General features: G+C 42.5%; 3 protein-coding genes and 1 long non-coding RNA gene across 5 annotated transcripts; 2 read left to right on the top strand and 2 right to left on the bottom strand.

Annotated features, from left to right (window-relative positions):
• Window positions 1-5,696: 5,696 nt before the first annotated feature.
• ifrd2 (interferon-related developmental regulator 2) lies at window positions 5,697-19,878 on the top strand. 2 transcript variants are annotated; one of them, XM_031901126.1, is made up of 13 exons: window positions 5,697-5,901; window positions 6,692-6,751; window positions 11,351-11,467; window positions 11,981-12,062; window positions 12,776-12,900; window positions 13,284-13,441; window positions 13,599-13,649; window positions 13,732-13,898; window positions 14,344-14,449; window positions 14,677-14,814; window positions 15,574-15,702; window positions 16,162-16,257; window positions 18,023-19,878. In XM_031901126.1, the coding sequence occupies exons 1-13, from the start codon at window positions 5,847-5,849 to the stop codon at window positions 18,101-18,103; spliced, it is 1,365 nt and encodes a 454-aa protein (XP_031756986.1). In that variant the 5' UTR covers window positions 5,697-5,846; the 3' UTR covers window positions 18,104-19,878. The 2 variants fall into 2 exon arrangements, with proteins under 2 accessions (XP_031756986.1, XP_002935669.1); XM_002935623.5 differs by lacking the exon at window positions 6,692-6,751 and having other exon boundaries at window positions 5,701-5,901.
• Window positions 19,879-26,774: 6,896 nt separating this feature from the next.
• On the bottom strand, window positions 26,775-30,296 carry naa80 (N(alpha)-acetyltransferase 80, NatH catalytic subunit). Its single transcript, XM_002935636.5, has 2 exons — window positions 30,192-30,296; window positions 26,775-28,096 (listed from the first exon to the last, which is right to left on the bottom strand). Exons 1-2 carry the CDS (start codon window positions 30,212-30,214, stop codon window positions 27,058-27,060), a joined length of 1,062 nt encoding a protein of 353 aa, XP_002935682.2. The 5' UTR covers window positions 30,215-30,296; the 3' UTR covers window positions 26,775-27,057.
• Window positions 30,297-34,681: 4,385 nt separating this feature from the next.
• hyal1 (hyaluronidase 1) lies at window positions 34,682-38,239 on the bottom strand. Its single transcript, XM_002935635.5, has 3 exons — window positions 37,111-38,239; window positions 35,691-35,780; window positions 34,682-35,446 (listed from the first exon to the last, which is right to left on the bottom strand). The coding sequence occupies exons 1-3, from the start codon at window positions 38,017-38,019 to the stop codon at window positions 35,129-35,131; spliced, it is 1,317 nt and encodes a 438-aa protein (XP_002935681.1). The 5' UTR covers window positions 38,020-38,239; the 3' UTR covers window positions 34,682-35,128.
• Window positions 38,240-38,261: 22 nt separating this feature from the next.
• On the top strand, window positions 38,262-52,559 carry LOC116410459. Its single transcript, XR_004222429.1, has 3 exons — window positions 38,262-38,807; window positions 47,470-47,675; window positions 52,411-52,559. It is a non-coding gene; the product is annotated as an uncharacterized LOC116410459 (long non-coding RNA).
• Window positions 52,560-65,294: the final 12,735 nt, after the last annotated feature.

Raw genomic sequence — 65,294 nt, forward strand, 5'->3', positions numbered from 1 at the left:
CTTAGCCTCAGCCAGTTGGTATATAGGGTACATGGCCTGATATTATTTCAGTTACACCAAGAAAGAGGTAATGTGATCCCTGATGGAAAGTATATTTGCCTTGTAGGATAAGTAACCAATTAATATCAAGAGTTACTGAGCCAAAAGCCATAATTATATAAGAGGTCATAGATGAAATAAATTTTTTACAAATAATATTGAGGACCCAGCCCAGCATTGACACAGCCATTAAACATAAACTTTCCATAGCTCTTAGATAGAAAAAAACAATAAAATGCATTTATAGCTATCACATAAACATGTACAGTATTGTATAGCTAATAAAGAAGAAATTCAAAAGCTAAAATGGCCAGATTGGTCAGGCAGTTTAGCCAGTTTAGATCATTATGTACTATACAGCTGCCCATACCGAGTTCTTGAGACTGATCCTATCATTTGGCCCTAGGGCCAAACACTCGGATCACAACGATGGGGATACAGGTCATTGGATAAGCCAATGCGGTGACTCCTCCAAGTGATTTTTATACCTGTCAGAACAATATATGACCGATTTTCGCACAGAAAAAGGTCAGGTATGCCCACTGGAGTGCCCCATACATGGGCAGATAAGTTGCTGATTTGAACTGAAGTCGAAGAATTGGCAGCTAATATCTGCTCGTTTATTGCCACATGATTTTTTATTTAGTTAAAATAATAATAAAAAAAAAAAGTTATTTCCCTAGACTAAGAAAGGATACAAACGTTTTTCTACATTGTTATTTTTTTGTTATGAGGCTGCTGCCCCCATGTGTTGCACTAGCAGAATGTATTTTCCACTTGATACAAGAACAGGGCAAATGTTAGGGGTGACAATGTTAGTAGTCAGCAGATAAAAATGTCAGACATTTCAGATCACCTGCAATCCAATAGGTCCCCAGGATCTATCAAACAGCCCACTGACCCCTGCATACCTGTCAACATGGTATTGTTGAAATTGGCCTAACTGCCCAGTCCAAATCTAGGCATGTTGGATTAACAATGTATTAACTCTATTAGTGTAAGAAAGTTGAAGAAAAGTTAAAAAAAAAAATTAAAATAGAAATATGGTGGTGCTCTTCCAGTTGACTGATGTTGGGTACCCTCTACTGATGGCCCTGTGCAAATGCCCCATTTGCCCATAGGGGACCTGCTAGTAACAATAGGCAACAGTTGATATTAAAGCTAAATATGAAAAAAAAAAAACCTGTTGAATACAATTGCTTGTTTTACCCTCAGAACCCTATAAACATCACATATTGAGTCCTGTCAGTTTTCACACATTTAGGGTAAGGCCTCGTACTCATGGGCGTTTCGCCCTGTGTTTCTCTGTGGAAATGCAGGGCAAAATGCCTGTAAGTACATAAGCACAATGGTGGGGACCACAATAAGCAAAATTTGGCATTTTACTGTCAATAGATTTGGCACATTAGTGCCACCTAGAACAATATATTTATTCTGCAGAAAGCTTTACCATACCTGAGTAAACAGCCCTAGAATATCCCTTCATTTGTTTAAGATAGCAGCTGCCATTTTAGCTTGCTGTCCGTAGCTTCCGTGCTGCTGGTGGCTCAGATCACACATACTTATGGGAGGGGGAGTGAATTCTTCTGAATTTTTATGGGGGGAGACAAAAAACGGGAGGGGGAGAGAGCTGTGAGAGAGGAAGTCTGATAACTAAGACCATGTATACACAAAAGAAGACATGAAATCCTGTGTTTCTTTTAATAGAGGTGCAGCTTTTCTGTAAGTGCTTATGGCTGTATTTACATAGACCTTTCTGATAAAGCTTACTTAGATTTTACCTTTCCTTCTCCTTTAAAGGTGAACCACCCCTTTAACTGGTTTCAGCGGGACCTATCAGAAACACATGCCAACTTGTATGCAAGATTGGACAGTCAATATAAATGTGCCCTGTTGCCAAAATGCTGATGTGGCACTCAGGAGATGCATCAGCATGGCCCAGCAGCGAGGTGGAACACACTGTCACTGACAGCACACCTGGCAAAAAATTTTCAGGAACCAGTAACCTTGTTCTGAGGTGAATGGAGCATTTACCAAATGCTTGGCTACAAGACTACCTGCCGATACATCAACAAAAAATGTTTAACTAGCTCCTTGATGGTTTAATACTGATGTATTTTTTACAAACTATACACTGTCTCAAAAGTGGATTTATTTTGACCCCTGGCTCCTGGAAATGCTGTAATCCTAATTGGAACTCGGTTCCCACAAAACAAAATATAACCAGAATTGTTTCTGTAATGCTCTATATGTGTCATTTGATACACTGGTACATGTTTTATTAATCATTATCCAGCATAGCTTGTGTTTTTGAGTTCAATATTAACTGAGGCCCCTAGCCATTGTTTGCTTTGCTGCCGTATAAATACACAGATGCACCTTATGAGGTCCTACTCCAGGTCCAGCGGGAAGATGTTCCCATGAAGATTTAGATTCCAGTAAATGATCTATTGCAGTGCTGTCCAACTGGCGGCCCGCGGGCCGCCCCCCACCTGTCTGGCTGCTTTGATGGCTTACCTTTGTGTAAACTTTAAATGGTATCAGTACTGAGATTAACTGCCCCCCCTGCATGGTTCTCAACTCAGATTCAGGCTGTAATCCCCCTGTATTGTTTAAATATGTAATCCTCTGTGCTGTTCACACCTTTTAATACCTGCATTGTTCACCCCCTGCAGTGTTCACACCTCAGGCTCAGGCTGTAATCACCCCATTGTTTACCTGTTCACACCTCAGACATAGGTACTGTAGGTACCTATGTAGGTACTGCCTGGACTATGCTACCTGTGTGTATGGCACACACAGGGAGCATAGGGTAGGAAGAGTATGGCACACACAGGCAGCATAGGGCAGGGAGAGTATGGTACACACAGGCAGCACAGGGCAGGCAGAGTATGGCACACACAGGAAGGGTAGGGCAGGCAGAGTATGGCACACACACAGACAGCATAGGGCAGGTAAAGTATGGCACACCTAGGCAGGGTAGGGCAGGCAGAGTATGGCACACACAGGCAGCATAGGGCAGGCAGAGTGCTGCCTGTGTGTGCCATACTCTGTTTGCCCTATGCTGCTTGTGGGAGGTGAACCTGGCAGGGGTTTGTTGTGGGAGTTTGTTAGCAGTTGGAAATAGCCATTAAATGGTCCCTAAGGTGTGTAATTATGTACTGGGGGTTGCTGTTCTATCCACAGGGGAGGAGGAGGCATATGGAATTTAAGGGTATATCTTAATATGACATAATTCTTTCACAAATGAATGATGGTTGATATCCCCACAGTAAGGACCAAGCATTTGGGATTTTGCTGTGCTACCACCATTGTGATAAAATAGATGTGGTTTGAAGTGGGTGTGGTTTCAAAAAGGGGAGTGGTCAAAACTGGCTTCCATTAGCGGCCCTCCACCATGTATGCTAGAGAAATTCCGGCCCTCGGCACCGCAGAAGTTGGACAGCACTGATCTATTGTTTCCAGAAGGCAGTATTAAGCCCTGCATCACCAGGCACAACTTGATTACCCTAATGGTTTAGGCTGCCTCTGGGCTCAGTGGACTTCTTCTGACAGGACCTTGTTATTTAAATTTGGACCAAAAACATGTCTTCTATGAAATTATGGAAGACGTTGGAGAACACTGGTCTAAAATAGACTTAGCCAAAAGTTAAACTAACAACCCCTCTATCTACCACACAGAGAACCTGTTGCCATCATTTCCTACAATAGTGCCGTATCCCCTTGTATTTTTAGGAGCACGTGTACATAGATCCCCCGACTGACATCTTTAACTCATAGAGAGAGGCTTCATTCCCATTTAGCATAGGTTTTCATATTTATACTACTAATAACAATAATATTACTGCAGATCAGAATAGGTGCCTGGGTGGATGAACACTGCACACATGGGATATGCGTTTCATTCTATATACGTCTGTGCACATGCAAGTGCATTTCGGTAAAAAATCTGAAGTTTTTTCATGATACCTGATGGGAGTTGCACTCAGATAGTAAAAGGGAGTGTAAAAAAGACTCTACAAAACACTCCTAAGCCCAATTACACATGTAAAAGAAATTCTCCAAAACGAATGCTCCCAACTAGCTCTATGTATGAGTTCTTGAACAATCAGAATATCCAAGGCTATTGTGATACTAATATCTACAGTTAGTACTAGTGGTTGTATTTATAGTTTATGTATGTGAGTGTATAGATTGGTAGGTGTGGGTTGTGTGTGCTGGGTTTACTTGGATGGGTTGAACTTGATGGACACTGGTCTTTTTTCAACCCTATGTAACTATGTAACTATGTAAGACAACATCCAACATAGGGATATTACTGTGCAATTTGACCTGGACTACAGCTGCCAGCCAAGGCTGTTTTTTGTTCCTCGGTGGAACTGACGTAATTGCGCAACGTGTTGTGGGTGTCCTCACATCCTTGAGCGTGATGTCACAACCACCCGTGGTGCCAGACAGCTACCCCCCACCTCTGCCACCAGATTTCATAGGGAATGGTCTGAGACAGTGGAAAGGTTTTTTTTTTAATTTTTCTTTTTCACAAAAAATGTTTTATTTACCATATAGGTAAATCATATAGATTGTAAGCTCTACGGGGCAGGGACCTCCTTCCTCGTGTCCTCAACTCTTAACATTGCAGCTGTATTTATCTTGTATTTATTGTTATACTTTGTATTTATCTATTATTATCTTATTAACACCGTTTGTATTAATGTATTCTACTGTACAGCGCTGCGTACATAAGCAGCGCTTTATAAATAAAGATATACACACATATAGGCACCCAAAGGACACCCCGTAAAGCTACTACCCAAGGCACAGGCCCTCAAGTGCCTCTATGGTAAATACAGCCCTGCTCCCAGCATGCTTTATGCCTTTATACGCTGCATTTTCATTAGTTACATTGAGTTTGAAGTCGGAGTGGGGTACAAGGAGCCCACCAAAACACCTGACTGCATGCTCCAAACTATTTTTCTTCTCACTTTCCTTACTTTTTTACTTAATCACTTCTCTTTACATGTTATTGTCAATCCTTTCCTCCATTTCTTCTTTGTTTTCATAGAGATCCTGGTGGGCCAGTCTTACACTGTCAATTTTAAAAAAGGAAAGAGCAAATAACAATTTTAATAAATATTAATATTTAATTTTTAATGTATGGTTTTATTATGGGGGGGGGAAATGGGGTCAGATCATTTTTAATTTCTTTTTAAAGATAAATGGAAATGAAAGCTTCTTATAGTTGAGACGTTATATTCTACCTCTCCAACCTGCCTCAATTCGTTCCTAAGGTTACTGTTACCCTGTTACCAGCCCGGCTCATAAAAATGACGCCTAATGTGGGTCAGCATGAGAGAAATCCGGAAAAGGTGGTTTCCAAAATAAATTACCTCAGAAACAGAAAACTATTGTAATGCCAAGTTAGCAACGTCAAATGGTCATATTATTCTAGTTCTTCTGACATTTCCATTAGAAAGTATTATAATAACTATTTATAGTTTTTTCTTCTTGTCCTGTATATTAATAACTAATGACGAACACACACTTAAAGTAGAAGCTACGTAACAACTTGTTATTTATTGCGAGTATTTTTGGCTCTGGTCTCAGGGCCGCGTTTCTAATATAACCACTGCCCCAGAATGCTTTGCAATAGCTTGTTGCCAGGCGTTCGGCCCACTGCATGCTGGAACTTGTAGTTTATTACGAGCTGGAAGCCAGCCGGCGGCGGAGTCCAACAGACTCCATGTCCCAGGATTCAACAGTTCCGTACGCCTGACCTCTCAGATACACGCTGACAGCAGCTCACAACCATGCCTAGGGCCCGAAGAGGTAACCACTCTGCCAAAAAGGGCGGCGGGAGTCGCGGTAAGAATTATCAGGAGGGGAATAAATGTCATGCTGAATATTGCTCTGTGGGGATTCATTAATAGAATGCTAGCGTATAGGTACAACACTGGGTCTGGGGAAGAGGCTTATTTGTAACTATGCTGGGAGAAGCACTACAGCATGGAGGGAGGAAGTTGGGCTTTTGCTGGGGGATAAACCCGTTTGATGTAGTCAAGCTACTAATGGTAACAGGCTGGGGTTGTGTGTGTGAGCTACAGTCTGTCATCCTAGTAAGGAAGGGGATCTGTTAAAGCTGTAACATAGCACACGTATTATAGTATTAACTGCTGAAGGATTCTGGGATTTGTAGTTCAGGTGGTAAACCACATGCACTAAGGATCCTAGAAGCATATGGTTGCCATTCAGCACTTCTTGTATCTCAATTCCAGGTGTTTAAATATGTATATAAATATATGTTATATAAATATAATACCCCTGCTATATATTTGTGTATGTTGTGAGTTCACATGGACAACTTTGTAGCTGCTACTTCCCCCCCAGAAATGTTTAGACCTCATGCTCCACTTTGGTGCAGATGTGAAGTTATGAGAGTCGCTCTCGGCACCCTGCGTGCTTGGGGCCTGAATAGTCTCTGTATAATATGCTATTTTGTGATTTCAACAAAGTTACCAGTGTGACCTAGCCCATGTGCCTAGATGACTTTTGTTATGGTCTGTTCCTCCCCCTCTACCCCCCTTTCAGCCTTTAGTATTGTGAAATCCTATATTTATCCTCCCCTCCCCCGTTGCTGTGCTGCTACCCCCTGTAGGCTCTCTGAGGCAGGAGCTGCTGCAGCTGAAGGTTTCGGACAGGCTCAACCAGCTGAAAGGTACATAATTGTGCCACCCTCATAGCACGTCTCCACTTCCATTAGTCCCGTGCTGCCTAATTCCATCTCCACCCTGTCAGCTTGGCTTCTCATTATCATTGCAAAGTAACTCGCTTCATTTCCATTCCCTCTCACACTGCTCAGTTTGCCCACTACAGTTTGTTGGCATTAAACTGGGCTCATTCTGAGGAAGTAATGGGCTTGCTGCAGTCTTGTCCTTGCATGCCACTTACACCCACCGCCATCTTGTCACTGGCATTGCATCTGTGACCTAAGGCTGATGCCACATGTGGTGTTTTTATGCTGCGTATTTTCTAATTCTCTCGGCTGCTGAAAAACGCATGATAACATCATCCATAGAAATAACTTGAAAAAACTCGAAGCAAACCACACAATGCGTAAATACGGTAGAAAACGCCTTACCACGGATTTTTCAAGCGTTTGCCGAAATACGCCAGTATTTGCACAGCAAGCTATTCCTATGTATACACAAAGGCAGCTGCCAGACCTAGCGGAAATACACGGCATTTTTTACTAGTTCGCACTATTAGCACCATGGAAATGGGATTTGCTGCTTCACCAGTACTAGGCTGAAAAACGCCATAGTCAGGGGCTGTGTGGCTTGTGCAGCATTTGCAGGCTGAGAAAATACGCAGCATAAAAACGCCACGTGTGGCATCAGCCTAAGGTTTCACCTGTAAGCAAACAATGAACAATATAGGCAGGGAGCTCACTTATACTGTACATAAGATATTGGAACTAAATACGGTTACTGATGAGCAGAATTTGGTGCAGTGGTGCCAGCATTAGGGGCTGCTCTATCAGTCGTAGGCAAAGGGGACAGCTCCATCTGGCAAAATGGCAAATCAGTAGGAATTGGGTCTGAGTGAGCCATTCTCAAGGCAGCTGTGGGATACATTACATGGCTTCAGGCCCCAACTGGCAATCTGTGGGTTCTGGCAAATGCGGTCACTGTTGGGCTGGGGGGGGGTGGTGGTGTTTGGGCCTCTGTGTACTTGAATGCCAGGGCCTATTTTGAATTTCAGTCCAGGCCTGCATGCCTGCATGCTCCTTTGGTGAGGTTTCTAAACGACAAGATCTTTTCCTCGATATTCCCACCCTGCATGGGCGATATCGTTTTAATGTGATTGTTTGGCCCTAGGGTGAAATAGTCACATTACAATGAAGGGGATACCATAAGTTGGAGTGAGGATGGCATCAATGAGCCAATGTGGTCCTCAATCCAACAGAAAAATCAAGTTTGCCCGATCAACATCTGGCCGATTACTGGCTATGTATCAGTTGCGGAGGCCTGTCAGATGGGCCCATACATGGACAGATAATCTGCCGAATCTTCCCATGTATGGCCACCTTTAGTCACATCCAGGGGCATAACTACAGAGGAAGCAGACCCTGTGGTTGCAGTGGGCCCAGCAAGGCTCTAATTAATAAGTTATTCCAATATATCAAATGGTCAACTTAGCAATGTTTTGGGGGCCTTTATTGCATTTTCCTGTGGGGCCCAGTAACCTCTAGTTACACTACTGGTCACATACACTTTCCGTGTGAGTGTTGGTCCATTTATAGTAGGACAGTGTCACCAACATCTGAGGCCTTAGGCCTGGGGTGCAGGAAAGTGTGTGTGCCTGAAATAGGGGTTCACTAATAATACTTATGCGGGTCATGGAATTCCCAGGTAACTTCATATTTAACATGGGTATGTTATTAATACACAAGTTTGAGTGAGTCATGTCATAGAATTATTGCATCACTAGACACTGATTAGAACTGATGACATCACTAAGCACCATTTCTAAGGATATAATTTACAGGATATATATATATGTATACTTTCCCATCATCTATGGAAAGCTAAAATTTGCATCATATTAGCTTTGCATCTAAATTCTCTATATTAGACAGATGGTGAATTTGAAAGGCCATAATTAATTATAATTGCACAGTCTGTATCACAGGATTTTTTATCCCATTTGTAATTTGCAGAATTATCTACAATTAGAGGTAATCATTTTATTAAAAGTATATTAGCAGTCCTAAACATTTGGATAGTGCTGTCAAAAAACAATTATGGTTTGCAAGCATTTTCAGGTCGATGTCCACCCCATGTGACCAGGGACAGGCGGATGCCATACATGTCATTATGGAATCAGATGTCATTGCTGTTTTCTCTTAGGCAGATTTGTTCATATGACATTGTCTCTGAAGCAAGGAAACGGGGATTATTTGCATTTAGTGCCTTAAAGGAACAGTAACACCAAAAAATTAAAGAGTTTTAAAGTAAATGAAATATAATGCACTGTTGCCCTGCACTGGTAAAAGTTGTGTGTTTGCTACAGTAACACTACTATGATTTATATATAATAAGCTGCTGTGTAGCCATGGGGGCAGCCATTCAAGCTGGAAAAAAAGGAGAAAAGGCACAGGTTACATAGCAGATAACTGATAAGTTCTGTAGAAAACAATAGTGTTTTATCTGTTATCTGCTAAGTGCCTGTGCCTTTTCTCCTTTGAATGGCTGCCTCCATGGCTAACACAGCTGCATTCTTTATATAAACCATAGTAGTGTTTCTGAGGCAAAACACCAGTTGTACCAGTGCAGGGCAGCAGTACATTATATTGGAATTTCTTTCATACACTTGAATTTTTTGGTGTTACTGTTCCTTTAAGCACTTCTATTGTAGCCTTTACTGTAAACTGGAAGTGCCATGCAGAACACCTTGTTATCTTTGTTTTTGCTGATTCTTTTTGATTGGCTGCAGCATGGGGCACTTTATTTTTTTTGTTTTGTTTGTTCCCCTTTTGTTTTGCATGAAAACGGGGGATTTAGGTTTTAGACTATAACAGGTTAAAAATGTCCATCTTCATTTTTTTCAGTGGACCTTCACCTCAGTAGCTGGGGTAGCAGGGCCCTGCCTCTGTCCAACCCCCTATACTGGTAAGTAGTATAAGGGGTTGCATAAGATAGGGAGGCAGTTATTTCCGAATAGTTTTTAAGAGAAGGAAAGTTAAAATAGCTGGGGTGTCAAATGTTAGGGAACCCCCCCCCGTGATTGTAATAGCTTACCTGACACCCCCGGGGTTCATGCAGGCGAGCGATCCTCTTCCTTCCTCTCCTTTTGCTGCGATCCCGGGAGCCCACACATGCGCAGTAGAGTCAAAAAGCACATTTTTGGGCAAAATGCAGCGTTTCACTCTTTTGTGCATGAGCGGCCAGTGCAAAGAAAGAAGATGGAAGAGGATTGGTTGCCTGCAGGTACCCCAGGTAGCCTCAAGCTCACTAGGGTTGAAATGATATTACATATTAATGACCCATTTGTCCACAATAAAGAGTTGCCCCTTATGGCTACTGATGGCTATAAAATTCCTTGGAAGGCCACCTCCATCCCACAGGGTTCCAGCCATATATTCGAAAATGGAGAGGGATGGCTTGCATGTCTGTAAGACAGATTAGGACAGCAAGCAGTAGAACAGGTAGAGCTGGGTAATTGCCTCTGGCTGGATAGGACATTGGGGACATTGCAGTGTCATAGCAAAATATGAAATACCTTGCTACGTATGGAGACAAAAACTTGTACCTTGATGTGATTCAAATTATGGAAAGATCCATTGTCCAGAAAACCCCCAGGTCCCAAGCATTTTGGAAAACAGGTCCCATACCTGTACAGTAGTGATGTGTGGGCTGGCCCGATACCCGCAGGTGGGGCAGTTTCGGTTGACCTCGGCAAACCATTTGTGGGTCACGGGTGGGTTTGGGTTAAGCTTTTCCGTCTGCTCTCCCTGCCCCAGGTACCTGTATACTACTTAATTGTCCAAATGAATCACTCGTTGGGGTAGTATAATAAACATCAAAACAAAGCTTGCACCCAGTCTGGTAACCCATAGCTTTTTCACTGATGAAGAGGGCTTGGAGCCTTTGAAACAACTGGCTTTTTCATGTGAACTCCGCAATAAAAGACTTGGCCGTATTTATTACACCATTTGAAATTGTCTGTGTGCGTCCTTCCTATTTTTTTCTTTGATTACTTGCACAGAGCCTGGTGCCCTCGGAGGACTGCACCAGCAAATAACCTATAAGTACTTCATAAAGTAGCCATGAGTGAATGGACTTTTACTTATTTGATAACGCATAGCGACCTTCCAGCAGGTGGAATTTGTTTGACAGTTAATTTGTGATTGGTTGCTATGGGTTGCTAGACTTGGCACAAACCTAAATCATTACATAAATATGAATTCTAAAATATATGTGTGTGTGTCCTGGAGTTGAAAGCTTTTGGGGAACAAACCAGTTTAATTTTATTTGCATTTTCACCCATTTCTAACATTTTCTATTAATGCATGTATTACATTATGAGTGAAGGCCTACCGCTGTTGTACATTTTTAACCATTCCCTTATTGTAGGAGAGGGCGGCTCACTCTTAAATGAATAATAATGCTTTCATATTGCTATTTGGCTTTGCACCCAGTGTGTCATTCTGAGTCTAACTACACCTCCAGCCATACTGTTCTATTCATTGAGTGTAGTAACTGCAAAGGATTCTGAGGATGTCTTCATTCCCTGGCCTGATTCTGTATTTCAGGCTCTCGCAATGGGACCCGCGGAGATTCTGAGGCCAGTGAAGATGAAGCAGCCAGTGACGTCCTTAGTCACTGTAGCAGTGCCAGCGAAACCGTCAGCGTGGCAGAGGAAGGGACAGGTAACGTACAGATCAATATATGTACATTATACAGCGCTGTATGACATGTATTATAAATAAAAGGGCCTGGAACAGCCATTACTAAATATTCTATTCTGCCCCCTGTGTATCATTTCACACCTTTATTGATATGCGCATGTGAGTTCTCAAACAGCCCCTGTATATAGAGATTCTGGCAGACAAAGGTCACTCATACCTCAGAGTTTCATGCAGGTCTGGACTAGAATTCAAAATAGGCTCTGGCATTCCAAGTACACAGAGGCCCAAACAGCCCCCACCAGCCCAATAAATAGTGGCCGACAGCAGCCCCTCTGGCATTTGCCAGAATCCACAAATTGCCAGTCCGAGCCTGATTCCATGACCTTTATAAAAGCACTCTGCTTACTTATGGAACTCCTTAATATCCTTATGTTTCACAGTTGAGTAAATTTTCTTATGTTTTTTTTTTACATATTTGTATTGGACATTTTGATATCAGTGCTGTATTGTGAGTGTGTCTTTGGCTCCCTGCAGGCAATGAGGTGGATTATCAGGCCCAACTGGAACAGCGTCTGGACAAGCTGAAAGAGGATATAGAAAATGTGATGGATAAAAGGTAAGAGCAGTGTGATCAGGAATGAGGTTCTTCATGAGTATTACAAAGGTACTGCTGTTATACAGAGCACCACTGCTTGTGACTCCAAAGTGTATTGTAGTTCAGCAACAGAGGGAGGCCCTGGCAAAAAGATCTGGCTCTGAAAAAGTTGTTAATGCTTTTTGGCTGTCTGCCCTCCTACTATATGGAAATGATCTTATGCAAACTCATTAAATAAGGTGCATTTGGATATGTACCCAGGGCCACCATCAGGAGGGCACAGATGTACTGGGCCTGGAGGGTTTTTGGTCTTTAGAGGGGCCTAGCTGTGCTGCACTTACTTGTTTAGCTGGGCCTCCCTGCTGTCAGTGGGCTGGAGACTTTGAAAGGGCTCAGGTGCCTGCATAGTTTTTCCCATACACAGCTTTCCCTACACTCCATTTGTCACAGAAGTCAAGTCCCGGTAAATCCACATGGGTATTGGATGGGCTATCAAATCCCTGTGTGGCTCACTTTCAGCTACAAATGAACAGCGCAGAAAGCCATGTAGGGGACAGAACATGCAGCAGATGACCTCCTTGCCCTTCCTTCCCAAGTCTGCACTCAGTGCAACACCCAGTTAACTAAGTTTTTAGCACATTAGTTGGTTGGATTAATGGGAATATAGTTGTTTGGTATAGGTGCAACTTTGTCCTGCAGACTCCAGGTCTCACTACTGTTTTCTTCCCTTGCAGTGTGAAGACACGATTAGCTGCACTAGGGAATTTGCGGCTTGCTCTGTCTTCACAGGTCCTTGCAGACTTCTTGGTAGAGAGACGAATCACCCTCGCGGAGGCACTGGAACGCTGCCTGAAGAAAGGTAAACCCTTAACAAACACTGTTCTTCAATTCTGGAAACATAAAGTGTACAGTATACGGGCAATTCTCCATGTGTATTCTCTGTGTATTTTGGTTCTGTGTTGAGTTAGCCAAACTTTCATAAAGACGTAGGAAAATCCATAAGTGCCTGGGCTCTGATTATGGACACAAAGTAAGCCTGGTTTTCCTAAAGGAGCAGGGGTAGTCAGTTGCTGGCTGAGCTTTAGTTATATGCACAGGGTAAGCTGGTTTTCCTAAAGTTGGGTTCTGGCTATGGTCATGCGTGGTAATATTTTAAACATATCAGACATTCACATCTCATCACATCACACTCCCATTCCAAGCCAAAAAAACGTAAAAAATGTACTTTGTGTTATTTTGCAGGGAAGGAAGAGGAGCAGACAGTGGCTGCCATTGTACTGTCCCTTCTGTGTATACAACTAGGTTGTGGTGCAGAAGGAGAGGAGCTGTTCCGCTGCGTAAAGCCAGTACTTACAAATCTAGTTACTGACTCCAGTGCTGGATTATCTGCCCGTCAGAGTGTGAGTACCATTAAATGTCCTTCCTGAGCCAAAATGGGTTGGCAACCTAGGGAACAGATTCTAGGCCCTTACATTGGCCCATTATCTCCCCGATGTTAGTGGCACATCAGTGTTGTTTTTTCATTCGGCTTCTGAAATTATTTTTATTTTCTTGCAGTGCGCCACCTGCCTGGGACTGTGCTGTTACATTGCTGCTGAGGATGTGGAGGTAAGTAGCTAATTATATTATGTATTATAATAATATTTTGTGCTGCTGATGTACAGCCACTCATTTTGTCCTTTATGCTCAGGACCTGATTTCTACCGTTTGCTGCCTGGAGGGAATTTTTACTTCCTGTTATTCCAACTGCAGTGCACCCAGTCCTGCCCTGCAAGGCCTCCTCTGCTGTGCCATGCAATCCTGGGCTCTATTGCTCACCATATGCCCAGCCAGCCATGTGCACAAAGTACTGGAGAGGTGAGTATCACAGGAACCGGTCTTTCATGTGCTGTTATTGCTGTTGCCCATGTTTTAGACAGAAACGAATAATACTATTGATAACAATATTTAGTCTTGTGTTCAGAATATTGTAACTAATGTATTGGTAAGATTTGAGATCCCCTAAACATAGTCAACCTCTCACCTTCTTTTATATGTAACACTAGCTGTGACCTCCGTCTGTGCGCTGCATGGTTTGGGTTACTCATTTACTTGACAATCTGAACTGATATTTGTGCTGAAATAGCCATTATATATATGATACTATATGAGCCTGCTTCTTTTCAGGATAGAAGCTGGAATTTTACTCTCTGGGTTTTGTAACTATGTAATATAAAAATATTTTACTGTGGTAGGGCTAGATTGTACTGTTACTTCTGTAGCAATATATTATATATATTTGTCCCTCCTTATTGTTTTGCAGTCACTTACCTCGGTTACCCGGAATTCTGTCCTGTGAAAGTGTAAGCCTGCGTATTGCCTCCGGAGAAAATCTCGCCCTCCTGCATGAGCTGGGTCATGATCTTGATGTAAGAAACCTAAAGATGAACTTACATTAGATTCATTCTTCTTTTTATCACAGTTTGTTTTACTTCTTCCCTCAGTACTCCATACTGTACTTTTGCCATGCCCCCTGCTCCTTTATTCTACTGATGTTTCTCATTTCTCACTTGCCAGTCCCTTCCTTATTCATTGTCTTTCTACCCCTCCTCATCCACCTGTCTCTGGTCTCCTCATGTACCTTGCTCTGCTTCAGGAGGATTTCTTCTATGAAGACACGGATAGCCTTTGTGTGACGTTAAAAGCTTTAGCCACAGACAGCAACAAGTACCGAGCCAAGACTGACCGGCGTAAGCAGCGCTCTATCTTCAGGGACGTATTACACTACATTGAGGTAACTGCTGGTGGTGAATGTATGGATAAGACAGATTTATGGAAAAGACACAAAATTGCTTATTTTTTAATTGTTTTAAGAAACTTGCCATTCCGTTCTACATACATAAGACTGTATAAAAGGGATTGTTCACCTTTGAATTAACCTTTAATACGTTATAGAATGACCTATTCCTGGCAACTTTGCAAATGGTCTTTGTATTTCTTTGCTATAGTTTATTAATTATTTGCTTTTCTTTTCTACATCTTTGCAGCTTTCAAATGGGGGTCGCTAACTTCTGCAGCCCTCGTATATTCATATACTCATATTCCGGTTTCTCATTGAAACCACTGGCTTGTTGCTAAGGTAAACAAGATCTTAGCAACCATATAACTCTTGAAATTTTAAACAGGAGAACTGCTAAATAAGAAGCTAAGTAACTAAAAACAAACACAAGAAATATAAAATGAAAACGTTGCAGATTTTCTCTGATTATCATTTGTCTACATCATACTAAAAGTGAATTTAGGTGACCAACCCCTTTTAAGTTTGTTTAAGCTTTTATAGTTCTGTATGCTACACTGTTAACCTTTATAAAGAATATTATTTTCTAAAAAAGATTAATGATGTGTAATTATGCCAGACAAAATACAAAGGTTGTTCCTTAGGGTGTTGTTGGAGCTGGTTACATTGGTACCAGAAGGTCAGTGTCACTCTCCTGCTTTCTGTTCAGTTTATATACCCTCATCTCTTTCATTCCCTGTGTTCACCTTACTTTAGAACGGTGAGTTCCAGGAGGAAACCATCAAGTTTGGTCTGGAGGTGATGTTCATGGACAGTTGGGCACGCAGGAGAACATATAATGCGTTTAAGGAGATTTTGGGCTCTGGAATAAGACATCATTTACAGGTAATCTTTTTAGTAGAAGAATTGTTGGCTCCCTAGCTCTGTGCCCTGTCTCCTACTTGGGGTAACACAAGGAAATATATACTGTATAATACTTTAATGGCAAAAGACAAATGCTCAAAATCACCTGAACAAACTGATGCACTTTCTTTATCATCTAGAAACACTTTCCCCCAAATGTAATAAAAGGCACTTAGTTTGCCCAGTAGCAGTAACCCATAGCAACCAATAAGATGTTTGCTTTTAAACAGATGATCAGTAAATTCTACATGCTGATTGGGTGCTATAGGTTACTGCTCCTGAGCAAACTTACTGCCTTTTATTACATTGCTATACAGAGTAAATGGGTCTGATTTTGAGCACTTTGTCCCCACCCATAGAGATATCAAATGCTTAGGTGACAAAACTCTTCAAATCATCCTGTGTGCGTTGTCCTTATGGCTTTTCACCATTTAATTTTAGTATAATGAGGTTCTGCGTGAAATCTTCTCCCTTGGTCCTCCCCTGGTTCTGGATGCTGCAACAATCAAGGCCAGTAAAATCTCCCGTGTAGAGAAGGTAAGTCTGAACATGTTGCATCGAATAGAATGTATTTTAGTAAAAATATAGCCTCAGTTTAGTTTGCGTATAAGGGAGCTCCACTGCTAGGCAGGCCCGTATTTATTGACTGCAGTCTCACTTCAGTAGAAATATTCACATGTCGGTCAAGTGTTAATTGGCAGCAGTAATGCCCATTTCTATTGGCAGGTTTACCGGCACGTACAGGGGTAAAGTAAATTGTTTTCTCATTAAGCCAGCCTAGTATTGATCTGCTCTAATAATCCAGGCGTGTATATATTGTTTCTGGGGGTTAAAGTTCACCCTTAAGTTTACCTTTAGTATGTACAATTTAACTTGGTGTTCACAGTTTATTTTGAATGTTTTTAATTATTAATATGTATGTATGTATGTATGTATGTATGTGTGTGTGTGTATGTATGTATATATATATATATATATATATATATATATATATATATATATATATATTAGTGTTAAGCACGTTGCCGAGTAAGTTGATAGGATGGGAAAGATCTTAAGTTTCTAAATGTCTTTCCTAACCAGAAGAACCAGTAGAAAGTGACCAGTAGTTAGCGCTGTTGTAACAAAATGTATTCATATTAACAGTACTTTAACCCTTAATATCATCAATATGATCAGTTAATGGAAACTTCTTGTTGTAGCCCCAGGTGCACGCTGTACCCTCTGCCTGGGTAGGTAGATACAAAATGATGAAAACAGCAGCACACCGGTTATTTTGAAAAAAAAAAAAAAAAAGCCTTTGGCACTTGAGTAAAGTTATCACTTTTTCTAAGTAACCGATGTGTTGCTGTTTTCATCATTTTGTATTAACCCTTAATATGTTGGAATTTATAAAAAATAATGAATGTAAATTGCAAAAGTGCTTAGAATAGTGCTCTTATCAATTTTACGTCAACTTATTTTAAAGGTTTACTTATCCTTTAATGTTTGATTGAACTGTAGATTATAATGAATAATGTACCCCTTAAGCTGGCCACGCACGTGGTGATGTTCGATCGTTGCACGAAAGATCGTTACAACGCTCCACAGACATTCAGGACTGAATTGTCCGATATGGAGGTAGAAACAATAGGATGTCTACCTCCTTCTGTCAATTCAGCCCTGAAGGCAGATTTTGTTCAGGCGCCTTCTATGGCGGCCGATCAAAATCTTTTAACCCACCCGTTCTGAGAGTCGGCCGATATCCGCAGCCTTCTGCGATATGGGTCGCCTCGCAAGTTGCCATACACGCACCAAATATCGTACGAAACGTTTCATACGATGTTATCGGTGCATGTATGGCCAGCTTTACTGTCATTTATGGAGATACTGGCTCGTGCTTTTCGATGGTCATGTAACTTCTTGTTGACTTCTAAAATCTTTTATAAATTATAGTAGGGGGGTATATTATCTGCATATATGTATATATTTCCAGTGACTGAGCCTGTGCTTTAGTGGTCATTCATTTTTTTTGTGTACAAATAGTAACGATATATTGTTTCTAGCTAATGGTTAACTCCAGCATTATTTTGAAATGCATTAATAATACAGGCAGGCAAAGTCAGTGTAATAAATAAATACAGTTAAAAAGCTAAAAGTGACATGAAGGATCTATGATGTAATCATTGATGGTAAAACACAGTCAGGAAATGATAGATCACCTCTTACCTTACAGTGGTTGTGGTGGGTTTAAAGTAATTGCTATGCCCTGTTATCGGACAGTGTGCCCCATACTTATTGCCCTTTTCATTTATTCTTTTAGCACATGTTTAATTCAGCTGCCTTCAAAGCAAGAACGAAAGCCAGGAACAGGGTCCGGGATAAGCGCGCCGATGTCCTGTAACCAGTACCCGATCACCTCCACACCAACCACTGTGACGACCGCCCTCGCTCGCCCGGGGGATCTCTTCTACAGATACGGACTCTTCTTAACCAATCAAAATCCCTTTTGCGCCGGCTCATCCGCCAACCTGCACAGCAACACAGGTCTCCCTTTAGAGGTCGATGGCCGTTGAATATGACTGATGCTACGTTGGCATTTGCCGATTTTATTTAGACATTTTTAACCAAAACGAACAGCTGTTTATTGGTCCAAAAGCAGCATTATGACCCCCAAAGGGACAATATAAAAGGATCCTGGATTTTTGCCTGATGTTATTTTTGGACTATCAGCCTGGGAACTTTACTAAAGGTTATGTGATCCTTAAGGACACAACACTTAAAATGACAAGCAGGGAAACAATACCCAGTCGGCATATTTGGTTTCCCAGCATACAGAGATATCTCCATTTAAACCTATAAAATATCAGATGAAATTGATTTTAGTATTTTTGTGAAGGATGCTGCTTAGCGTTATTACTTGACCACTGTCTAAATGAATTCCTTCTGCCAGAGTCAGGGGGTTGGTGGAGCAGATATGACACAGAACTGGGTAACTGAGCCCTCTATCCGCTGATCGATCCTTGCGATTGGATTTGGCAGTTCTTTCTCAGCGTGGGCCTTACAGGATCTTACATGCCCCGGTAATGTTGTTACATGCACCTCTAACATGGGATCACACCAGATCTGGTACATGACCACTGTCTGATAATCATGTCAGACCACAGTGATCTCTGGATTTGAGGAGCACTGATGTTGACCAATTGCATTGGACTGTGTAATCGGGGGATATGTCAATGTTGGTCATATTTGAGGTGCTTAAATGAACATTATTTGCATCATATTGATATTTTTTTAACTTTATACTTTGGTCTTTTAATGTTGCATATTTGCACCATGAATGTAGCAACAAAGCCAGTTGTTCCTGGCCTACATGTGTAATGCAAGAACAAACCTGTGCGCATAGGAACTTGCATGGTATGTGCAGTATCTGGTATACCATAATGGTCTTTATAGAAAATAAGTGGGATTTCATTGCCGGAATAGGTGCTAAAGTGTACTAGCCCTGTAACCAATAGCAACCAGACATTTGTTTCTGTTGTCTAACTAACACTAGATTGATGAACGTTAATGTCTGGTTTCTATGAGTTAGTGTGCTGCTGCATTTTAGCTTCTGTGTTAGTAAATAAGCCCAGTGAAATCCTTAATGTTTATTGCCATTACTTTAACGCCATATAACAGATTTTCCAGCCTATGGCTGCAAGGGACACTGGGTGTATCAGTTGCACACCCCTGGTCAGACTTCCTATATCCGTCATCATACCATTCTTTAAAGCATAAGTAAATAATGAAAAAAAAATATTAATGTAAATTGCAAAAGTGCTTAGAATAGTACTCTCGTCCATTTTACATTCACTAAAGGTTTACTTATCCTATAAACTACCATATAACACCTAGCCGCCACCATCCCCCCTTTTCACTGCAGTGCCTGGGGCAGGTAAAACACTGCCCACTAACCTATTTATATCACAGATGCAACTAAATTATCAGAACATCTATTTATCTCTGGATTTTATACAGTGAATTCTGCTAATATTTTTTTGGGTAAAAGCCAAAACTTAGATAATAAAATTTTTAAAGATTGTTTAGTTTTTTTTTTTTCTTTGCTTTTGTGTCTTGAATGTGCGATAAAGATGATTAGATGCTATTTTGTATTAAATATTCCCATGAAAATGCTAAGAATTCCAAAATTGTAGTTTGTGTGTGTGTCAGCATACGGATTGTCCTGCAGAAATACACATTTACTTATTCATCTCAATATTCATCCAGCTAAATATATCTGGATAAATATATTATACACATACAGGTATAGGACCCATTATCCAGAATGCTTGGGACCAAGGGTATTCCGGATAAGGGGTCTTTCCGTAATTTGGATCTCCATACCTTGTCTACTAAAAAATCAATAAAACATTAATTAAACCCAATAGGATTGTTTTGCCCCCAATAATGATTATTTATATCTTAGTTGGGATCAAGTACAGGTACTGTTTTATTATTACAGAGAGAAGGGAATCATTTAACCATTAAATAAACCCAATAGGGCTGTTCTGCCCCCAATAAGGGGTAATTATATCTTCGTTGGGATGAATTAAAAGGTACTGTTTTATTATTACCGAGAAAAAAAAGGAAAATTCTGAATTATTTGATTAAAATGGAGTCTATGGGAAATGAGCTTTCTGCAATTCGGATAACGGGTTTCCAGATAAGGGATCCCATACCTGTAAATACTTTGCCCATTTAAAGGGGTAGTTCAACTGTACAATATCTTGTAGCATAATACAGAAAGTGATAGTATTCCAAGACAAGTTGCAGTCAGTCTTCATTTATTTATTTTTAATTATTTTGCTTTTAATTCAGCAGCTCTCCAGTGTTACAATTTAGTAGCTATCTGGTTGCTAGGGTTCCAATTTACCCTAGTAACCAGTCTGGTTTAAATGACAGAAGGTAAATAGGAGATGGCCTGAATAGAAAGATGAGCAATAAAAAGTAACAATAAAATTGTAGGCCAATATAAAGTTAAAGGAAAAGAAATGAATATGTAGTAGTCTGTCACTTCTTGCAGGGGAGGCTTCAGTCAAAAGTAGCGATACTCTCAATACAGTTTCTTTCAGCCAAAAACAGAAGTCATTTCAAAGATTAATTTGCTTATGGAAATTAGGGAATAATATCTAATCAGAAAAAATGCCGTGCCTTTGGCTGTCCAGAGGTAAGTAAGTCGTAATTTTAAGGTTTGAATTTGGTTGAGCCGGGTGCTCTTGTTGGTGTGCCCCCTGTTGGTGAGCGTCCTGTACTTCCAGCCTCTAGACAAATACCCCTTTTCCCCATTTAAAGTTAAACTAAGAGTTACCACTGTTTAGAAACATGCTGAATCCTGAAGGACTTTATAATTCTTCCCCTGAATGTGCATTTATTAAGCAAACAAACCGGTAGGGATTTTCCTGTCTGCAGGCACCAGAACTAACACAGGCGTTCACCTTAGAGTTATCTTTTAGTGTGATGTAGAGTGTGACATTCTGAGGCAACTTGCAATTGGTCTTCATTTTTTTTATTATTTGTGTTTTTTATATTACTTTTTGTTTAGCAACTCTCCAGCAGTTTTCTGGTTGCTAGGGTTTAGATAATCTTAGCAGCCAGGGATTGGTTTGAGTAAGAGACTGATACTTTTTATTTTTTTTCTCCTATAAATATAGAAAAAATAACAGTAATATTGTAGCCTCACAGAGCAATAGTTTTTGGCTGCCGGGGTCAGTGACCCCCCCCCCCCCTCCCATCTGAAAGTTGTAAAGAGTCAGAAGAAAAGGGCACAACACTCAAAAACTATAAGGAATAAATGATTCACCGAATCCAGTATTCGCTTCAAGATTCAGTCTTTTTAAGCTGGATTCAGATTCAGCTAAATCCTAAATAGTGGATTCAGTGCATCCCTAATAATAAAGACCAATTGAAAAGCTGCTTAGAACTGACCATTCTATAACATACTAAAAGGAAAAATCATGAAAAATGTGTTTATACTATTGAAAATATAAAGTCTAGACAAACATTGTGACAGTTTATTGATTGCTTTTGAAAAGTTTGCACTGTTACAAAGTTATGACAAATTATTGAAGCAGCCTCCCATCCCCCACCCCCCAGAATCTCTATCTCCCTGGTCTGTGTCCGTGATGCACAAATGTGTGAGTGACAGAGCAGAGTGAAAGCTGATTTGCTGTGGCTTGTCACAAGGCCACGCCCCTCAGCAGCATTAAAGGAATGGAGCCGGGCTGGGTGCTGATGAAGCTGCATTTGTACATATAACAGTAAAGCATCTTGGTTATACCCACATATACACAGGACTTCAGGCCCCTTTGCATTTGGGTTTTGTGCTGCTCCCCAGCAGGCTTAGATCCACTGCCAGTCACCCTCCTGCAATTTCCCCTTTAAAAAAAAAATGGGACTTCTGCTTCAAAAACAGGGAGAGAAAAGAGAGGTAGTGAAAAAGGTTAAAGCCAGTCAGTCTGAAGCATTAGATCTTAAAGGTAAACAGTAACACCAAAACATAAGAATGTATCAAAGTAATTAAAATATAACATACTGTTGCCCTGCACTGGTAAAAGTTATGTGTTTGCTTCAGAAACCCTACTATAGTTTATATAAACAAAGCTGCCATGGGGGTAGCCATTCAAGCTGAAATAAGGCTAAATGGCACAGGCTACATAGCAGATAACAAGCTCTGTAAGACACCATTGTATTCTACAGAAGATATCTGTTATCTGCTATGTAACCTTTGTTTTTTTTTCCCCTGCTTGAATATCTGCCCCCATGGCTACACAGCAGATTTGTTTATATAAACTAAAGTAATCTTTCTGAAGCAAACACATAACTTTTACCAGCACAGGGAAACACTACTTTATATTTTAATAACTTTGACACACTTTTGTTTTTTGGTGTTACTGTTTCTTTAAAGGGGACCTGTCACCTGTATAATAAGTCCTATTCAAACTAAACATGACACCCTTTTTTTAAATGAAGACACCCATAACTGTTATAAAGTAACTTAAAAATCTGAGCTGTCAATCATGCTTTGCCTTCCCCTATGTCTCAGGCAGTTACTTTCACTTTCTATTTTGCACTTCCTAGATGTCATTGCACTCCTCACATATCTCATTGCTCCTCATTGCCTATAATTGTGTATCCTGTGTATGGGCATTGGGTCCTCCCCTTTGTGGCACATACACAAGATGATGCCGAGCTTGTCCAAAACTGAAAAAAATAATATTTATGTAATGTAAATAGTGTATGTTAATTTTATTTTGCCTGCCTAGCACAATAGAATAGAATTTGGAATGATTTCTTAGGCAAGGCTCAAACTGCATTTCTTTATATTTCCGTTAGACAGGTGCAAAGGGAAATGCACGAAGGTGACTGTGGAAGGGGAATAACTGGAATATGTGAGCATTTTGCCCATCTTTATCCCTATACGCCTGTGTTATTTCATCGTTTACAAATTGTTCATGGGAAAGTGCAGTGTGCCAGTGAGTATTTTTAGCCGGGGGTGTTATCTGATGGGCAGGATAGAGAAAAGAGGGATGGAAGAGAAGGTTCCAGCCCGTGTCTCACACAATAGCACTGGGATCATTTACTTGCTCACTGGTCCTTTCCCCTTAGTACATTGCCTGATAGCACTCTCCTCAGCTATTTATATCTCACATTCCTCCAATCCCTATTTTAGTCATTCCTGGTCTTGCCCTCGTCCCTGCCGCACTCATACACTAAGCATCTCTGTCATCCTGCCACGTCTCTCCACACACTGTACAGCCCTTTGTCTCTCACCGTACTCTCTTATTGTTATTTCTCTCCCCAACATCTTATTCACTAGCACTCTCGCTTTCAGGCCTTTCTATTTTACAGGTCTCCAGCTTTCCCATTGCCAGTCCCATGCTTAATTCAAGTAAAGTCACAAAGGCCCATGTCCACCTGTTATCTGTGGACTCCATCAATGACCTGCACGGTGTATCAGTGGATGTGGAGCCTCAGCTTAGACACAATGGTAAGTGACTGTCAAGGCCAAAATTAATCAGCTGGGTAGCACAGGGCAATGGCTTTACAGGACTCTACGGCAGTGGTTCCTAAGCTGTGGGGCTGTGCCCCCTAAGGGAGTCTATAGCAGTGGCTTGGGGGGGGGGGGGGGGTTAGCCTGAAGTAAAGGTCTCTTGGAGTAAGAGAGAATGCCTATTTACTCGCTAGATAAAGCTAAAAACCCAACTTGGTGTGGGTGACATTTGGGGCAGACGCTTACTTGCTGAGCTGTATGTTATTGGAATTGTGGCTGAATAACTTATATATTGATGTTCTCCCACATCTGGAACACTAGGAATTAAAGGAGAAGGAAACCAATATCTTATTGATTCAATTCGCTGAGGGATGCCTACGTTTTTTCCCCAGACTGGTGCTCAGATATGGAGGTAGACACAATAGGAATTCTACCTCTACCTGACCATTCATCCCTAAATGCACGTTTTTGCTCAGGCGTTTCAAGGGTGCCCAATCAAAATCTTTTGTCCAACCTCATCAACGAGGCAACCAATATTCAAGGCTTTTGCGATATTAGTCGTATCATTGATCACCCTACACGCACAAGGTTTTGTGTGATAATGTTGGTGCATGTATGGCCAGCTTTAGGCTAATGTCCTGCGGAGTGACCCATGATAGATTTCTGCTAATGTCCCACAGAACAAATTATTCACCCTCGATTAAGAGCAGAGATCTATCATGGGCGACTCACTCCGTGGGACATTAGCCTAAAGCTGACTAAAACGTGATACCCACCTAATCAAATGTATAAGATTTCTACTTTTGTTTGTCACTTTTAGCATCTCTCCATTGTGATCCCTGCTTGGTATCTCAGCCCCTTACCAAAGGCAGCCATCCTGGTAATGAGCCGACTCCTTCTATCACCGCCTCTGAAAACCACCACCAAGTGGGCTGCAACCCACCCTTCTACTTTATAGGCTGTGTCATACTGATCATCATGGTGCTCACATGTCTGGCATCACTTGCATTGTTATTGTACATCTGCGGTGAGTACCGATACCAAACAATGAATATTTGCCTTCAAAAAACTGCGAAGTAGCCAATAGAGAATGGGATAAGGGTGGAGAAAGTCTAGTGGAGGATGCGGATGGCTTAAAGGATGATGCAAAGAAATGTCATGTCTTACTGCATCAACTCTGACTTAAAGTAGGCACTAATATCTTTGTTAAGGATATAGGTGGAGGGAGCGGTGTAGCTGACAGTTTAGCTATTGGACATAGTCTTTTAGTTTTATTGGAGACTGACTGGCAGGAGCTAGTTCAGGGCACTCGAGCTGCATCAAGCAGATATCGCTACAATAACAGAGCTGTGACAGGATAGATAGTGGAATATTTAGGTCCATTCATTTGTTAAAGAGCCCCACACATCACAGAAACCCCTAATATACCATATATAATCTGATCCCTTGAAAAGCATGAAAAAACATTTTTTTTGCTGAAATCCAGATGCAATTATGCATTATTTGACAAAAACATTGATGTTACAAATTGTAACAATTTCTCCACAACTTACAGACAGCATACAGGAACTACATATCCCACAATTCATTGCACTGTGACGTTCCTTTTCTTATTGACATCATGTGTGCAGAGAATTGTGGGATTTGGAGGATGCAGGCTGAAAGCAGGCTGAGGATAGCTGATTACTGTTTTTTATTTGAATCTCAAAGTAGTCAGCCAGATCAGCAGAAGAACAGGGGGCAGGGCTTAGGGAACTGTTCCAAACCATATTATTACATTAAAAATCATGAAGGCTGCATATTTTTTAATTGATATATATATATATATATATATATATATATATATATATTGCAAATTTGCTTGAAATTATGTTTCCATAAAAAGTTGTGTTTGGGTGAAGTTCCCCTTTAATAAAAGACATCCCTTTCCCCCTTACAGTAAGCATGGACAAGGCTATGCGTTCCCTCTCCAGGAAGCTGGATGATCAAGAACTGACCTTACTCTGGCTTCAGGATGCAATCTCATCTCTGACTAAACATTAACTACAGCAGGGTCTAAATGTTCTAGCACCAGAGCAAAGCAAGTGATGCACTGGGGTCCAGATAGGAGCCAATGGGGACTACAAAACTTTTTCCGTTGACTTTACTAATAATGGCTTCCTCATTGAGTTCTCATAAACGGACTCTGGAAATGGCATCTGATTTCCCAAGGTTGTTTTACTGGGTGCAGACAACCTACTGGAATAGATCATTTTCTCAGTGCCTTTCTTAGCAAGCCTAGAACCAGGCCCGGACTGGCAATCTGTGGATTTTGCCAAATGCCAGAGGGGCTGCTGTAAGATGCCATAGACAGTCACTATTTATTGGGCTGATAAGGGCTGTTTGGGCCTCTGTGTACTTGAAATGCCAGGGTCTACTTTGAACCCCAGTCCAGCTTTAGCCAGAACTAGCTTGGGTTGGAGCTCTAGAATCGTGTAAGACAATTCCATGTAAAGGGAGAACATTTGTCCATAAAACTTGGTTCTTCTCTCTTTTCCTTGTCCTGCCTGAACCTCAGATAAAGTACCTAAATACAGGGGAAAACAGGGTGAACCTATTGACGCCCCAAGCATCTGTTCTGCTCAAAAAGTGGGGGGTTACCAATTAGTGAGCTGAGTCATCTACTTGTTCCCGTTGCTAGCAGGGAGAAAATTGCTGGCCCCACTATGGTTTTCCAAAGGCATAGCTGCTGTACGAACAATTTCCCAAGTTTGTTATTAGCCTATACCAATAAATACCTTACAATTATGCCAACAGGTATTTCCTTCTACAAAGCCCAGTTCAGCAGGAACACTGTGGTGCATAGCACCTTTTAAATACATTGTGGGTCACTTCAATCAATATTAATTATTATTAGTTCTTGTTCCACAAGAGAATTGCCAATGAGTTACTTTTTCCTGGACTGTTTATAGCTTGTTACCCATCTTTGCAATGTGAGTAATCGGTTTACCCTGATGTCTTATAGGAGGGTGCAAAAAAAATTGAAACAGGAACAACAAGTCTATTGTACCACAAATGCTTTTTATCTAGTACACTTATAATACTTTTATTGATAAGAACAGTTTTGTTCAGGAACTAGTTACTATTTAATGTGAGCATGTAAGTGTGTCTGTCTGGTCCTCCTTCAATCTACCCAGAGTGGGTCATTCAGTACAAAGGATCACAGGTACTATGGTACTGATCACATATCAAAAAATTGCATCATAAATACTGTATAACTATGTATTAAAGTCCCTGTGTTGCTTTATTTGCAGTTTTTGATTTAAATGCCTCCTCTAAAAATTTCACTAGATACTTTTCTTCATCCAAAATATGGGTTGCCCACGGAAGTCTCTGTATGGGGTTTGCAGGGCAGAGAGGATTCCTGTTTGGTTGCTTAAAGGAAGGGGAGATTGTGGCTGTGCTGGAAATGGGTGAGAAGGGTATGGAGGTGCCGGAGAGGGAGAAAGGGTAAGGTTTGCAAAAGATGAGAAAGGAGTAGTGACAACAGAAGCAAGAGGTGGGGGAACGAAGGAAGATGGCGGTAGTGGAGGAGGTGGTGGTGCAGATATCAAATGCACGGAAGATGGTGATGGAGGAGAAGGTGCAGATAAAAAATGCAATGATGGTGGTGGTGGTGGTGGAGGAGGAGGAGGAGGTGTTGTAGATGGCAAATTCATAAGAGATGGAAGTGATGGTAATGGAGGAGGTGGTGGTGTAGATGAAGAATCAGAGGAAGATGGCAATGGTGGAGGTGCAGAACAATCTTCAGTAGACAGTGAAACAGAAGTTGAGACTGGAAAAGCTCCAGCAGCTGACAACACAGAGTCTGTGGGATGAAGAGCAGCAATGTGACTTGGCGTGGGCTCTTCCCTTACTTTAGACAAGCGCTGCAATATGCCCATGGGTAGAAGTGTTCCCAGAGTGCCCATACTCTGGATTGGCTCAGACAGCTGGTATCCAAGGTGGTGGTAAAAGTCTTGCTTGTCATGTGTGGTAAGGTGTAAATTTCGGAAGCCTCTGCTTCTGGCATATTTCTCAGTAGCCTCCATCAGCTTCCTTCCATAGCCTTTTCCTCTCAGCTCTGTGCTGACCACAACTGACTCCACAAACAGACTATCGTGGCTCCCAATGACCTTACAGAGACGGACATGGCCAAGGGCAGGCCCATCAGGGGAGCTAATGAGCGCAAGGCACACAGGAAAGTCATCACAGGAACGCTCTAACGAGTGCATACGAGCGCCCAGACTCCGCTGCCATGTTTCATTCAGGAGTTCAGCGCAGGAAGGAATCAGCTTTGGGCAAGTATGCAGGGGGACAAGAGCAAGACTCAAGGCAGAGGCTTCCCTGGCAGGGACAGGAAAATACAATTATTTAGTGAAAACAAGTGAGAAATGATGTAGGATTGACTCTTCACAATAAAAAGGTGCCGTAATCACATACTTAGCCCCTATTATTGTAATGACATTTTCACATACGCTTCAATAGATCTGTTAATTTCCATCACGTCACAGGCTACAATTACATACAGTTATACAGTATAAATGCATTTCTTACATTGCATCAGCTAAGCCTTATTATAGGATAAGTAAACTTTAAAGTAAGTGAATATAATATTAATGAGAAAGCTATTCTAAGCACTTTTGTGATTTACATTCACTTTTTTTTTTTTTAATATTCAAAGATGTTATTAAGATTCAAAGTCATTAAGGTTAATATGTACGGTTAATATGAATGAATGTTATGGCGCCACCTGCTGGTCAGTTTCAGAATGTGATATAGTCGAGGAAGTTGTCAGGTGAAAAAAAAAAAAAAAAGCTGCCTGGGCTGATGTTCTTCTGGTTTGAAAAGACTTGAGAAACATCCGTTAACTTTCCTCACATCTTTCCTAACCATAGAAACATCAGACCAGCCCTCTTCCTTTCATCTGACATCTTCCTCGACTACATCAGAAACTTATGAGCAGATGGGGCTGTTGTAACAAAATTAATTCATATTAGCAGCACACATCCCCCTTAATATGATTGAATCTTGAAAAGAATAAGGAATGTAAATTGCAAAAGTGCTTAGAGTAGCACTCTCATCCATTTTACATTGACTTATTTTAATGGGTTACTTATCCTTTATCTCTTTGTCTTTTTCGGCTGATGCCATACAGTGTGTGTGCCATGGCAGTCAAATGAACTCCACCCTCACCTTGTTCCATGCCATGAAGTCTTTCTGCTTTCCAGAAAATCTGTGCACCTCCCATCACTTTAGACTGGAACATGGCGAGAGATCGGTTGACTCTGTGAGGAGCCTTGTGGGACAGTGGTTCTGTGTGTGTCTGTATACATATATATCTCTATACTCCCTGCCATAAAGCAAATTGGTTTCTGCTGTTCCCCAGAAATAAAATAGCAATATTCACACAAGTACCAGGAAATGCATTTCTCTAAGCACCTGGCAACTAAATAACAGAACCACTGGGACTCAGAGGAGAGGGGCTAAATAGAGAGAGGAGCAGCAGAAAATACAACCAGAAACCAGTTTAACAGCCAGTAACAAGCACCAAAGGAAGTCAAAATAACACTAAACAATAAAATATGAAGACTAAATAAAATTGCTAAGAATATGTCCATCCCTAACTTGTGAAGTCCCCTATAGAGCCTGGTACAGCATGGCATGGGCACAGACATTAGTATTTAAGGTTATTTGCAGCACAGCCAAAACCTTCTAAAATGAGGAAAATGACAAAAATGAGTATTTAAAGGTGCAGTGTATGAGCTTCCATTTGAAGCAGTGTAGGTGGTTTTTCACGGTGAGGGCAGTGAGGTTGGGGAATGTCCTTCCTAGTGATGGGGTAATGGCAGATTCTGTTAATGCCTATAAGAGGGGCCTGGATGAGTTCTTGATCAATCAGAATATCCAAGGCTATTGTGATACTAATATCTACAGTTAGTATTACTGGTTGTATATATAGTTTATGTATGTGAGTGTATAGATTGGTATGTGTGGGTTAAGTGTGCTGGGTTTACTTGGATGGGTTGAACTTGATGGACACTGGTCTTTTTTCAACCCCATGTAACTATGTAAAATAAATACATTATCCCTCTTTAGAGAAACAGGAGTATGTTTTGCAGTGCGGATATAAATACAGTGACTCCCCAGAGCCCATTGGTTTGCACTCGCTATTCCCATATATGGGTAGGCTGCACCATTCATTGTACAATACACTAATGTGGGGCACTGCTTTATTGCACTGTAACAGCCGAACCCTCCCATTCCTGGGGCTGTTGATCAGTAAGAGCCGGTTAGATGCGGGGACAAACCAAAGTCAGTAACTATACGCGACTGTATATATATAAACTATAATGGACTTCTCCATGAGTAGCACAGTCACACCATTAGCTCCCAGGCTGCCCGCCCACACCCACTTATTATTTAATCATACAGCACTCACCTCAATCCCGACTGTTCCCCCATGTGCTACCGAGAAATCAATTATAGCGTAGCCAATCAAACTCCAAGACGTCAAAAGGAATTGACTTGCGACGCGGTGCATGCTGGGACTTGTAGTTTTTACATCAAAATACTTGCATTAGGGTAACAAAGCATATTTAGAGTGTCAAATCCACTAACGCAGGCGTATGGAAGAACATGGGAGTGCTGCTGGGTTATCCTTCCCTATATTTTAATAATGGACACCTTGCTGCTGTATTAGTATAGTATAACTATGCCTGCTACTGAGCTATAGGAAAGAACATAGAAAATGAGTTTTAGGCATAGGAATTAAATTCCTAAGCAAGAGCTCTCTAATATTCGTTCAAAAAATGCAATTGAAATTGCTATTTAAAGCAATGCTGTTTTCTGCGCTGCTCCAGCTGACTCTTGAAGAAGACTATAGGTTTTAAGTTAAGCAGAATATGTTGGTACTATACATATGAAGGATGATAATGTCAGATTGGAGCTGGCAGTCTTTCTAGCGCCCCCTCTCGCCATCGTGTGCATAGTACAAAGGGGATGTGAATGGGGTTATCACAGGATGTGAGGGGGGCTGGGAATTTATGCTTCTGCTGGAGGTAAAGGTGCTCACACTACAACTGCCTTGGAGTTCATGTAACCACTGGATATTCCAACATAAAGTGCCAGTGGCTTTTTGCAACCCATACGTTTATGGTTATTATTGCTGAGCTGATGAGAGACGTAGATGACAGCAAATGCAAATACATTGGTACCGCTGCTATGAGCTGATACAGACACTTACAGCAGTTAGTAGCCTTTCAGATGCACCCGTATCAATTGTGTTGGAAGGGCAATGTCTGAACTACATTGGACATGCTAGGTGTTTTCCTATATCAGGCCTAGGACTGGTAGTACCATTTTGTTATTTTACTACCTCACATGAGTAAAAGTGAGTAGAAATTTTGCTTAAACAGATATGAGCTCTGTATTAACCGCCCCCTCCCTTCCCCCCTTTGTTGTGGCCTACAGATACAGACAAGCAGAGGTGCATTTTGCAAGGGGTTTATCTGTGCCCTGGTTATCTGATTACCCCAAGAACCAGTTACCTGGAATAAGGAAGTAGTCAATTTCCCTGTTTGCCCTCTTTAACTCAAAAAATGACAAATAACATTAAAAGGTTATGTTCAGCACAAACCCTTTATTTTTTAAGATCTGTTGGATTACAAACCCCTGAAAATGAGCAATCATTACTTGAAAAATATAAAATTGTGGCCTCTGGTATCCAGATTATTATAAAAATGGCATACAATTTAGGTTTTAGTTTTAAAGTGCATTTTATGTATGAATAATGTTCATTATAAGGGAAAATTACCACTCACAAATATTTTGTTGTTTTTATATAATTAATATTATTATACTGCACTAAATAGGTTTCCTCCTCAGTGTGTAAGAATTTGATCAAAAGGTTCCAATTTTCATCCCCAGCCCTTCCACTAGCTTTTTTTAAAATACAACAGGTCTGATGTTCTTCTGGTTAGAAAAACATTAGAAACCTCAGATAACTTTTCTCACCTCTCCTAACCAGAAGAACATCAGCCCAGCCCTCTTTCTTTTACTTGACAACTTCCTCCACTACACCACGGTTGGAAACCGTGTAACAAAATGTATTTATATTAACAGTACATATTCCCCTTAATATGTTTAAATCTTGAAAAAAATGAATGTAAATTGCAAAAGTGCTTAGAATAGCACTCCCATGAATTTTACATTCACTTATTATAAAGGTTTACGTAACCTTTAAAAAGAGATAAGCTCTATATTACCCACCCCTCCTTTCCCCCCTTTGTTGTAGCCTACAGACCAGCACAGGAGCATTTTGCAAGGGGTTTATCTGTGCACTGGTAATCTGCTTACCCCAAGAACCAGTTAGCTGGAATAAGGAAGTAGTTTCAATTTCCCTGTTTGCACTCTTTAGCTCGAGAAATAACAAATGACACTAAAAATAATAGGCAAAAATTACATTAAGCACAAACCTGTGGGACCTGTTGGATTAAAAATCCTGATGAGCAAATGAGCAATCATTTCTTGAAGAAAATGAAATTGTTATTATGTAAATGGCATAAAGATCAGGTTTTGGTTTCAAAATCCATCTTTGGTATAAAGAATGCTCTTTAAAAGGGGCAGTTACCTCCGCCAATATTTTACTGCTTTTATATCATTAATAATACAATATTCTTATATGGCATTTTACGAGGTTTCCTCCAGATCAAAATGTTCCAATTTGTACCTTAGCCCTAGCATTTTTGGAATACAACTACTCAACTCACCCAGCTGGCCATATTAGACATTAGGATTAGGGGTCCTTTATTTTTACAGTTTCTACAAATGAAATGGCTTTCCTGTCTTTCCTCCCTTTAAAGGAGAAGGAAAGCAAAAAAACGAAATACATATTTTTTGTTAGGGCATCAGCCCCTGTCTTGAATCGCTACATTACCAAATTAGCCTCTGCTACTGGATCGGCGCACTGTGCCTGAGAAGATTCTGCCGTCTGCTGTCTTTGGCGCCGACATTTTCAAATGCGGTGACGTCACTTCCCCCTTCGGCCGCTTCTACTGCGCATGCGCCGCTTGGTGAACCCTGTGACGTAGCTGGCGCGCTGGCGCGCTGATCTGTCAAGGAGCCGAGTGAGTTTTTGGGCAGAAAGGTTTTAAGAGCTTTACTTCCTGGGACTGTGGCTGTGGGATGCCTGCTGGATGTGGGACTGTGGCTGTGGGATGGCTGGGGATGTGGAACTGTGGCTGTGGGATAGTGGGACTGTGGGATGGCTGGGGATGTGGAACTGTGGCTGTGGGATGGCTGGGGATGTGGAACTGTGGCTGTGGGATAGTGGGGCTGTGGGATGGCTGGGGATGTGGAACTGTGGCTGTGGGATAGTGGGATAGCTGGGGATGTGGAACTGTGGTTGTGGGATAGTGGGACTGTGGGATGGCTGGGGATGTGGAACTGTGGTTGTGGGATAGTGGGGCTGTGGGATGGCTGGGGATGTGGAACTGTGGTTGTGGGATAGTGGGACTGTGGGATGGCTGGGGATGTGGAACTGTGGCTGTGGGATAGTGGGATAGTGGGGCTGTGGGATGGCTGGGGATGTGGAACTGTGGCTGTGGGATAGTGGGATAGTGGGGCTGTGGGATGGCTGGGGATGTGGAACTGTGGTTGTGGGATAGTGGGACTGTGGGATGGCTGGGGATGTGGAACTGTGGTTGTGGGATAGTGGGACTGTGGGATGGCTGGGGATGTGGAACTGTGGTTGTGGGATAGTGGGACTGTGGGATGGCTGGGGATGTGGAACTGTGGCTGTGGGATAGTGGGACTGTGGGATGGCTGGGGATGTGGAACTGTGGCTGTGGGATAGTGGGACGGCTGGGGATGTGGAACTGTGGCTGTGGGATAGTGGGACTGTGGGATGGCTGGGGATGTGGAACTGTGGCTGTGGGATAGTGGGACTGTGGGATGGCTGGGGATGTGGAACTGTGGCTGTGGGATAGTGGGACGGCTGGGGATGTGGAACTGTGGCTGTGGGATAGTGGGACTGTGGGATGGCTGCTGGATGTGGGATAGTGGAACTGTGGCTGTGGGATGACTGGGGATGTAGGAATGTGGCTGTGGGATGGCTGGTGAATGTGGGATAGTGGGACTATGGCTAGGGATGTGGGACCGTGGGTGTGGGATAGCAGGTATAGTAGGGAGAGATGGTGCCTATAGTAGCAGTGGGGGGATAATAGCCTCTGGGAAGGGACTGGGGCTGTGGGATAGCAGGTATAGTAGGGAGAGATGGCGCCTATAGTAGCAGTGGGGGGATAATAGCCTCTGGGAAGGGACTGGGGCTGTGGGATAGCAGGTATAGTAGGGAGAGATGGTGCCTATAGTAGCAGTGGGATAATAGCCTCTGGGAAGGGACTGGGGCTGTGGGATAGCAGGTATAGTAGGGAGAGATGGTGCCTATAGTAGCAGTGGGATAATAGCCTCTGGGAAGGGACTGGGGCTGTGGGATAGCAGGTCTGTAATGCAGTTTCAAGTTGGCACAGGAAAGTCTTTCTGCTCTATCCAACTCGATTTCAGCACAGCAAATGCAGCCAGAGGCACTGTGCAGGACTAGAAAAAACACAGGAGCATTCCGATTGGACAGTAGAGTGAAGTGGGCGGGGCTAAGGGGGGTCAAGCATTTCTTCAGAGACTGCAGATCTTGAAAGGAAAAAAAAAAAAACGGAGCTCTCTGCTGTGCACTGAGCATGTCTGTGTCCTGGACAATCTGTGTTCAGTGAGACAGGAAGCTGCACAGGCTTAGAGCAGGTACTGCATTTACTGACAAGACTTTTCCATGTCAGAGCCAGATTAAGCAACAGCACGGTGAGTTCAGGAAATATGTTAAGGACTGTGTTAAGGCTAAGTTATTGAGCTCATGTTGTTTTTAGACTTTCCTTGTCCTTTAAACAACAGTGGCATCAACTGTCATTTTTAGGGTGCTAAACATATAGCGCTGTTGCCACAGAATGCTGGAAGTTGTGGCTCCTCACAGTTCTAGGGGTGCAACATTCCAGAAGCAGCTGTGGCTCTTACAGAACTAATGGCAGACTTGGAAGATCTGCCACCTCTGGATGTGAATCCACAAATGTGCATTTTCAGGCTGAAATCTGAAGATGCCATTTCCTGACCTGTGTTTTGAATGCAAACATCTAAGTTTGTGCTTATTGCCCCATATGGCTGTGTTCTACAGTGCCAATGCCTGCCCATGCCCATGCTCATCCCATGGCTAGACAGGTAATAGGGAGCTGGGCAACAGCTGCAGGACAGTGAGTTTATCCCTGTGCTAGGCTGTAAGAAGGCATTAAGCATCAGATATACATTTAAGTTCCTCTCCATGAAGTTCTGGCAGTGTCACAATATTCTCCTCCGTGTGCAATCCTCCCCATCCCAACCGGGATAACAGCGACAGTAAAAGTGTTCCCCAAAATATAAAATGTCCCACTTGCTGGCCTGCCCAGATACCACAAACCCCCTGCCCTCGGGGTGCCTCTTGATCCTGAAGCTGTCTGGGTGCAGATGCAGGTGGGAATCAGATGAGGGGTCTTTCCTCACGCAGCGCCCATTCCCTGTACACACTGCTTTACTGCACAGCATGGCGCTGCTGCTCACATTCACCAGATAGCGACCCAGAGTTTCATCTATGTAGGATTTCACTGCCAGGCACGACTCCTAAAAATGAGCAAACAGAACAACACAATCATTACTTGTCCCTTACCCACAGTGATGCAGAAAGAAGGGAGAGGTAGATAACACACATCCCTTTCACACATACACAAAAGCGCATCCTTGGACACGCAATCCAATGCCATAATCACAGGCAGACAGAGACATAGGTGCAGGGCATGTATCACAAACACCATACGGGAGCACAGAGGGGAAGAAGCAGCATTTTTGCAGTATATATATATCTCACTTCGCTCCTGCTGTAGTCTGCGTTGCCCCATAAGATGATGCCAGCGGCGCCAAGGGCTGCACTCTGTCCTATTGTCTGGATGAGATCCTCCTAAAATGTACAATGCAAAGTAGTTATCACTGTTTGTACTTAAAGGGACAGCAGCACAATAAAATAAACTGAAATGCCTTCACTTAGATACATTATAATGCAAGGATCCGTGTTGAGTTACATACAAGCTGCACAATGGGGTTCATCTTCTAACATACAAGGTATTAAATCACATTTCTAGGTTTAAGCATCCCACTTCTGTTTAAACATTTGATCAAGAACTGTTTAGTTCATGACAAGATAATCTATATGAAAAATGAATATGAGAAAAACTACGACCCTGCCATAGTTTCTTAAAGGGGACATAAATCTTCCCTAAACCTGACTGTTTTGGATTCCCTATAAAAGAGGATTATTCAATGAGAAGCATCCTCACTCTATTCCATTGTTAATATGCTGAGATTACGATGCAATAGCTGCGTGCCAACATTACAATGCAGTAGAACTTGTTATTCAGAGCTAGAACAACTTGTTTAATGCATTCAGTGATGATCACGTGATGATCACGTAACAGTGCAGGCAGGACTCTCAGTGGCAGATACTTTTGCATTAGTTGCACCACTGGCCCTAAAGAAATTTGTTGAAGTGTGTGCCTTTAAGAATACATCTTCTTGATTGCTCCCATAATTTGTAAACCCTTGACGGGGAATGCTGTAAGCAGTCCAGTGATGTTTGGCTTGGACTCCACTACTATGGAAGGTTTATATCTACTATAATATGTAAGACCCAAATTCACCTGCTTCAGACCATTTTACAGTTTGGGAACATGTTGTGTTCCAATTAGTGATGAGCAAATGTGTCCCATTTCGCTTCACCAAAAAATCTGTGGGCATTGGAATCAATGATCTTTTTTTCACAGTGAAACACGGTAAAAAACTCATCACTAGTTCCAATATATTGTGTAAGGAGAGTAAAAGCCTATGTGGAACCTACTTTCCTGGAAATTATCCTACTGGGGTTCACATAGTGGGAGAGCTTAGTGCAGCCCCAGTGCTGTTGTATGGGACTGTTCTCCTAAGTTATCAGAATATAGCTAATTACATTGATTTTTAATATATCTGGAGAAGCAGGGGTATCAGATTCCAACATAAAACCATTAAATAAGGATTAGCCAGTGCCAGGGATAGATCCCAAGCTGAAGTGCTTTATTACACGAGGTGCTAGTAACCACCAAAGTTGGCACCCAAGTGTTTAGACTGGAGATATATTGTTCTATCTGTGCAGGGGGTTTATTTTGTCCATTAAATGGCTGGTGTATAAATTGTGCCAGCACTATAAGAAGTGCAATCCAAAAGGCTGACTACCGATGGATCTTCTCAATGTGTGTTACCTGGGTAAGGAAGTCCATGCTGTATGTATAGACTATACGTGCATAGGGCAGAACAGGAAGGTCCTTGGCCACTCTTATTCCCTCCAGGACCCTGTGCTTCACATACGGCCCAACATGTTCTGACATCTTGAGTGCTTGTTCCAGGTAGATATCAGGGTAAAGAGCCTGGCTGGCCTCCCACAACCACGTCAGGTTGTCATTTCTGTGTATTTCCTCTATGGGGCATTCGCCTGTGTAATTCTGCCCGTAGTTTTTCTTTTTGTAGCCATAGTTATAGCAGCTTGGGAACCCATAAAATCCCCAGAGCCCCTTGGGCCTCAGCGCTCGCCCCAGTTCCAGAGTGGATTGCATTAATTTTCGGGCAGCCGTCTCGAACTCAGCCTTGGCCAACTCTATCACTTTATCGGGGGGCAAGTGAGGGTAGAATTCCTTCACCAGATCCTGGGAACTCTGCTGGTACACCCTCATCTTATCCCAATTGCGAGCCCACAGCGGCCGCCAGCTCTCCCAGTCCACCACTGCTACTCCATTAAAGCCTGGGTGAGAGATGGTTTCCAGCAAGTCCATGAATGCCTTGTCCAGGTGGTCCCTAAGGCTGTTATTCTGGGGCAGCCCCCCATTGACAGGGGAGAGGCTCTCATCATAATAGGGGTAGAATCCCAGCTGGGAGCTGTAGAAAATCACCACCTCTGAGCCCTGGAACGTGTGGTTCTGGTTCAGCACAATGTCAAAAGCGCTCAGGTCAAGGGTCACTCCGAACCTGTCCAGGCAGGGGCTTGTGGGGGCATTCCACACTGAGGCGAACGGGCGGCCTTTCAGAACCGGGTCAGTACCAGCAGCCAACCAACCCAGGAGCCCTGACAGCAGGAAAGTATAGTAACCAGCCAGGGAAAGTGCCTGGGAGGACATTGGCAAATTGGTTCCACTTGGGCAGTGCGCTCCTACGGGGAACAGCAACAGTCGCTGCAACTTTGTAGTCGCAGGCAAATGCAGGAAGAGAAACTGTTTGAACTGTTGTGCTGAACAAGCACAGCCCCGCTAGCCGCCTTACAAGCTTCTTCTGCTGCTGTCATTACCAACAGCATATAAACTAATGGAAAACTCATGGTATTGCTACACCCAGACGGCTCCTCCCTCCCCGCCCGCAGCACATGATGCACAGATTCCTAGCCCCGCCCACCGCGACTCCAGACCTCTGAGTGAGGCCGCAGGAAGGATGTGTTTGTGGGTTCGGGGAACAAATGACACAAGTTACACGGACTGCACCCAATTCCCCCCCTATTTAGGAACACGTGATCTCGGCACCCTCTCACTGCTGGGGAGCAAGAGGAATTTATTTTCCCTGGTCATTGTAGTTACACCAACACATGAACCTTGTCTGCAAACTGAGTGAAAGTTATTCAGTGTTTTTATATTAGAATGAAATGGCCCGTGAATATTAGCCACTGTTTGCCTCAAAATAGTTGTGCAGCCAGGGTTAGAGGACATGGGATGAAACAAAAGTTGGTACCGACTTGTTAGGCTGTTATTGGTGGGTTTGCTACTGACTGCTGCTACTCACCATTTACCCAGGGTGGGGCGCTGCGTCTATATTCCTACATATCACTGCGCCACTAATGTTTGTCCTTCCACTAGGTATCCCTAGGCAGAGAAACCAATGGCAGAGCAAGAAGAGGTGCATTGGTCTGGGGTACAAGGTGAGTGGTTTTAGTTACAGGGGGGTGCTTATTAAACTGCCACTACCCAGTGTTTTTTTAGTCTTCTTTATCTAAACAGGGCAACATTTGAATGAAAAGCTACATTTTACTTCTTAATCCCCCCCCTGCCGCCAAAAAAAGTCTTCAGTGGGTCCTAGCACGCCCCACAACACCCACACACTCACCCACTCATGTTCCCCCTGCCTGGTCACACACCCCTATAACAACCCACTCATGTTCCCCCTGCCTGGTCACACACCCCTCTAACAACCCACTCGCTTTCAGGTAGGAGAGCGGCATGGGAGGGGGGACCATCCATCCCTGATCCACTTCTGATGCTGAAACTCTTTGCCCTACCATAATAAATGAGCCCTTAGGCTGATGTCCCACGGAGAGGTTGAGTCACCTGTGATAGATCTTACCACCGGCAACAATAGGAGTCACTGGCAGAAAGCCCTCTTGCAGGCAACTTTGCACGACTTCAGAAAACAAAGAGATGCAAAGGGCTTTTCACCAGCGACTCCTATTGTTGCCGGCAGAAAGCTTTTTCGAAGCAGTTTATTGCTCATGATAGCAGTTATCTGTCACGGGTGACTCAACCACTCCGTCGGTTCTTGTCCTTAAGCAGCTGCTTGATATCAGATGTAGGGGACAGTAGTGGGACAGAGTGCAACACAGAGTATTAATCGAATAGAAAGTCACACTTTCCCTATAGAACATTTGGGAACTGTGAATAATACAAAGTAGTATTATACTGAGGTGTAACCCTAAAGGGCTTATTTACTAACACTGGCGTCCCTCAGTTGCTAGTAGCAGCCAATCAGCAGTTTGTTGGGATTACTCTGTTTATAAAATGATTGGTTGCTATGGGTGACTGTACTGCTAAAATGTGCCTTCCAAGGGCACCTAAAGACCTGCAGCATTTTTGTCACGATGGGGCCCAGGGCAAATACCTTCTCTGCATTACTGTAAACTGGCCCTGGCCCTGCCATAGTCACCCAAGGGCTGCTGTCTTTATTGTTATTCTCAGCATTTTGACTGCATTCCCTTGCGGGGTGTAGGTCAGTCGAGTTAACTTTGCTAGCTTGTTCCCTACTGATGCTGAAGGTTTTCCTGCACAATAGGATTAGCTGCACATTAAATATATATGCATCCAGGATGTCAGCGGAATAGGAATTTGTTCCTCTGGGCCCTATACAATATTAGAAATGGTTCTTGGGGCCCTGACAGTGCTCCATACACTTACCAAATGTTCCCCACTAATGTCTGCCCTGCACTCTATTCCAGGTAAAGCTATGAGCCAGGCAAAGACTAAAGATAGCCATACACGGGCCGACTATAGCTGCCGATATCGGTCCCTTGAACCGATTCGGCAGCTAATCGGCCCGTGTATGGGGAGAGCAGAGCGGCCTGGCCGACCGATATCTGGCCTGAAATTGGCCAGATCTCGATCGGCCAGGTTAGAAAATCTGGTCGGATCGGGGACCGCATCGGCTCGTTGATGCGGTCCCCGATCCGACTGCCCCATTGCCGCCCACATAATCCGATCGTCTGGCCCCAGGGCCAAACGATCGGATTATTATTTTTTTTACCTAAATGGTCCCCGATATCGCCCACCCGTAGGTGGGGATATCGGGGGAAGATCCGCTCGCTTGGCGACATCGCCAAGCGAGCGGATCTGCTCGTGTATGGCCACCTTTACTGTGTAATCCATCTGATAACTAAAGATAAAATAACAAAAGAAGAGTAAAGCTGATACCTCTGTTGGCCAACTAAAATCCTAGTTCCTTCTTTAACTTCTTATCAGCAATCTTAGTTAGCCAATAGAGGTCCCAGCTTGATGCCACTTTTGTTATGTTCATATCAGATGTATTGCCTTTTAAGGGCAATGGCAGACGGGGAGATTAGTCGCCCCGGGACAAATCTTTGTTGCCGCGGGCAACTAATCTCCCCGCAATGCCATCCCATCGGCAAGAATGTAAATCTCCAGTGGGATGGCATACACGTCGCTACAATTTGCTGAAGTTTCCTTAGGGCTCTGGTACACGAGGAGATTAGTCACCCGAGATTTACATTTTCGCCGGTGGGATGGCATTTTGGGGAGATTAGTCACCTGTGACAAGGGAGATTTGTCGCGGGCGACTAATCTCCCCGTTTACCAGAGCCCTTAAGAGGAAACTTCGGGCAACTTCAGCAAATCGTAGCAACACTTATGCCATCCCACTGGAGATTTACATTCTTGCGGTTAGATTAGTCGCCCGTAGCAACAAAGATTTGTCGCGGGGTGACTAATCACCCTGTCTGCCATTGCCCTATCTGCACCATATCCAGAGAATATTTCAGTGCAAATCTCTGCCCTCTGGTTGGGCCCCACATGCTCTGGAATAGGTTCCATGTGAACATAAGTTATCCGGGATGTAAACAATGGACTAGAGGCTGAAGCCATGATAATAGTAGGAAATTGGCAACTGTGACCCCTGCCCCTTCTACTCATTACAGAAATTGCACAAAAACAAAAGTAACTTTATTTGGCTGATATTAGGCAATGCAGAGCTGTCAACCTTTTAGGGCTCTGGCACACGGGGGAGATTAGTCGCCCGCGACAAAACTCCCTGTTCGCGGGCGACTAATCTCCCCGAGTTGCCTACCCCTGCCATCCCGCCGGCGAACATGTAAGTTGCCGGCGGGATGGCACACGCGGCGGGGCGATTTCAGGAAATCGGCGAAAAAGACTCGCGAGTCTTTTTCGGTGATTTGAGCGAAATCGCGCCGCCACGTCTGCCATCCCGCCGGCGACTTACACGTTCGCCGGCGGGATGGCAGGGGTAGGCAACTCGGGGAGATTAGTCGCCCGCGAACAGGGAGTTTTGTCGCGGGCGACTAATCTCCCCCGTGTGCCAGAGCCCTTAGGGTGAAAACACACTGAGCTACTAGTAGCAGCTACTTTTTCATGGCTACTAAACTCCAGAAAAAACCCTGCCATAGACAATACTGAGAATTACCTCTGCTTAATCACACGTAGAGACAGTTATCAGTAAATGATCAACATTGTCTATTTTAGTAGCTATGACAAGCAGCTATTTGTCATGGTTACTAAATGCCAGAAAATACCCTGCCATTGACAGTACTGAGAATTGCCTCTGCTAAATAACACAAGACAATAATCAGTAAATGTACAGTATTGTCTATTTTAGTAGCAATGACAAGTAGCTGCTACTAGTAGCTCTGTGTGTCTTCATCCTTAGTGTGAGTGGCAGGGGGGAAATTTTTCCTGATACCGATGTCACACACATGTACAAAATCACAGCCAAAGCTGAAAAATTTTACTTGCACATGTGCAAATGCACGTGTGCCCAGAATTCGCCGCAGGACTTTCGGAAAAATCACGAGAATGCTGCTGGGGGACAGGAGACTGGGGGTAGACCCACCAAAATCTGGTAACAAATGGGGGGGTTAACAGCTCTGACAATGTCTAGCTAGATGGTACAGAGCACAGGGCACATGTGACTCTAACACACAGGCTGGGCCTTGCCTAGAGGGAAAAGTGTGAATGAGAGTTGTTGCGAAACTCTACCACTCCACTGCCAAAGGTAGTAGTAATAAGTAATAAGTAGTAGTAATAAGAATAGGATGCCAGAGGTTCTTTGCAAGTAACTGGAACTTGATTTATTTGTTCAAGACAAAGCAAATGCAGGGTAAATACTCCCAGCAATGAGGCAGTACAGCAGAATATCAGGTGCAGTCAATATAAATGCAGAGTGTTGTAGCACCAGTGTGGAGACAAAATAAGAAGGTAGAATGAAGTCCCAAGGGTTTCTAACTTAAATGGCCTGGATCCCTACAGCCGACTTGCATCAGGGGCTTAATACTAAACCTGAATTCCCTGTCGCAACTGCAGTCCCTTCACTTAGGCAGCAGATCCTTGGGAGAGCTACTCCCACTAATTTCTCCTTGTTGGAGCACACAACTGCTCTTCCTAAATAATCCTGAACCATCTCATGTTCCTAGAACGTGCTCTCACAAACAGATAACCTATACACTGACTTATCCTCATTCATGGGGTCCCTGCTCTCCAACTTATCTCTAGAGTTATGGCTTTCCTCAGGGCCGGAACTAGGGGTAGGCAGAAGAGGCAGCTGCCTAGGGCGCATTGATTAGGGGGGCCAGGCAGAAGCCTCTGCTGCCTACCACTAGTTCCCCTACTTTGCCATTGCCCCCGCCGCTAATGACAAGCGGCAGGGGCAATGACCCACGGCATTGCACCTCCCCCAACTGCGCATGCGCGCCAACGGAGGGGGCGGGGCGGGCGAGGTGGCCGACCGGGTTGCCTAGGGCGCCCGGATGGCTTGGCCCGCCCCTGGCTTTCCTCTAGGGCTCAATGTTTTTGGTCTTAGTTGGTCCAGGTTCCCTGGAACACAACCTTCTGATGGAAAGAGAAAGACCAAAGAGGAAGTGCCCACCTCCTACCAGACACTATATTTACAGAGTGCAGAAAGTGCTTATCCCATCTAAGGGCCAGTAACTTCACATATGTAAATAGGAAAATTGGTAACATGTACTTCTGTATCATAACAGCAAAACTAGAACGTGGTAGGTAATAAGTCCCTAGGTATTGTTAAAGGAACAGTAACAACAAAAAATGAAAGTGTATAAAACTAACTAAAATATAATGGGCTGCTGCCCTGCACTGGTAAAAGTTGTGTGTTTACTTCAGAAAGTCTACTATAGTTTATATAAATAAGCTGCTGTGTAGCCATGGGGGCAGCCATTCAAAGGAGAAAAGGCACAGGCACATAGCAGATAACAGATAAAACACCATTGTATTCTACAGAGCTTATCTGTTATCTGCTATGTAACCTGTGCCTTTTCTCCTTTTTTCCAGCTTGAATGGCTGCCCCCATGGCTACACAGCAGCTTATTATATAAATTATAGTAGGGTTACTGTAGCAAACACACCAATTTTACCAGTGCAGGGCAACAGTACATTATATTTTTATTACTTTAAAGCTCTTTTATTTTTTGGTGTTACTGTTCCTTTAACACTATGGGTCAATACATAATTAAATAATATAAGCTTCCTTCCATTAGAAATATACTTAGGGAAACATTATTTTAAAAAACAATGAAAGTATGGAGTCCCTGTAATTCATTTCACAAATTTGGTTTAGTTCGGTTTCAATTTGACATTTATAGTTTTGCCAGTAGGTGGCACTGTCCTACAATCTATTTAATAGATCATTTCCAGAGTCTCTCTAAAGGAAACTAAAATGCCATACAGTATTCATTCTCTTATCAGGGAGCTGTATAAACATTCTAGAACTGCCTGTTACCCTGCTGCCCATTCTTCTGCTTGGCACAGTGCAGCTTATATTCTCTACAGCTCTGGGTAGCACAAGAAAGCTGTTTTCACCCTCCTGTTTGCCATTTTTAGGCACATTCCCCCCAGAACCCTAGTATCAGAACCCAGTGGCTAACCCAAGATAAAGCAGTCATCAAGTAAAAATGGGTATATGGAAGTAACCACTTTTTCTTGCAAAATAACCCTGTGCTCTCTAGGGACTGAAGGTAAAAATTCCCCACCAGTCATAGAACTCTCAGGTTTCACTGCAGAAATTGTCAGGTTTGTGTAACTGAGAGAAATTAGCAATGTATATATATAATACACAAGAGCCATGGATATGCTGTAAATTATATCCTTATAAATGGTGCTTATTGATGTCATCAGTTATAACCGGTGCTTAGAGATGTAATTTCTGTCATATGACTCAATGAAACTTGTGTATTATAATAATAAAGTACCAGCTCTTATAATATATGAGCATATTATCGGACTTCTTGGTCACTTATAATATCCTTATATTTTACAATAGTGGGTATCGTATATACTCGAGTATAAGCCGATCCGAATATAAGCCAAGGTACCTAATTTTACCTAAGAAAACTGGAAAAATGTATTGACTCGAGTATAAGCCTAGGGTGGGAAATTCAGCAGCTACTGCTAAGTTTTAATAAATACCAATAAAATTACAATAATTGAGGCATCAGTGGGGTATATGTTTTTCAATATTTATTTCAAAGAAAAACAGTAAACTAGCTCTAAGCGGAGAAGAGGGTCAACAAAAACAATATGAATACTACCCCACGCTCATTGCACATTGGCAAACTGGCAGCAGACCCGGTCCCGGAGGGATGTAAGGGGAAATAAGTATTGCTAGTGGGAGCGGGCCAGGGCACTGGAGGGTCTGGTTGCGGGTGGCCTAATTTGCACACAAAGGACAGAGGGTGCAAGTCTAGAGGGACCCATGGCACCCGACTCGAGTATAAGCCGAGGGTGACACATTTTGGGTGCTGAAAAACTAGGCTTATACTCGAGTATATACAGTACTTTTTTTTTTTTTTTTTTTTTTTTACTATATATATATATATATATAAATATCTGTGCAGACTGCCAATGTACCAGTCTATTCCAGTTTTAAAAGACTGAACTTTAAATCGTTGTTCCATACGTACTGCTTAAATTTATCTTGTGCAAAAACCCTGCTTGTGCTTTCTAAATATTAAAATATAAATGGTATATTTTTTAAACAGTACTATGTTGCATCACAAAACACATTAACACTTTTTTCAGAGGGGAAGGGGACAGGCCCGGATTTGTGGCGAGGCCACAAAGGCCCGGGCCTAGGGTGGCACAAACTTAGGGGCGGCACGCTCCCATACGGAGCAATGGGTACCTCTCCCAGTATGGGACGCTCGGCGCAGGGGGGGAGGTTTCCGTTGGTTTGCTCATGCGCAGGGGGGGCTAGGGGGGCAAAGAATGGGGGCGGCCTCGGGGTGCCCCCCTTAGAAATCCAGCCCTGGAAGGGGAGAATTGATATGCTGTGCCTTGCTATAAATTGTAGCAACAATACTGTACAGCGCTGCGGAATATGTTGGCGCTTTATAAATAAATGTTAATAATAATACTGATTTGTAACAAGTCATGCCCAATTTGTCATCAATAAAAACAAATCAGTCCTTTTTAGGATCTGTACAGAAACCAGAACACTTATAGCAAAATAAAGACATTTTAGCATCTTGGCAACAACCTGCCAGGCCCGGACTGTCAGTCTGTGGGTTCTGGCAAATGCCAGAGGGGCTGCTGTAAGATGCCATAGACAGTCACTATTTATTGGGCTGGTGGGGGCTGTTTGGGCCTCTGTGTACTTGAAATGCCAGGGCCTATTTTGAAGCCCAGTGCAGACCTGGCACCAAGGTATCCCTGCGTGACACTGGCCTCTTCCATTTCCTGTAATAATAAAGGGGAAACTTCTTCTACTGAGATGTTATTCATTAAACCAGCAATAAAGCTGAAACAACTTGCAGGCTGAGCAAAAAGTCAAACTTGGGAATATTACACCATTTTATTGCCCATGACAATAGGCTGCACCCATTTCTCAGCTATGGATGGCACGGCAGGATCTGTATAGGGAACTTGTTAAGATCAAGTTCATTGAGTGGGTGTTGCTTTCAGACAGCAGATAAACACAGCAAAGCTGAGATAAACACACTGCAATAAACAACAGGACTTAAAGAAAACATTACATAGCAACAAAGTAGATAGCACACGTCCAGCCCTTTATGATAATGTCCCATGGGTGACTTATCTCTTCCTCGGACATTACCCTTAGGGCTCTGGTACACGGGTAGATTAGTCGCCCGCGGCAAAACTCCCTGCTCGCGGGCGACTAATCTCCCCGAGTTGCCTTCCCCCTGCCATCCCACCGGCGAACATGTAAGTCGCCGGCGGGATGGCAGACGCGGCGGGGCGATTTCGGGAAATCGCCGAAAAAGCCTCGCGAGTCTCTTTGTGCTGAACAGTATATTTGTGCATCGGTGTCACAAGCTGTATGTGAGTGCATGAGCGCTTGGAGACCCCTACAGACCCTAACTGAAAACTCCCACCAAGTGAGAATGAACCAGCGAATGCCCTGATTATGGCATGATAGCAAGATAAGGGCAAATCATTTGGGGGGATAATAACACCTAAAATATAGGCCTTAAAGAGATGTTGCTGCTTAATGAATGGGCTACAAGGTGTCGGTGCCTAATGAGTGCTTTTGGGTGGTGATAAGTCAGATGTTTGTGCCTAATGAGAATAAAGGGGCAGGAGGTCTGTGCCTCGTGAGTGGACTGGAAAGCAGGATGTTTGTGCCTTATGAGTGAACTGAGGGTCAGGATGCTTATGCCTAATTAGTAGCCTGGGAGGCAGGAATGCTTGTGGCTAATGAGTGCATTGGTATTGGACTCAGGCATACTTAGGGATTTGCTGCTGACATTGCACACATTTAAACCGATAGATGATTATATTTACAGTAATAGCTAAACTTTTACTCAATGTATCGGTGCCCCAGTCAGTGAGCTCTTTTCTTGTAAAAGGATTGTCAGTTATCAGCAGTGACATCATGCCTTGCCCGCTGCCTTGTGTAATGCAAATTGCACGGTTATGTGTTGCAGAGCTGCACAGATCCATATAACCCCAGCCATTAAGGGAAAATATGTTTTCAAAGTGAGAACTTCAGCTGGGTCAGCATTCTGCCTCTTAACTATCAGATTCCCAGTGCTTGTGTTTGCAGTCCCCTGTGTGCCTGGTGCATATGTGACACTTCATTTCTCTTCTTCCTAGGCCACGGTGACGCAAGGGTTAATTGCCTCTGATTATCAAATGATTCAACAGGATAATAAACTCACTTGGGATTATGACTTACACTGGGGTCACCAGCGAAACAGTTAAACCGTTTTTGCAGCATTTAACACCCTGGGGATCCTGCTCAGTAAACATACAGAAAAGAAAATGTTGAAATTCACATCTGGAACATGTTCCACAAGTTGGTGAGTTCGGGTTACTGGTATAGTAAATCAGAAGCAGAGGGGAAGAAGGGGGAAGAAGAGGACAGGGAGCTGAAAATGAAGGAAGAGGTTAAACCAGAAGCAAATCCCATAAATGTGTCAGAGGGAAATGGGAGAGGAAGCAGATCTCTGAAACCATCCTGCTACCATCTGATTCTCTGCTCCATTAGGGAAAGGAACTTATTTGAAATAACCACAACAAACAGGGAATACATCAGCTACATTAATGTAAATGTGTTTTACTGGGAAACTGACACATAATAACACTGTTATAGGTTATCCATATAGATCTGCCATATGTAGGGCACAGGGCACCTTAGCATCCTGGCACCCTACTGTGCCCCAGTGCCCTACTATTGACAAACAAAAAAAATTGTTCATTGCCAAAATGAGTGAATTCACATGCAGTTCCAAGGGTTAGTAAATGAGTTTCAGTAGCAGATCTGTATTTTCTTTATAGACAAGCAAGGGCACTTGCCTAGAGCAGCAGCTTTGGGGTAAGAACCCACGGAGCAGTTGAGTCACCAGAGATAGATCTCTGCTATTGTGGGTGTCAAACCGCTCCGAAATGGCTTTCTACCAGCAGCAATAGGAGTCGCCGGTGGAAAGCCCTTTACATCACTTTTTTTCCCGCAAAGTTGCCTGCAGGAGGAAACTTCACACGACTTCAGATTATAAAAGCAATGCGAAGGGCTTTCCACCGGCGACTCCTATTGTTTCCAGTAGAAAGCCTTTTTGGAGTAGTTTGTCGCCCACAATAGATCTATCGTGGGTGACTCAACCGCTCCATGGGTTAAGTTATGACCCCTTGTTTGCCTATAATATCAAATGTGTTGTTTTTATAACATATGGTGAAATATGAAATTGGCTCAGAATACACAGATCTGATCACTCAGTATTGGCCAGTGCATGACCACCTTTAGGGCTCTGGCACATGAGGGAGTTTAGTCGCCCGTGACAAATCTCCCCTGTTGCGGGTGACTAAACTCCCCGATATGACATCCCACGGCGAAAATGTAAATCCCCGGTGGGATGGCATACGCGGCGTATGGGGATATTAGTTATATTGGGGAAATTAGTCGCCCGCAACAAGGGAGATTTGTCGTGGGCTACTAAACTCCCTCGTGTGCCAGAGCCCTTAAACTGTAGTTGGGTTGACCTGTAAGAACTGTAGCAAAGCCAACTACAATACTTAAATATGAAAATCTAATATCAATATAAGTGGATTATTTATTTATTTAAATAATAAAAGCCGCAACATTTGCACAAGATTTCGTAATTCATGTAAATGGATTCGCTGGTTGCTATGGGTTACTAGACCTGGTGCAAACTTTGCTGCTTGTATTACAGTAGACTGAATATGTTTAGTCAGTACATGCACTTAAAATACTGTTATAGCTTAATTTTATCATGCCCAGCTGGTCTCTTTAGTGTGTGGTGCAATCATTCTGCAGGCTACTGCAATATTCTTCAAAGAACAAAAAGAACGTGAGCGCCTATTCACTGTGATCCATATTTAATTCAATAAACAGCACTGAAATAGAACAAAGTAATCATTTTGCCTCTCTGCTGCAACAGTTCTGCCAATACACCTCCGGGCTAGCATTTGCAGTCTATCATTCTGTAACTTCATCAAAACAGTTGAAAGCCCCTAGATGGAAAAGAATGTAACATGAGGCTAATGCACATCACCAACCTACAGAAACCAGCTTCTTCCTTTATCAGTGGTATTTATGATTCATGCTCTTAATTTATAATTCTACCAGTAGAAAGGCAATAACAAGTCCTGGATTGACCCAATCGGACACCAGGAGAATCATGATTGGTCCTGCTGCATGGGGTCCGTGCTGCAGGTATTGCGTGGTGGGTGGCAGTTGTAGTGATGGGGCAGAAGGGACAGAGGAGGTGAAGGGTGGTTGGCAGTGTAGGTAGTAGGGATGGTCTCTGGAGTGGAGGGATGGTTGGTGGTGGTGGGGCCCTGTAGGTCAGGTCCTCCAGATGCCCCCTGAGTCTCTAGTCTGAAGCTGAAAGCAATAATTGCCTTTACTTTTAGACCCAAACTCTGGGCCCATGTACTCACCTTGGACAGTTTTTCACACCACTCCCTCTCATTCCATTGCAGCAATATACATGAAAATAGCAATTCCATCAGCAGGATCAGGTATAGAGTGTTTGCAGTAACTGCATGCAAGGGGGTCTAGATTTCAGTAAGTTCAGCTTGCTTTGTCTGGAGGTACTCTACTGAACCAGATAGGTACCCCTTAGTAAACCTGGCTCATTCTCCAAAGGCTTTCAGTATTTGCCATCTGCTACCTTGTGCTGTGATTGACAAGTTTCCTTGTCCAGTGTCAAATCAGACCTTAAATAGTCAAAGACAGTGCTGTCCAACTTCTGTGTTACCGATGGCCGGAATTTTTCAGGGCTACATGGTGGAGGGCCTATAATGGAAGCCAGTTTTGACCACTCCCCTTTTTTTAAACTGCACCCACTTCAAACCAAACCCATGTTCACACAAGAGCTTTTAAGACCATCACTACATTAACACACAGGCAGCATAGGGCACGCAGAGTATGGCACAAGCAGGCATCATATGGCACGCAGAGTATGGCACACACAGGCAGCATAGGGCAGGCAGAGTATGGCACACACGGGCAGCATAGGGCAGGCAGAGTATGGCACACACGGCAGGATAGGGCAGGCAGAGTATGGCACACACAGACAGCATAGGGCAGGCAGAGTATGGCACACACAGGCAGCATAGGGCAGGCAGAGTATGGCACACACAGGCAGCAAAGGGCAGGCAGAGTATGGCACACACAGGCAGCATAGGTCAGGCAGAGTATGGCACACACAGGCAGCATAAGGCAGGCAGAGTATGGCACATGCAAGCAGCATAGGGCAGTATGTGAACAGGTGAACAATGTGCGTGCTTACAGTCTGAGCCTGAGGTGTGAACAATGCTGGGGGTTAATAATGCAGGGACTAAAAGGTGTGAATGGGACAGGGGTTTACATATTTAAACAATGCAGGGGTTTACAGCCTGAATCTGAGGTATGAACAACATAGTTAATCTCAGTACTGATACCATTTAAAGCTTACACAAAGGTAAACTGTCACAGCAGCCAGACAGGTGGGGGGCCACGGGCCGCCAGTTGGACAGCACTTGGCTAAGGAGTCAGTCTGCTCCATTACCTTGCCATTTATCTAGAGGGGAATGAAAGAATAATGCAAGGGCTTGTTTCACTGATTTCAGCAGCCTTTGCAGCAATGCCAGTTTCTTCTCTTAGTTTTCATAGCACAGTGCACCTAGTGGCAGAATGCAGCATTCATTAAGCTATAGGTTGGGTTAAGGCTATATAACACAATTTAATATTACTTGACATACTATACTATTTAGGTCATCTCTGCCTGTGTACAACCTGCATCTGGTTGCTAGAGCTTCTATAACGCAGACTACAGCTACAGTAACAACAAAGTCTCCACTTAAAGCAATCTTCACCAGATGGGATTTAATTGTCAGTCTTTAATGCCAGGGGCAACCCAGAATGATTCCTTTTTAAAGATTTCATCACTTAACTTTAACTTCTGTTTATCTTAGAAATGACAATGACAGGCGGATGTCAGAACAGAATTCCTTCTTATATAGAGTCCTGGTTCTCTCCTTTTTATGAAGAAAGAGTGGTTCTCAAAAATCCAAAAGGACCCATGTTTGTAGGGGGGGCAACTGGGTGCAATATTGCTGCAATGGAATTAGAGGGAGTGGTGTGAAAAACTGTCCAAGGTGAGTACATGGGCCCAGACTTATATAAAGTCCTGGTTCTCTCCTTTTTATGAAGAAAGAGCGGTTCTCAAAAATCCAAAAAGACAAGTTTGTAGGGGGGGGGCAACTGGGTGTTGGCTAATGTCATTAGGGGTGGCACCAACCAAAATTGTCTAGAAATGAATAAAACAAAGACAGGCAGTGGCAAAAATAAAAGTACCAAAGTGCAATTATAGCCTCTACCGAATCATTCCATCAACCTGGTGCAATGTTTTCTCCAGTTGTAGTAACTCGTAGCATATAGTCAGCAGTAGTGATGTGTGGTTGGACAAATTTTAAATGGCAACAACCTTAACCCACTGTCTTCCAACCTGAGCCTGGTCCAGCCTGACACACCACAATAACTTATATACCCATGCCCAACCTGCCCATCTCTAATGTCACTGGAGGGGGTGGGACCCTTGTCAGTATATGAATTAAATGCGGCAGAGGGGTCTGAGCTGGGGAAGTTTGTTGAAATGGGCTTGGGGAAAGAAGCAATTGCACAGTGGGGAGAATCCTGGGCACATCACCCACTAACAACCTGCCCAAAAAAATCAGCCCAACCTGCAAGCCCTGTGGGTTCCACAGGTTCCACCATGTTAATAACCCATAGCAATCAATCATATGCTTGTAACCAGTAACAGCAACCTGCTGATTAGAGGGGCATGGGATGGGTTTTGGCCCAGCCCATGCCCCTCTAATCAGCAAGTTGCTTTTACTGGTTACAAGCATATGATTGATTGTTATGGGTTATTAACACGGTATCCCAGTGGGCCAGTCTGACCCTGTTACTAAGGAGCTTTGATGACTTTGGATTGCTACCAAAACCCAAAACATGAGGTGTAGTTTTTTTCTTTGTTGAGCTTCAGTTCTCCTTTAAATATTTCTATAACATTTTGGCTGCTCTTTTTCTAGGTACTGTGATGGATCATTGGAGATCACTCGAGTACTTACTCCTGAATCCTACTGCTGAGAAAGATAAGCGCTGTTGGCTGACAGCAGGCATTCAAGCAAAACAGCTGTGCGAAAAACTACTCTTGTCAAAAATGGCGTGAAAAATGTTATATTAATTGAGCTTGTCTGAGCTGTGGTATGTGTCACCATGGCAACATGTACATGGAGCATGACTAGGAGAAAAAAAGGGGGTGGCCCTTAATTATGATAGCTCTCCCCCAGTGGGAGAAATCTCATTTTGTTCTTTTGTACCGGTTCTATGGTATCCAAGGACATGGCTGGAGTATCGCTGCAAAAACAAATTGACTTTAGCTCAATATTTTGCACAGGAAAGCAAAGGATGGAATCTGAAAAATGTCTCCATGATTCCCAGGGTCTGGGCACACAGTGGGTAAATTCCTTCCATGCTGATGTGCCTGTTTATAAAACTGAACTGATATCTTTCCATTTCACTGTATGAAGCAGTTTATTGGCATGGTACAATGATGGTACATTAGGCCCATTTATTGTGGTGGAACTGACACAAATGAATGTCGTTCTGCCCTTTCCCCCTGCAATTGCTGTAATTCCCTCATTATGGCAAATGCCTTCATTGTGATTCACACACATAGTAACATAACCGTAACCCTTAATGCCTGGGTGCAGGAGTTGCAGGCTACCCCCAATCATCTGATAATGGGGTAAACAGGGAAAACGATGGGCTACAGCATTCTGAAGTCCTCCTTTCGGGCTCCAGGCACCCTGTTTGCACCCTCAGGCCCCTAGGACTGGCCCTATGTCTACCACTGACTACATTTCAATTACTCACAATTAGGCCCAAACTATTCCCCCAAGGGTCCAATAAAGCGTGCCTGTGGCAGCTTAGAGCAGCCCTTCTGGCATTTACCAGAATGACCCGATTCAACCAATAAAAGCTGAAGATATGCTGCTGAGATGGCAGTTTGGGAAATATTGCGCAGAGCTCATTTGTGGTCTTAAAGGGATTCTGTCATGATTTTTATGGGGTACTTTTTATTTCTAAATGACACAGTTTATATAGCAAATACTTTACCCTACCATTTAAAATTATATTCTTGAACCAACATATGTATTTTTTAGCTGTAATATTGGTGTGTAGGCACCATCTCAGTGCATTGTGCCTAAGTCTGAGCTTTCAGAAGGAGCCAGGGCTACACATTAGAACTGCTTTCAGCTAACCTATTGTTTCTCCTACTCCCATGTAACTGGAGGAGTCCCGAGCCAGACTTGGATTTCTTACTATTTTGTGCTATTCTGATACCTACTGGGAGCTGATATCTTGCTCCCTTCCAATTGTTCTGCTGATCAGCTGCTGGGGGGGGGGGATATCACTCCAACTTGCAGCGCAGCAGTAAAGTGTGACTGAAGTTTATCAGAGCACAGGTCACATGGCTGTGGCACCCTGGGAAATTAAGAATATGGCTAGCCCCATGTGAAATTTCAAAATGAAATATAATAAAATCAGTTTGAGTTTTTTAAAAACAGATTTCAATGCAGGATTCTGCTGGAGAAGCTCTATTTACTGATGTGTTAAAAAAAATGTTCTCACACTGCAGTATGAATAGTGACATTTCTAATAAAGTGGCAGAAATTAAGGGGCATTAAAACAGATTAAAACAATTGGCACTTCACCATGAAAGCTTTTCAGCTGCAATTACATTATAGTTACATTAAATATACAGACAGATGCATGTACATATGTGTGTGAACCCTATTCAGCAATAATAAAGGACTGCATTCCGCACACGTGCTAGAAAAATAAATATAAATGATGGTTTCTTTTAAACTTCCCATCACATTCCAGGATATTTAGGGTCTCAGTGAGAGCCCAAAAAGTTGAAATAAACCATCACATTTATTTATTTCATCTTTCAGCACAGTCTTGGGAGTGCCACCTTTGATTTTTATTATACTCATGTTATATTATTTTAACTAGAATCCAATTGATTAGCTTGTTACTGTATTTCACTATATGTGTATATATATATACAGTATATATATGTGTGTGTGTGTATGAAGGCTGGGGTATGGGAGCGGATGCCCCCCATGTTCAGACTTGTCTCAGCATGTTCTACTGATTGCTCCTGATGGGTACATGAAAGTAGATGGAAGTAGTGAAGTCAGCCGTGATTGCACAAAATGGTTTGACCAAGGTGCGCATAGACGTCAGCTGAGATCAAAAGAACATGCTCTATAAATTGATTTGGGGGGGGATATGTAGTCATTCAATCTGGATTTTAGAGCTGAAAGGGTTTTTTGTTCTGCTAAAATTCATTGTCGGCAGTTAGTGTGCTGTGCAGGCCAGGTCCCTGGCATGACAAAGGCAGCCTTTGAATTTGGCTTTTAGGATCCTGACTGACAACTGGCAACAGTGAAGGGAGGGAGCAGACAACAGCAGCCATTTCATATGCCTAATATTCTGAATTATTTTTATATACATTACAGCCTTTGTCTGATTGCTAGGCCTCCATCTGCAGAAGAATAACAGGGTGTTTATTTTCATTTGAGGCATGATAACAAAAGAAACCCCTTTGGAACTTATTCATCATTTAAAGTAGCGTGTATGTGTGGCCTTGGTTCAGGTCCAGACTGAGACCCAAAATAGGCCCTGGCTATGGAACAATTACACAAAAAATGAAAATGTATCAAAGTAATTAAATGTTCATGTACTGTTGCCCTGCACTGGTAAGGGAGATTTGTCATGCGGCGAATAATCTCCCCGTGTGTCACACCCCTAAGGTTAAAGACACACAGAGCCACTAGTAGCAGCTACTTGTCATGGCTACTAAAATAGACAATACTGATAATTGTCTCCGCCTGTGTTTTAACAGAGGTAATTCTCAGTATTGTCTATGGCAGGGTATTTTCTGGCATTTAGTAGCCGTGAAAAAGTAACTGCTACTAGTTGCTCTGTGTGTCTTCACCCTAAAAGTTGTGTGTTTGCTTCTACTACTACTTCTGCTGTCACAGGGGCAACCATTCAAAAGGAGGAAAGGCACAGGTTACGTAGCAGATAACAGATACACTCTAGAATACAATGGTGTTTTATCTGTTATCTGCTATGTAACCTTTCCTTTTTTCCAGCTTGAATGGCTGCCCCCGGGGCTACACAACAACGTATTTATATAAACTATAGTAGTGTTCCTGAAGCAAACACACCAGTTTTACCAGTCAGGGCAACAGTATGTTATATTTTAATTAATTTAAAACACTTTCAGTTTTTGGTGTAAATTCTCCTTTAATATGAATGCATTTGGTTACAACAGCGCTACCTGATGATCACTTTCTGAACTTGAAATAGTGAAGGAAGTTATGGAGGAGAGAGAAAGAGGGCTGATCTGATGTTCTTAAATGGCAAGGAAACACATTTAGAAACTTCAGATAACTTTTATCTCCTCTTTCCTATCCAGAAGAACATCCCTCTATCCCTATTTCTTTCTCCTGGCAACTTCCTTGACAATGTCCTTGACTACGTCATGTTCTGAAATTGACCAGCAGGTGGCGCTGTTGTAATAAAATGCATTCATATTAACAGTACCTTGACCCTTAATATCTTGCAAAAGTGCTTAGAATAGTACTCTCATCAATTTGTTTACACAAACTACAGATTTATAATATCATATATATATAATATAAGGCACATTATTGACATTTTGGTTTATAAAATTAACAGTCTACATAGCAACGTAGAAAGAAAAAAGCATCCTTGCAAGGTTGGTGGTTTGGTTTCAGGGTTGGACTGGGGGGTGCAGTGCCCACCGGGGCTTCTGCCTCAGGGCCCCTGCACCCCCAATGGCCCCTGCTGCCTTCACACACACACCCGCAGGAGCCTCAACACCCTCCGACCCCCTCCGCTGAGCGCTCCTAAATTAAACTCACCTGCGGCACGTCGGGGGAGGGAGACAGGGGGATCGCAGGAGGGCCCTGGGAACGACAGCCCAGACCGACGATGTTTGGTTTACATTGTTTTTGGTCTTATCCTTAATTGTATGCCTCAGGGATATCTTGACCTAGACCAGATACATCAGTTGATCCAGCTTTGCCAGGTACCTGGAGCTTTGGAACACAGCAGGCACAAAGGGGAAAGTGCAGGGAACTGCTATTAGAAAAGGATGTTCTTTCATGAAAAGGCTTGATTTATATGAAATAGTGTGTGATAATAGTGTGGTTAACCCCTCCTACCCCTAAACAGCGATGGCCCAGCTGGGAAAGATAAGTCAGTGGCCTCTGTACAAAAGAATGGCACAGCCCATTTACAGCTCCAACAAAGGGTTACATACATACATATAGGCTGTTTTATGTTAGACTTGCAATGTTAATGGGTATAGTTTCCCTTTAAGATACATAGGAGTGATTCCCTGAAATCATTAACAAATATAAATGAGCTGGTTAAACATCAGTGCGGTATTGAGGGAAGCCTCAGTGATATTGATAATTTCCATTTTAATTAAGGAGACACAAGACACACATCAGGGAGAAATTGAATTATTTATACAGTGGCTTACTGGGAACAAGACAAGTGTGGCTTGAGTATATATGGCTGAATGGGACATCTGGTGCTGGAAATAGATGTTGTCTGTGACCAGTCCCAAGGCTGACTGAGAAGGGACAAGTCTTGTTTAACTGAACATATTCTAATGGATCTTAGCTGGAGTACTCACCACTTTCCAGATTTCTCCTCTGAGCTCTTCCCCACCCATGTCCTTTGGGTCATGGAGTCAAGACTTCTTTGTGCAATAATACACACATATATACATACCTGTATGTGCAATAATACACACATATATACATACCTTTATGTGCAATAATACACACATATATACATACCTTTATGTGCAATAATACACACATATATACATACCTTTATGTGCAATAATACACACATATATACATACCTTTATGTGCAATAATACACACATATATACATACCTTTATGTGCAATAATACACACATATATACATACCTTTATGTGCAATAATACACACATATATACATACCTTTGCACACACACATACATAAAACTGTAGCTCTTTTCAGGAAGAAAGCCAATCCCCTGCAACACAGACACTAACCATTATTACATGGCTGCTGTGTACTGTTCCTTTAAGCCATTGATAGTTAAATGACAATGTCTGTATTTGGACAACTCATTCCAGAAATAAAGGTTTTCAGAAATTAGCTGCAAGGCTCAATAATCAACAGAGAAGGAACAGTGAAGCTATTTTTGAAATAGAGCCAGTTTGCATGAATCCTAAACACTTGCACATTAGGGAATGTTGAGCTTGAAATAATGAACATATTTTAATTATTACACACAGCAGGCATTTATTACAGTGATAAGAGAATTAGGGCAGATGAAGCAGAAATACATTGCACCATAAATATTTATTTAGTATGCTGCATCTGGCACCACATGCCCTTTATCAATGTGGTTGCCACCTAGCAGGTATTTTATTGGCTCAACCAGAAAAATTTGACTTCACTTAGTAGTTTTTACTAAGGAAGAAAATTATGGAAAGGACAACAGCAACACTATTTATTAAGCATGACAAACACATGGTGTACTTATTAAGGTCCCAGAAAAGCTCCATTTAGCATTGCCTACAGCCACATATGGTTCCCTCCTATTTATAACATGGATGCTTAGCAATGTATCATTTCTCCTTTACTGCAGAAGTACTAGCTTAAAGTAAGGTTAATGTTTAATTAAATACTGATGATTTCCTAGTACTATTATTACTCTAGAGCAGTGATCCCCAACCAGTGGCTCAGGGGCAACATGTTGCTCCCCAACCCTTTGGATGTTACTCCCAGTGGCCTCAAAGCAGGTGCTTATTTTTGAATTTCTGGTTAGGAGGCAAGTTTTTAATTGCATAAAAATCCAGTGTAATTGCCAAACAGAGCCTTCTGTAGGCTGTCAGTCAACACAGGGGCTATCAAATAGCCAATTATAGCTCTCATTGGCACCTCCAGGAACATTTTTCATGCTTGTGTTGCTCTCCAAAACTTTTTCCATTTGAATGTGACTCACGGTATAAAAGGCTGGGGATCCCTGCTCTAGAGGTAAAGTAAGGGTAAGTATGCCTTGATTTGCAAGCATTATATTCATTAGTATCTGGAGAGGAAGAAGGCAGAGAGCAGGGTGTATGTTTCCAAGCTACAAACGTTAGACTAGTGCTTCCAGGTTACTGCTGCTGCAAGCAATGGGGGCTTGAATTTGGAAGTAGATCCCTATTCTGTTTAAATCAATGGAAAATGTGGTATTTAGCAGGAAAGTGGGTAAGCGGAGCTTTTGTGTATTCCAAGACAAAACATTCACAACAAGTAAAACCAAATTTGCTAAGGGGGCAATATATTAGGTACCTCCCCCCAAATAAATTAAATTGTTACATTTTTGTCTCCAGGCTGGTGCCCTTTAAAGAAAAAAGATGAGTGTTGTATTAGATGCCTAATTAGTGCAGCTAATGGCCTGCTGGAAAACTATTGTATGCCGAGGGTAAACCAGTGGGTTTCGGGTCGGCCTATGCAACGCTACTCTGAATGTAGAATTAATGGGTTAATTTTGCCTGTGCATAAATGTGCAAGGGAAGGTGAGCATACTGTTAATCAGTGGTGAGAGATTGTACCATATCATTAACATTCCTGTTTATGTTGCAGAATGTATTGCCTGTCTGTAGAACCTGACTATACGCTCTATGAAGTAAATGAGACAGATAACCTTTAACACTGAACCATTACCTCAGTAAATTGGCTTCTCGCTCTGTGATCATTATTTTCAACCTACTGAAATGACTTTTGCATACCTTCCCTATATACCTTCTCTATATACCTTCTCTATATACCTTCTCTATATACCTTCTCTATATACCTTCTCTATATACCTTCCCTATATACCTTCCCTATATACCTTCTCTATATACCTTCTCTATATACCTTCCCTATATACCTTCCCTATATACCTTCCCTATATACCTTCTCTATATACCTTCTTTATATACCTTCCCTATATACCTTCCCTATATACCTTCTCTATATACCTTCCCCATATACCTTCCCCATATACCTTCCCTATATACCTTCCCTATATACCTTCTCTATATACCTTCCCTATATACCTTCCCTATATACCTTCCCTATATACCTTCCCTATATACCTTCCTTATATACCTTCCCTATATACCTTCCCTATATACCTTCCCTATATACCTTCCCTATATACCTTCTCTATATACCTTCCCTATATACCTTCCCCATATACCTTCCCCATATACCTTCTCTATATACCTTCTCTATATACCTTCCCTATATACCTTCCCTATATACCTTCCCTATATACCTTCCCTATATACCTTCCCTATATACCTTCCCTATATACCTTCCCCATATACCTTCCCCACATACCTTCCCTATATACCTTCCCTATATACCTTCCCTATATACCTTCCCTATATACCTTCCCCATATACCTTCCCCATATACCTTCCCCATATACCTTCTCTATATACCTTCTCTATATACCTTCCCTATATACCTTCCCTATATACCTTCCCTATATACCTTCCCTATATACCTTCCCTATATACCTTCTCTATATACCTTCTCTATATACTTTCCCTATATACCTTCTCTATATACTTTCCCTATATACCTTCCCTATATACCTTCCCTATATACCTTCCCCATATACCTTCCCCACATACCTTCCCTATATACCTTCCCTATATACCTTCCCTATATACCTTCCCTATATACCTTCCCTATATACCTTCCCTATATACCTTCTCTATATACCTTCCCTATATACCTTCTCTATATACCTTCTCTATATACCTTCTCTATATCCAACAAAACTGGACCTCTAAAGGCTGAAGAGTTCATATGCTGAGGATTTCCCAGTTGAACTGAAGAAGCTGCTCGGATGAGTAGTGAAATATCTTCAATGATTACTTAACAAGTCCAGTTGCTTTAGATTTATTTATACTAGATATTTTAAAGGGAAACTATACCCCCAAACAATGTAGGTATGTATAAAAATTTATTGCATGAACTAGCTTATAGGTATATGTAAAACCCTGCTTCATCTAAATAAACCATTTTCATGATAATATACTTTTTAGTAGTATGTGCTATTGGGTAATCCTAAATAGAAAACTGCCATTTTAAGAATTAAGGGCCGCCCCCTAGGATCATAGGATTCACAGTGCACACAAACAAGCCAAGGCACACATACATGCTAGGCCCCATCAGCCAATTAATGGGCAGAGTTCTGCCTTTTACTCCCACACTACTTCCTGTTACAGTCAGAGCTGCATTATTTCCTGTCAGCTGATCCCTGAGGGAGCACACAGCCCATCACTAAATGGCAGCTCAAGGGAAAGGGTGTAAAAGGACAATATTTATTAATATATATATTCCAGTTTGGTGAGATTCTTTAATAGGTCACTTAACATAATATAAACCACCTGTTGGTTAAGTATTCATTCTGGGGGTATAGTTTTAAGGAAAACATATCCTACATATTGAAAAACATATAGGGGATCATTTATTTATCGGCCCAGGCAGAAATGCAAGAGCACTAGTGATACAGGAGGGCACCCGTTACCGCTCATCAACTGAGCACTTCTGCCAGGAAAAATGGCTGCACTGTGCAACTGCAACTCAGACATGGTGTGTACAGAGCAGCGTCAGAGGGACCAGCCACCCATGTCCTTACCCTCGTGCCATAGCCTTTGTAAAGCCACCTATACTCTATTTATTTAGCAAATAATGGGTCATTAGTAATACAGTTTGAATGCCGAAGTTAAATAGTTAATTTGGGTTTAAGTCCATGAAGTTCAATTCACTCAAATGACCCCTTACCTACACTAAACTAACTGTTGATCTTGAGATCACTGTAGCCTTGGATACTATGCAAGCCACCCTTGGCTAGGCATTCAGTCAAGATCTGCTTGTTTGCCACTGTTGCCAAATTAGTGACATTTTCTATATTGGGCTGATCTGATTATTTGGGACTTGGCATATCCAGATCATTGGGGCATGCAGGCCTGTCGGAAAAGGAATGCATCAACGTGCCTCTTCAGTCTGCGACCAACAGGATTTTGTAACCTACCTGATAGATGTCTGCCCCATTTTCATCCAGATATTGGTAGGGTCACTGAATAATAAATTAGGTTAAGAAAGGGAATCTAAAAGTTATATCCCACTGATAGGTCCTGAATCAACATATGAATAAACAGCAGAAATTTCAGTGGAATAAAAACAACAACATTTATGATGGTGCGAAACGCGTTAGGAGAGTGGGTACCATGAGGCACTGGGACGCACCTATCCATTGTTTGGTATAGTTACATAGTTACATAGTTACATAGGGTTGAAAAAAGACCAGTGTCCATCAAGTTCAACCCATCCAAGTAAACCCAGCACACACAACCCACACGTACCAATCTATACACTCGCATACATAAACTATATATACAACCACTAGTACTAACTGTAGATATTAGTATCACAATAGCCTTGGATATTCTGATTGATCAAGAACTCATCCAGGCCCCTCTTATAGGCACTAACAGAATCTGCCATTACCACATCACTAGGAAGGGCATTCCCCAACCTCACTGCCCTCACCGTGAGAAACCCCCTACACTGCTTCATATGGAAGCTCTGTTCCTCTAATCTAAAGGGGTGGCCTCTGGTGCGTTGATTTATAGTATAGTATGTTTTATATGTTAGCTTTTTGTTGATTTGTTTAATTTGAGCCAATAAATGTTTTTGTTTTTATTCCACTGAAATTTCTGCTGTTTATTCATATATTGGTAGTGTCAGCTGACTGGAGGACCAGCTACATGGACCAATAAGCTGCTGACTTCTGCAGGGGTCAAATTTGAAACTCAGTCAGTTACCCTCGGTTGCTTCTATTTAATTACTTCCGTCCCTTTAATGAATCTGTTTGAGTAAACTCTGAATACTCACACCCGTAATAGTAACTGACTAATCTTTCTGAAAAACAGCCCAAACTACAGTAATGCAGGTATGGGACATGTTATCCACAGTGCTCGGCACCTGGGGTTTTCAGGATAAGGGATCTTTCCCTAATTTGGATCTCCACACTTTAGGAACAAGTAAGCTAGATCTCTGCAAGTAACCGCTCCGAAAAGGGATTTTACCGGCAACAATAGAAGTTGCCAGTAAAAAGCCCTTTGCATTGCCTCAGTTTCCAAAGTCGCACAAAGAGTGAGTTACTCGCCCGTGATCGATCTCCGCTATTGTGGGCAAGTAACTGATCCAAAAAGGGTTTCCATCGGCAACAATAAAAGTCTCCAGTGGAAAGTCCTTTGCCCCACTTTGGTTTCGAAATTGCACGAAGTTCCCTGCAACTCGGACTACTAAAAAATAATTTTATCATTACATAAATCCAATAGGATTGTTTTGTCGCCAATAAGGATTAATTATATCTTAGTTGGAATCAAGTGCAAGAGACTGTTTTATTATTACAAAGAAAAGGATATAACTTTTAAAATTCTAAATTATATTAAAATGGAGTCTATGGGAGAAGGCCTTTCAGTAATTAAGAGCATTCTGGATAATGGGGTTCTGGATAACAAATCCCACACCTGTACTAATGTATTGCTGACTGGAGTCTGACTGCAGAAACATGGAGTTGACTGACACTGGTCAATTTCAAACAACTGTAGTAGCCTACAGCAAACAGTTAGTGTATTAACATGTCTACTGAAGTTTGCCCAGTGTTAGTTAATAAACAATAGCATCCTCATAAATGGAATTCCTCCCTAAATCATATGGCGCCTTTAATTTACCAAAGCCAGTGAATACCGTGCTGCCCTGAATGAACATAGTAGGACAAAAGTAACTAGAAAGGTAATCCCATCTGCTGGGGAGTGTAATTACTCTGCTCCTTGGGACATGTTAAAGCAGGAAGATGCTCTCACCAAGCATGTGTAGAAAATTTTTGTTATCTGCCCTGGATGTCAAGCGTTTATCAGCATCCCCCACACACAGGGATTCTTGTCTATGCTTGCTCTCATTGATGCTCAGTTGTTTCTATAGGCAAGCATATTTCCCAACACATTTAAGACACAAACTACATACCAATTAATTATCATTATACATCAGGGATCCCCAACCTTTCTTACACGTGAGACACAGTCAAATGTAAAAAGACTTGGGGAGCAACACAAGCATCATAAAAGTTCATGGAGGAGCCAAATAAGGGCATGCGACAAATCTCCGGTGTTGCAGGCGACTAATCTCCCCTCAATGCCATTCCACCGGCTAGAATGTAAATCACCGGTGGGATGGCATACGCGGCACGGCAATTTGCCTAAGTCGCCCGAAGTTTCCTCGCGACTAATTTCCCTGTGTACCCCTGCCCTAAGGGCTAAGATTGGCTATTAGGCAGTCTCTATGCACACTATCAGCTTACAGGGGCTTTATTTGGCAGTAAATCTTGTTTTTATTCAACCAAAACTTGCCCCAAGTCAGGAATTGAAAAATAACTACCTGGTTTGGGGGCACTGAGAGCAACATCCAAGGGGTTGGGGAGCAACATGTTGCCCCTGAGCCTCTGGTTGGGGATCACTGTTATACATCAAGCCATATAACCATTGCACTTATTGCCACTAACACTCTGGGTAACACTGGGACTATGGAACTCAGGTCTTGTTTAGTGCCAGACTAATAAATAAACCTTTAGAGCTCACACTGCCAGCATAATAGTGTAGAGAAGAAGCTCAAAAGATACAGATAAAATCAATTACTCCTCATTATCAGAGTATGTAAATGGGTTCATATAACTTTAGCATAAAAACTGCCACCCGACCAGCAATTTGCAATTAGTCTTTATTTTGAATTTCAATAACTATTTGTTTGGAAGGGTTTTTAAATAGACAGAGATCTTAGTATCCTCCCCCTCCCCCCAAAAAGACCTTTCTACACATTGCCAGTGGGGGAATTTTATCTGATTCACTGGTGCATTTGATCGTTATGTTGAAAACTAGAGTCTGACAAAGATGTGTTGCCAGTGGGATGCTGATTATTACACTTACTAGTGGGAGTTGTTTGGAATTTGGGTTGGAACGTTGGGGCCTCGCCTTGATTTTTGTTCCCTTTCTTTTATCTCTTTCCGCCTGTATGTTTGTGTATATTTGGAGCTTTTTACTTTTCTTTTGATGATTTCAATATTTTATAATGACTGGCTTGGGTAACCTGGTTCATTAATTTGGTTGCTTATCCCCTCTTGATATTTGCCCTAGATGCCAGATCAATAAGGTCTAAGTATAAAACCGGCCAATAAACAATTTCGATAAAAGCTACTAATGAACTCCCTCCTGCCTATTGGCTCCAGTATGGGACCCCCCTGATGGCCTTCCTGATGGATATCTGGTCCAAAAATCATCTAGAATCTACTATGCAGATTTTGTTCAAGTGTTTCTCCCCTGTTTGGCCTAGATGGGCGCAGCAGTGACAGCCTGAATCGCTGTTCAGTGATCTCCTTTATAGCAGTGCCTGACCTGCCCATGTCTGACTCCGTACCAGGAGCAGTGCAGGCATGGTTATATAAGAAGGTGTGGGTGCCGGATTGAGTCAGGGGAGTTTACGCCAGATGGGCCCATAAGGACTGCGACCAACTGGGGTTGGTGACACTACTGGCCAGTTCGACACTGGCTCACAGTATAATCCAATTGTTGGCCCATCGCATTAGTGATTAAAGTGATTAGTGATTAAAAATCTGCTTATCTAAAACCTTACCAAGTGATCAGATCGTATTGTACATGGCCAACTTTATTGTAAATGCCACAAACTTTATA

Source organism: Xenopus tropicalis, chromosome 4, assembly GCF_000004195.4.
Source record: "Xenopus tropicalis strain Nigerian chromosome 4, UCB_Xtro_10.0, whole genome shotgun sequence".
Classification (NCBI taxonomy): domain Eukaryota; kingdom Metazoa; phylum Chordata; class Amphibia; order Anura; family Pipidae; genus Xenopus; species Xenopus tropicalis.

Coding starts and splice junctions, on each gene's coding strand:
- ifrd2 (XM_031901126.1), top strand. CDS start 5,847: ATGCCTAGGGCCCGAAGAGGTAACCACTCTGCCAAAAAGGGCGGCGGG. Junction 5,902..6,691: donor AAAGGGCGGCGGGAGTCGCG/GTAAGAATTATC, acceptor TACCCCCTGTAG/GCTCTCTGAGGCAGGAGCTG. Junction 15,703..16,161: donor GAATAAGACATCATTTACAG/GTAATCTTTTTA, acceptor ATTTAATTTTAG/TATAATGAGGTTCTGCGTGA.
- naa80 (XM_002935636.5), bottom strand. CDS start 30,214: ATGGGGGAACAGTCGGGATTGAG. Junction 28,097..30,191: donor GGGGAACAGTCGGGATTGAG/GTGAGTGCTGTA, acceptor TGTCCCTGCCAG/GGAAGCCTCTGCCTTGAGTC.
- hyal1 (XM_002935635.5), bottom strand. CDS start 38,019: ATGTCCTCCCAGGCACTTTCCCTGGCTGGTTACTATACTTTCCTGCTG. Junction 35,781..37,110: donor GCATGGACTTCCTTACCCAG/GTAACACACATT, acceptor TGTACATTTTAG/GAGGATCTCATCCAGACAAT. Junction 35,447..35,690: donor CAGACTACAGCAGGAGCGAA/GTGAGATATATA, acceptor GCTCATTTTTAG/GAGTCGTGCCTGGCAGTGAA.